Source organism: Gorilla gorilla, chromosome 20 (genome assembly GCF_029281585.2).
Source record: "Gorilla gorilla gorilla isolate KB3781 chromosome 20, NHGRI_mGorGor1-v2.1_pri, whole genome shotgun sequence".
Lineage (NCBI taxonomy): Eukaryota > Metazoa > Chordata > Mammalia > Primates > Hominidae > Gorilla > Gorilla gorilla.
This window is the reverse complement of record NC_073244.2, coordinates 65,466,569-65,538,103: the sequence shown is the minus strand read 5'-3', so window position 1 is coordinate 65,538,103 and position 71,535 is coordinate 65,466,569. Positions and strand designations below refer to the sequence as shown.

The 71,535-nt window shown below is 46.7% G+C and overlaps 2 protein-coding genes across 4 annotated transcripts; one reads left to right on the top strand and one right to left on the bottom strand.

Annotated features, from left to right (window-relative positions):
- Nucleotides 1-2,931: 2,931 nt before the first annotated feature.
- On the top strand, nucleotides 2,932-6,667 carry LOC101135779 (high affinity cationic amino acid transporter 1-like). The gene is made up of 4 exons (XM_031004540.2): nucleotides 2,932-3,073; nucleotides 4,140-4,306; nucleotides 4,943-5,050; nucleotides 5,873-6,667. The coding sequence occupies exons 1-4, from the start codon at nucleotides 3,057-3,059 to the stop codon at nucleotides 5,986-5,988; spliced, it is 408 nt and encodes a 135-aa protein (XP_030860400.2). The 5' UTR covers nucleotides 2,932-3,056; the 3' UTR covers nucleotides 5,989-6,667.
- Nucleotides 6,668-25,937: 19,270 nt separating this feature from the next.
- ZNF331 (zinc finger protein 331) lies at nucleotides 25,938-68,462 on the bottom strand. Of its 3 annotated transcripts, XM_063701890.1 has the most exons (6): nucleotides 67,957-68,462; nucleotides 66,407-66,473; nucleotides 49,667-49,730; nucleotides 36,316-36,397; nucleotides 33,981-34,107; nucleotides 25,938-28,826 (listed from the first exon to the last, which is right to left on the bottom strand). In XM_063701890.1, exons 4-6 carry the CDS (start codon nucleotides 36,322-36,324, stop codon nucleotides 27,571-27,573), a joined length of 1,392 nt encoding a protein of 463 aa, XP_063557960.1. In that variant the 5' UTR covers nucleotides 36,325-36,397; nucleotides 49,667-49,730; nucleotides 66,407-66,473; nucleotides 67,957-68,462; the 3' UTR covers nucleotides 25,938-27,570. The 3 variants fall into 3 exon arrangements, with proteins under 3 accessions (XP_063557960.1, XP_030860529.1, XP_063557961.1); XM_031004669.3 differs by lacking the exons at nucleotides 66,407-66,473; nucleotides 67,957-68,462 and adding an exon at nucleotides 50,687-50,857; XM_063701891.1 differs by lacking the exons at nucleotides 66,407-66,473; nucleotides 67,957-68,462 and adding an exon at nucleotides 50,030-50,545.
- Nucleotides 68,463-71,535: the final 3,073 nt, after the last annotated feature.

Below are 71,535 nucleotides of genomic sequence, written 5' to 3'. Positions count from 1 at the left end.
GTGCCCTTTCCTCCAGGTCAGTGCTGGATGCTCTCTCCCTGTCTGCTGTCTGGTTCTCGGGTGTCCTGGGCCTTGGTAAAGGGAGGAGACGTTTCACCCACGGAGGCGACAGAGCAGAAGCCCCAGTCCCTCTTGCTTCCTGAGTCCCCATGCGTGTTCCCGTTTTCTCCTGCATGCAGCCTCCTGGGTGCCACGTTCCCCACGCCTCGCGTGCTCTAGTCAATGGCTGAGGACGGGCTCCTTTTCTGCGGACTCACCCGGATCCACGCCCGCACCAGCACCCCTGTGGTGGCCACTGTCGTTGCTGGGACCGTTGCAGGTAAAGGCCCAGAATCCAGGCTTTCTTTCATCCATTTTCTATGAGTTAGTTCCTCATCCTCCCCGACAGCCCATCCATTTTTGCTTTTATTATTATTCATTCATTTTTTTAAAAAGTTGGCTATTACAAAAGTTTATTTAATAAAAAGTTTAACAGGAAAATGGGACTAGGCTCAGTGGCTCACGCCTATAACCCCAGCACTTTGGGAGGCTGAGGTGGGTGGATTGCTTGATCCCAGGAGTTCAAGACCACCCTGGGCAACATAGGGAGACTTCCATCTCAACAAAAATTTAAAAAAAATTTAGCCAGGCATGCTGGAACGTGCCTGTAGTCCCAGCTACTGGGGAGGCTCAAGTGGGAGGATTGCTTGAGCCCAGGAGGTTGAGGCTTCAGTGAGCTGAGGTCACGCCACTGCACTCCAGCCTGGGTGACAAAGCAAGACTCTGTCTCAAAATAAAATAAAATAATTAAAATAAAATAAATACAATACAATACAATATAGAAAATGGGGCGGGGTGCAGTGCCTGATGCCTGTAACCCCCGTACTTTGGGAGGCCAAGGCAGAATCACTTGAGCCCAGGAGTTTGAGACCAGCCTGGGCAACATAGCCAGACCCTGAGATCATTTTTTTGTCTCTGCAAAAAAATTTTTAACAATTAGTTGGCTGTGGGAGGCGGAGCTTGCTGTGAGCTAAGATCGCGCCACTGCACTCCAGCCTGAGCGACAGAGCGAGACTCCGTCTAAAAAAAAAAAAAAATTAGCTGGGTGTGGTGGTACACCTGTAGTCCCAGCTACTCGGGAGGCTGAGGTGGGAGGATGGCTTGAGTGCAGCAGGTTAGGGCTGCAGGGAGGTATGATGATTCCTGTTTAAAAAAAAAAAAATTAAAGAAAATGTACATAATCTGACTTTTGTTGTTGTTGAGACAGGATCTCACTCTTACCCATGCCAGTGTACAGTGGCACCACACCTGGCTAATATTCAAATTTTGTAGAGGCGGGGGTCTCACTGTGTTGCCCAGGCTGATGTGGAACCTCTGGGCTCAAGCAGTCCGCCCGCCTTGGCCTCCCTAAGTGCTGAGATTACAGGCATGAGCCCCTGCACCTGGCCACATTCCTATTATTAATTAACACAATAATTGTACATATTCGTGGGGTACAGTGTGATATTTCCATACATGTATACAAGATGTAATAATCAAATCAAGGTAATACCATAACCATCACTTCAAACATTGATTATTTCCTTGCATTGGGAACACTGAAAACCTATTTTTCCAGCTCTTTTTTTTTTTTTTTTGGAGACAGAGTCTCGCTCTGTCACCCAGGCTGCAGTGCAGTGGCACGATCTCAGCTCACTGCAACCTCCGCCTCCCAGGTCCACGCGATTCTCCTGCCTCAGCCTCCGGAGTAGCTGGGATTACAGGCATGTGCTACCACGCCCAGCTAATTTTTGTATTTTTAGTAGAGATGAGGTTTCACCATGTTGGCCAGGGTGGTCTTGAACTCCTGACCTCAGGTGATCCGCCCGCCTTAGCCTTCCAAAGTGCTTTTCCAGCTCTTATAAGGTGTTAACGACAGTCACCCTCTAGTGCTGTGGAACACTGGAACTTACCCTGTTTTGTGCCCTGACTGTAGCAATCACGGCTTTCCTGTTTGAGCTCAGTGACTTTGTGAACCTCTCGTCCATCGGGACCATGCTTGCTTACTCCTTGGTGGCCTTTTCTGTTCTTGTCCTCAGGTGAGACTGGGGTCCTAGACACGTGAGGATTGATGGGGTTCCCAGCTCTCTTCTGCCTGCCTCCTGGCCCCTCGGTGCATTGCTACACATACAGGAGTGGGAGGAGTACAATAGCCCCTGCTTATCCACGGGGGACACGCTCCAAGACCCCCGGCACATGCCCGAAACCGCGGATAGTACCAGTCCTTATATATGATCATTTTCCCATCCATAACTCAGATGCGTAATGTGACTTAACACGGCCGGTAGCGTTCACAGCATGGACACACTGGACAAAAGGATGATTTACATCCTGGGCATGGGCAGTGTGGAATGCCGCTACTTGAAGCTGCACACAATTGAAAACTTATGAATTACGGCGGGGCGCGGTGGCTCACGCCTGTAATCCCAGAACGTTGGGAGGCCGAGACAGGTGGCTCACTTGAGGTCAGGAGTTTGAGACCAACCTGGCCAACATGGTGAAACCTGGTATCTCCTAAAAATAGAAAAATCAGCTGGGCGTGGTGGTGGTCTCCTGTAATCCCAGCTACTCAGGAGGCCGAGGCAGGAGATTGCTTGAACCTGGGAGGCGGGGGTGGTTGCAGTGAGCTGAGATTGTGCCACTGCAATCCAGCCTGGGTGACAGAGTGAGACTCTGTCTCAAAAAAAAAAAAAAGAAAACTTATGAATTACTGCTGGACTTTTCCATTTACTATTTTTGGACTGTAGTGGACACGGGTAGATGAAACCTCGGATATGTGGGAGCTACCGTGGGTGTATTAGGCTCTCCGATGTTGGATGAACAGGGAACTGGGTTAATCTTGCCCTACTCTCTCTAATTCAGGTACCAGCCAGATGAGAATTTCAGCAAGAACAAGAAGCCGGAGGAGGAAGTAGTTGAGATGAATTCTCAAAAGCAAAATCCCCAGCATGTGTTCCTGAAGCGTCCAGCACTCCGGCGAGCCTGTGGAGCCCTGTCAGCACCACCCCCACCCCGAGATCGGGCCGCATCGTCTATGGATGTGCCTTTCTGCTTGGTGAGCAGTGGCGTTTCTCCGCGGGGTGTTTTGAACCTGATAGCATGCGGCAGGGGGCCGGGTAGGGAGTGTGGGGCATTGGTAGTTGAGAGGAGTCGTGAAGATATGGTGGCCCTTCTTAGTAGGGGCACTTTTGGCCAGGCACAGTGGCTTACACATGGAATCCCAGCACTTTGGGAGGCAGAGGTGGGACGACTGCTTGAGCGTGGGCAGTCGAGGCTTCAGTGAGTCAAGACCACACCACTGCACTGTAGTCTGGGCAATGGGGTGAGATCCCATCTCAAAAAACAAACAAAAAGCCATATATATATATGTGGTGGCTCGCTTTGGAAGGCTGAGGCAAGTGGATCACTTGAGGTAAGGAGTTGAGACCAGCCTGGCCAACATGGTGAAACCCCATCTCTACTAAAAATACAAAAAATTAGGTCAGGCATGGTGGCTCATGCCGGTAATCCCAGCATTTTGGGAGGCCAATGGGGGCGGATCACAAGGTCAGGATTTCGAGACCAGCCTGGCCAACATGGCGTAACCCCATTTCTACTAAAAATACAAAAATCAGCCAGGCGTGGTGGCGGATGCCTGTAATCCCAGCTACTCCGGAGGCTGAGGCAGGAGAATTGTTTGAACCGGAGAGGCCGAGTTTCCAGTGAGCCGAGATCACGCTACTGCACTTCAGCCTGGGCAACAGAGAAAGACTTTGTCTCAAAAAAAAAAAAAAAAAAAAAAAATTAGCTGGGTGTGGTGGCAGTTACCTGTAATCCCAGCTACTTGGGAGGCTGAGGCAAGAGAATCACTTGAACCCAGGAGGCGGAGGTTGCAGTGAGCCAAGATTGTGCCACTGCACTCCATCCTGGGCAACAAGAGTGAAACTGCATCTCAAAAAAAAAAAAAATTATTTGGGTGTGCTGACACGTGCCTGTAGTCCCTACTTGGGAGGCTGGGACACACACACACACACACACACACACACATATATATGGTTTGGGGGATAGGATGTGGCCCGAGATCTTCACTTATTTAGCTTCTGAAGTTGAACCTGTTCTCCCCAACCTTGACCCTTTTCCAGTTGTCCTGCTGTCCATGCTATGCCTGGTATTGGCCCATTGGCCCAAACGCCTGTTCTCTGGAGAGCTGATCTACAATGCAGCGGCTGTGTTGCTGCTGGTGCTCATTGTGGGATTCACTTTCACCGTCTGGAGACAGCCCCAGAGCAACACTCCTCTTTACTTCAAGGTAGGTGGCCTTATGTCCCCACACCACCCTCCTGAGTCAGTGGACTCTGCATGCCTCAAGCTCTACATACTCTATAGGACCAGGGGAAAAAAGGGCAGTTGCTAAAAACCAATGGACTGTTCATGGACACCCCCTCCAGCCCCCACATATCAGCACTTCCCAAAACCTGTCTCTTCCAGAACACCCAATGGAATACCCACTCAGAACAGGCATTGAGCCAGGTGAGGCGGCTCACACCTGTAATCCCAGCACTTTGGGAGGCCAAGGCGGGTGGATCACTTGAGGCCAGGAGTTCGGGACCAGCCTGACCAACATGGTGAAATTCCGGTTCTACTAAAGATACAAAAATTAGCCGGGCATGGTGGTGTGTGCCGGTAATCCCAGCTACTCAGGAGGCTGAGGCAGGAGAATCGCTTGAACCCAGGAGGCGGAGGTTGCATTCAGCTGAGATCGCGCCACTGCACTCCAGCCTGGGTGACACAGCAAGACTCTGTCTCAAAAAAAAAAAAAAAAAAAAAAAAAAAAGAATAGGCATTGAATATGCAACTGGAACAGAGCTGAGGCCTTCCCGCCCCTTGGAATAAGGGTCCCTTGCAGACGTTCGTGGTGTGCTCAGGGTTAACGCTTTGCCTGCAGGTCCCCCTGTTGCCTGTTCTCCTCTGGTCAGCATCTCTGCACATGTTTACCTGATGATGCAGATGACCACTGAGACCTGGGCCCAATGTGGAGTCTGGATGTTGATTGGTGAGTGGCTTCCTGGAAAAAAAGAGGCCTCTTGGGTGTCTGAGCCCAACACTCTTCCTGCGACCTTTCCCTATAGCTGTCTTAGGCTAACAGTGTGGGGTGTGCCTGTAGTCCCAGCTACTCAGGAGATGGAGGCAGGAGCATCGCTTGAGACCAGGAGCTCCAGACCAGCCTGGGCAACATGGCGAGACTCCACCTCTACCAAAATAAAAAACTGGCCGCACGCAGTGGCTCGCACCTATAATCCCAGCACTTCAGGGGGCCAAGGCAGGTGGGTCACCTAAGATCAGGAGTTCAAGAACAGCCTGGCCAACATGGTGAAACCCCATCTCTACTAAAAATACAAAAAAGTAGCCGGGCGTGGTGGCGGGCGCCTGTAATCCCACCTACTCAGGAGGCTGAGGCATGAGAATTGCTTGAACCCAGGAGGCGGAGGTTGCGGTGAGCCGAGATCATGCCATTGCACTCCAGCGCAGGCGACAGGAGCTGAGATTGTGCCACTGCACTCCAGCCTGGGTGACAGAGTGAGATGCTGTCTCAAAAAAAAAAAAAAAAAAATTAGCCAGGTACGGTGGCACCTGCCTGTAGTCACATCTATTCTGAAGGCTGAGGTGGGAGGATCGCTTGAACCCAGGAGGTCGAGGCTGCAGTGAGCCATGATCATGCCACTGCACTCCAGCCTGGGCAATGGAGCGAAGCTCTATTTCTAAATAAAAGAAACAAGAAAACCTCCAAATAAACAAACCACAGTATAATCGCTATAGGGCATTTATAAGGGAAGGGGTGACTACATTTCCTTTCATTGTCTCATTTCCCTGCTAGGATTTGCTATGTATTTTGGATATGGGATCCGACACAGCTTGGAGAACGATCAACAGCCACCAGCGTCAAGCTCCCAAACTCCTCATGAAAACATCCCTAGTCCCTTGCTGAATTAGTTTAACCACGGAAAAGGGATGGTCCAGTCCACTGGAGGTGTCCTCTGGATGAAGGGAAAGTGTGAAGCTCTGTGGAGCATGAAGGTGGGATACACTTAAAGCCCCATGTGCATTGCCAGTGAGCAAATACTTTTTTAAAAACTTTATTTTGTTTTTTGTTTGTTTGTTTGCTTGTTACAGAGGTGAGGACTTGCTCTGTTGCCCAGGCGGAACTTGAACTCCTGGGCTCAAGTGATCCTCCTGCCTCAGTCTTCCAAGCAGCTGGAACTACAGGTACCCCATCATGCCCAGCTTAACAAAATATCTTTATTTGATTTGATTTTTTTCTTTTTGAGACAGAGTCTCGCTCTGTTGCCCAGGCTGGAGTGCAGTGGCATGATCTTGGCTCACTGCAACCTCTGCCTCCCAGGTTCAAGTGATTCCCCTGCGTCAGCCTCCAGAGTAGCTGGAATTACAGGCACATGCCACTGTGCCCAGCTACTTTTTCTTTATTAGTAGAGACCAGGTTTCACCATGTTGGCCAGGCTGGTCTTGAACTCCTGACCTCAAGTGATCCACCTGCCTCAGCCTCCCAAAGTGCTGAGATTACAGGCCTGAGCCACCGTGCCCAGCCAAAATAACTTTAAAAACTTACATTTTTAAAAATTGACAAATAAAAATTGTCTATGTTTATGGTGTACAATTGCATATATTATATGTATTAAAATTGTGTATGTTTATGGTATACATGAAGCTTGGGAATATGTATACATTGTGGAATTGCTAAATCAGGTTGATTAACGTATTCGTTACCTTACATACCTTTTTTTTTTTCTTTCAAATGGAGTCTCCCTCTGTCGCCCAGGCTGGAGTGCAGTGGTGCGATCTCAGCTCACTGCAACCTCCGCCTCCCAGGTTCAAGCAATTCTCCTGCCTCAGCCTCCTGAGTAGCTGGGATTACAGGTGTGCACCACCATGCCCAGCTAATTTTTGTGTTTTTAGTAGGGGTTTCACCATGTTGGTCAGGCTGGTCTTGAATGCCTGACCTCGTGATCTGCCCGCCTCGGCCTCCCAAAGTGCTGGGATTACAGGCGTGAGCCACCACACCCAGCCTTACGTGCCATTTTTTTTTTTGTGGTAAAAACATGTAAAATGGCCGGGTGCGGTGGCTCATGCCTGTAATCCCAGCACTTTGGGAGGCCAAGGCAGGTGGATCACCTGAGGTCAGGAGTTCAAGACCAGTCTGGCCAACGTGGCGAAACCCCGTCTCTACTGAAAATACAAAAAATTAGCTGGGGCGCAGTGGCAGGTGCCTGTAATCCCAGCTACTCGGGAAACTGAGGCTTGAACCCAGAGGCAGAGGTTGCAGTGAGCTGAGATTGCGCCATTGCACTCCAGCTTGGGCAACAAGAGTGAAATTCATCTCAAAAAAAAAAAAAAAAAAAAAGCCAGGTGCGGTCTGGAACTCCCGGCCTCAAGTGATCCTCTTGCCTCAGCCTCCCGAGTAGCTGGGAATACAGGCATGTGCTACCACACCAGGGTAATTTTTGTATTTACAGTAGAGATGGAGTTTCACCTTGTTGCCCAGGCTGGTCTTGAACTCCTGAGCTGAAACCATCCTCCTGCCTCTGGCCTCTAAAAGTGCTGGGATTCCAGGCGTGAGCCAGCGTGCCCGGCCATCATGTTTACTTCAAACAGATTTTCTCTGGCGTCTTCTATGACACTTGTATCTGATCTTTACTGAAAGTCACATTCTTAGCAAGACTTAACCTTACATCCTGAGTAAAATTGCAAATTCCACAGATGCTCTCAATCTTTCCTGTCCTCGGCTCCTCTTCTGTTTCCCGGCATGGCTTGAAGCGCAACGGCATTCTACCTGTTTACTCAGGATGTGTCTTACCATTAAAGTCCCTGCCTGCAGAGCAGTTGGCTTGATTTCACCTAAGACTTTTGTCAAAATACTTAACTCTCTCATTTTGTGTCCTTATTTAAAGTTTCAGTTGTCTAGTTCACTCGCTACATTATAGCTGAATGACTGTCAGTCCAGTCTGGCAAAAGAGAGAAGGTAGATTGTTCCTCCGATATCCTCATGAGTTTTGCCACATACTGCACAGAAAGTCTGATCAGTGTAATTTTTACTGAGAACCTGAGGATATAACAGGAAGTTCCTTGGGTAAATGACAATGTCCATGTATCTACATCATGGAAGAAAGTTAAGTTAATGCTATAAAAATGGTGTGGCCGGGCGTGGTGACTCACACCTGTAATCCCAGCACTTTGGGAGACTGAGGTGGGTGAATCATGAGGTCAGGAGTTCAAGACCAGCCTGGCTAAGATGGTGAAACCCCGTCTGTACTAAAAATACAAAAATTAGTCTGGCATGATGGCAGGCGCCTGTAATCCCAGCTACTCAGGAGGCTGAGGCAGAGAACTGCTTGAACCCAGGAGGTGGAGGTTGCAGTGAGCTGAGATTGCACCACTGCACTCCAGCCTGGGTGACAGAGCTAGATTCTGTCTCAAAAACAAAAAACAAAAAACAAAAAGCAGTGTAATAAGTGGAAATGTTGACTCAAAGAATAGACATTAAGAGATTTTTGGCCTGGCGCGGTGGCTCACGCCTATAGTTCCAGCCCTGGAGGCCGAGGCGGGCGGATCACCTGAAGTCAGGAGTTGCAGACCAGCCTGGCCAACATGGCGAAAATCCGTCTCTACTAAAATCACAAAAATTAGTTGGGCATGGTGGTACACGCCTGTAATCCCAGCTACTCAGGAGGCTGAGACAGGAGAATCGCTTAAACCCAGGAGGTAGAGGTTGCATTGAGCCGAGATTGCACCATTGTACTCCAGCTTGGGCGACAGAGTGAGACTCTGTCTCAAGAATAAAAGATTTTGAAAAATACTGCCACATTTGTATCTAGAACTGGTGCTGTCCAAACAAATACAATGAGAGCAAGTATGTAATTTCTTTCTTTTTTTTTTTTTTTGAGACAGTCTTGCTCTTGCCCAGGCTGGAATGCAGTGGTGCAATCTTGGCTCACTGCAACCTCTGCCTCCTGGGCTCAAAGGGGTCTCCTGGCTCAGCCTCCGGAATAGCTGGAATTATAGGCATGCACCACCACACCCGGCTAATTTTTGTATTTTTTAGTTTCAACATGTTGGCCAGGCTGCCCTCAGGCGACCTGCCCGCCTCAGCTTCCCAAAGTGCTGGAATTACAGGCCTGAGCCACCGCGCCCGGCCAAGTATGTAATTTTAATATTTCTAGTAGCCACATTAAAAAAGCAAAGATAGGCCGCGCGCGGTGGCTCACGCAGTGCCCAGCACTTTGGGAGGCCGAGGCGGGCGAATCACGAGTTCAGGAGATCAAGACCATCCTGGCTAACACGGTGAAACTAAAATACAAAAACAAAATTAGCCAGGCATGGTGGCAGGCACCTGTAGTCCCAGCTACTCCAGAGGCTGAGGCGGGAGAATGGTGTGAACCCAGGAGGCAGAACTTGCAGTGAGCCGAGATCGCGCCACTGCACTCCAGCCTGGGTGACAGAGTGAGACTCTTCTCAAAAAAAAGCAAAAATAACTTGAAATTCTAACCCAAAATACCCACATTCTAATACCCAAAATATTAACATTAATCAATAGAAAACATTAACATATAATCATTATAAAAATAAAATATTAACATAATATAAAATATACAAATAAAATAAAGTATGAAAATATTTTACTGTTAACAAATGTGATTGTGGGTTGCAGTTCATGATGGCTGATGGACGCAGCTAGTGTGCGCTGCTTTCTTTTTTTTTATTATTATTATACTTTAAGTTTTAGGGTACATGTGCACAATGTGCAGGTTAGTTACATATGTATACATGTGCCATACTGGTGCGCTGCACCCACTAACTCGTCATCTAGCATTAGGTATATCTCCCAATGCTATCCCTTCCCCCTCTCCCCCAGTGCACTGCTTTCATGGAGAGGAAACAGGGTAACTGCTCGGTCTTCAAGGGCATAGATCAGAACACCATGCTGGGATTCACCAGGGCTGCGGTGGGACTTGGAGAACAGGCAAGGTTGGGCAGCTGCCCTCCTGGGATTGCAGCGGAGTTGGGGGAAGCTCCCTGATGCAGAGAAAGGGTGAGAGTGAGAGCCCCTGGGGGTCCCACACTTTTTTTTCCTTTGAAATGGAGTCTCACTCTTGTCGTCCAGGCTGGAGTGCAGTGGTGTGATCTTGGCTTACAGCAGCCTCTGCCTCCCGGATTCAAGCGATTCTCCTGCCTCAGCCTCCCGAGTAGCTGAGATTACAGGCGCTCGCCACCACGCCTGGGTAATCTTTTGTATTTTTAGTAAAGGGGGTTTCGCCATGTTGGCCAGGATGGTCTTGAACTCCTGACCTCAGGTGATCCACTTGCCTTGGCCTCCCAAAGTGCTGGGATTGCAGATGTGAGCCACCATGCCCGGCCAGGGACCCACACTTCTAACACAATCCTTTGCAATCCTGGGTGGAGAAGAGCCCCCCTGACCCTCTGAGCTTCCAGAGCAACATGGAGGCAGCCTGGAGTCTCTGCAGAGCACCATTCAAGCCTGTGTGGAGCCCCACAGGCCTTGGATCCCTGCACACCCCATGAGCACCCTGTTGTCAGCTGCCACAGCCCCAGCAACAAGGAAGGCCAGGCTCTTTGTCCGCCTGCTAGTGAAGCCGCCTGTACGAAAGTTCTGTCAGTGAGAAAATGCGAACAGTAAACTAAGCTAACTCACCCTCAATTAATCCTGGGCTGTTGGGCCAAGCTAATTTTGGAAGACATTTAGGCTACAGTTTAAATGATAATAGGCTTTACTGCAAACTCAACTGCTTTTGTAAAGCTAATAGGAGCCCATCAGGCTGAGGCAGCGAAAGGAACCTGAATCCAGCTCAAGGCGCTGACTTTCCAGAAGTTGTAAGATAAACAGCTTCCCCAGTTGGTTTTTGAGATACTTTTCCAGGTTTTTTGCATGTCTGACACCCTTGGCTGCACCTGGACCAACAATGCCGCTCCGGTGGTCCCACTTAAATGCGAATTGGCCCCCAGGAGGCCTAGGAGTTCATCTCTGCCCCAACCAATCAGTAGCAAGCATCTGTAACCTGGGGACCACCCCCCCAACCCCTTCCAAGTTGCCTTTGATTTTACTTCCTCCAAACTGCCTTTGAAAACCTAACCTGTGAGCCTTGGATGGTTTGAGTATGAACTCCATCTCCCACGTGGCATGACTGGTCTCGTGTCTGTCAAACTCTTTCTCTCCTGCCATGCCCTGGTCTGTCTTTATGCAGAGGGTGGAAAGAACCCCTGGCGAAGTTACACTAGGATCGCACTGAGGAGGGGATGGATGGGCTTCAGGCCTTGCCTCCGCTGCTCCTTGCCAGGCCAGGCTGACCGGCTTGGGACCCCAGCACAGCTGACCCACCCTGGCCTCAGCACCCTGGTCGGTGGCCTCCACATTCCTCTGGCAGGAAACTCCCAGAGGTAATTGACAGGCCCTCCGTGGTGGCTGCCACTGGGGTCCTGCCACTGCTGCCCTCAGGCTGGGGCCCCAACTTTCCCATGGCTCCAGACTGTCTAACACAGGCTCCCTGCCCAGAGGGGCTTGCCACCTCCTGGCTTCCGGTGCCCACCCCCACACTCCCCAGGCGTTTCAGCTGTGACCCAGAGAGTGCCCGTCTGCCAACCGTATCCGACAGGCCTGGGATCACCCCCCAGGCTCCCACCGCCGGAGTACTCTGCCTGCACCCGCTGGAGAGTTGGCCAGTGAGCAGGGGACCAGCCCGTACCCCACCACCAGAGTCAGCACTGAACGCTGCTCTAGCCCCACCTCCATTCCAACCCCAGTGGGACTCATCCACGCATTCCAGTGGGCCATCTAGGGCTCAGGGAATTGGGGTACTGCCCACCCCATTCCAGCACTGCTGGTACCCGACCACTTCCCTCAGGGCCTGAGGTCGGGCCCAGCCAGCTGGCCACCACCACAACACACACCTGCACAGCCCCAGAGGTGGTGCCCCTCTTACATGAAGCAGCAGTGCCACCATATGAGAGGCCAGGCGAGCCCTAAATCTCCCTGGACCAGGCTGAGTGACCATGTGCAGCTCCAAAACCACTCCATAGAGAGCCATGAAACAGGCGTTTCCCGAGGCTCTCCACCATACTGTGGTCCTGGGAAACAGTGCAGTGTGCTGGCTGGGTGATGTGGCCCATGCCTGTAATCCCAGCACTTTGGGAACCATAAGGTGGGTGGATCACTTGAGGTCAGAAGTTCGAGACCAGCCTGGCCAACATGGTGAAACCCTGTCTCGACTAAAAATACAAAAATTAGCCAGGTGTGGTGGTATGTACCTGTAATCCCAGCTGCTCGGGAGGCTGAGGCAGGAGAATCACTTGAATCCCGAAGGCGGAGGTTGCAGTGAGCCGAGGTCGTGCCACCGTACTCAAGTCTGGGTGACGGAGCGAGACTCCATCTCAAAAAAAAAAAGCAGTACAGTGGCCAGGCTTGGTGGCTCACGCCTGTAATCGCAGGACGTTGGAAGGCCGAGGCGAGTGGATCACCTGAGGTCAGGAGTTCAAGACCAGCCTGGCTGAAACCCTGTCTCTACTAAAAATACAAAAATTAGCCGGGCGTGATGGTTGGCACCTGTAATCCCAGCTACTTGGGAGGCCGAGGCACGAAAATCGATTGAACCTGGGAGGCGGAGGTTGCAGTGAGCTGAGATCACGCCACTGCACTCCAGCCTGGGCGACAGAAGAAGACTGTCTCAAAAAAAAAGAAGAAAGAAAGGAGTACAGTGTGCATCTGAACTAGGAGCCACGAACCCCACGATAGGGGTGTGACGGGGACACGATTCACGTTCCTGCCAATCTAGATGAGGAGCCGGTGCAATATCCTCACCCCTCAGCCCTACACAGAGGCCTCAGCACATTTCACCTGGAGCTCCTCTCAGCCACCCTCATAGGCCTGGTGCCTGCCTTCATCATTGGAGTATTCCTGTGCAAGCTATGGGCTCCGGCTCTGCCCAGCCATGTCCCCCACCCCAGGGAACAGGAAGCTCATGGCACCGGGCACTCCATGCTCCAGCCCATGACCTGAAACAACAGACAGTACCTCCCAGGAAACCAAGATCCGGTACATGCCCACCTGCTTCTGCTGCCGGCAACTTTCAGCCCGAAGTGCCATCTCCTGGCCTGTAGGTTGAACTGCACGGCCCAATATAAAACCTGCCAGGCCGGGCGCGGTGGCTCACGCCTGTAATCCCAGCACTTTGGGAGGCCGAGGCGGGCAGATCACCAGGTCAGGAGATCTAGACCATCCTGACTAACACGGTGAAATCCCGTCTCTACTAAAAATACAAAAAATTAACCGGGCATGGTGGTGGGCGCCTGTAGTCCCCGCTACTCAGGAGGCTGAGGCAGGAGAATGGCGTGAAGCCGGGAGGTGGAGCTTGCAGTAAGCTGAGATCACGCCACTGCACTCCAGCCTGGGTGGCAGAGCGAGACTCTGTCTCAAAAAAACAAAACAAAACAAAACAAAACAAAACAAAACCTGCCAAAGACCAGGCACGGTGGCTCACGCCTGTAATCTTTGCACTTTGGGAGACTGAGGCAGGCAGATCACTTGAGGTCAGGAGTTTGAGACCAGCCTGGCCAACATGGTGAAACCCTGTCTCTACTAAAAATACAAAAATTAGCCAGGCGTGGTGGTGCACGCCTGTAATCCCAGCTACTCGGGAGGCTGAGGCAGGAGAATCGCTTGAACCCGGGATATGGAGGTTGCAGTGAGCCCTGATGGTGCCATTGCACTCCAGCGTGTGCGATGGGAGCAAGACTCCATCTCTAAATAAATAAATAAATAAAACCTGCCAAAAAAAGTGCATAAGGCTATAGAAACAAGGCCAAAAAGCCTACCCAACACTCTATGCAATCACACTCCCTAGGGAGTAGGGGAAAGGGGAGGGGGACAATAATAATGTAGGGAAAGAAAAAGTTTCTATCCACATGAAAATAATTACAGAAATTAGAAGGGCCAGTGTTTCTAGATGAGAAGGAACCAGTGTTAAGAATTCTGGCACCTGGCCAGCTGCAGTGGCTCACTCCCATAATCCCAGCACTTTGGGAGGCCGAGGTGGGTGGATCACCTGAGATCAGGAGTTCGAGACCAGCCTGGCCAACATGGTGAAACCCTGTCTCTACTGAAAATACAAAAATAAGCCAGGCATGGTGGCAGGCGCCTGTAATCCCAGCTACTTGGGAGGCTAAGGCAGGAGAATTGCTTGAATCCGGGAGGTTGAAGTTGCAGTGAGCTGAGATTGTGCCACAGTCTGGGCGACAGAGCGAGACTCCATCTTAAAAAAAAAAAAATCCAACATCCCTTTATGATAAAAACCCTTAACAAACTTGGCATTGAAGGAACATACCTCAAAATAGTAAGAGCCGTCTACAGCAAACACACAGCCAACATCGTACTGAATGGGCAAAAGCTGGAAGCATTCCCCTTAAGAACAGGAAAAAGACAAAGCTGCCCACTCACACCACTTTTGTTCCCCATAGTACTGGAAGTCCTAGTCGGAGCAATCAGGCAAGAGAAAGAAAGAAAAGGCATCCCAAAAGGGAATGGAATGAAGAAGTCAAGTTATCCCTCTTCACGGATGATATAATTCTATACCTAGAAAACTCTGAAGACTCTGCCAAATGGCTCCTAGAACTGATCAACAACTTCTGTAAAATTTCAGGATATGAAATCAATGTATGAAAATCAGTAGTATTTCTATACACCAATAATGTTCAAGCTGAGAGTCAAATCAAGAACGGAATCCCATTTACAATAGCCACACACACACACACACACACACACACACACACACAAATACCTAGGAACATATCTAACCAAGGAACTGGAAGGTCTCTACAAGGAGAACTACAAAACACTGCTGAAAGAGGCCAGGTGCAGTGGCTCATGCCTGTAACCCCAGGACTTTGGGAGGCTGAGGCAGGTGGATCACTTGAGGTCAGGAGTTCGAGACCAGCCTGGCTAACATGGTGAAACCCTGTCTCTACTAAAAATACAAAAATTAGCTCGGCCTGGTGCTGTGCACCTGTAGTCCCAGCTGCTTGGGAAGCTCAGGCAGGAGAATCAATTGAACCTGTGAGGCGGAGGTTGCAATGAACTGAGATCGCACCACTGCACTCCAGCCTGGGTGACATAGTGAGACTCTGTCTCAAAAAACAAACAAAACACTGCTGAAAGAAATCCTTGACACAAACAAATGAAAAAACTTTCCTTGCTCATGGATTGGCAGAATCAATATTGTTAAAAAGACCACATTGCCAGGCAAGGTGGCTCACGCCTGTAATCCCAGTACTTTGGGAGGCCGAGGCGGGTGGATCACGAGGTCAGGAGTTGGGGACCAGCCTGACCAACATGGTGAAACCTCGTCTCTACTAAAAATACAAAAATTAGCCAGGCGTGGTAGCAGGCGCCTGTAATCCCAGCTACTTGGGAGGCTGAGGCAGGAGAATCGCTTGAACCTGGGAGGCGGAGGTTGCAGTGAGCTGAGATCGTGCCCTTGCACTCCAGCCTGGGTGACAGAGTGAGACTCCATCTCCAAAACAAAAGGCCATATTAGGATAAATGCTTGAGGTGATGAATATCCCATTACACTGATGTGATTATTGTACATTGTGTGCCTGTTTCAAAATATTTCATGTAACCCATAAATACATACACCTACTATGTACCCCCAATTTTAATAATTAAAATAATTTTTAAGTGGCCATATTACCCAAAGCAATCCAGAATCATCAAACTACCAATATTATTTTTCACAGAATTATAAAAAATGATTGTAGGCCAGGCGCGGTGGCTCATGCCTATAATCCCAGCACTTTGGGAGGCCGAGGCGGGCGGATCACCTTAGGCCAGGAGTTTGAGACCAGCGTAGCCAACGTGGCGAAACCCCTTCTCCACTAAAAATACAAAAATTAGCCAGGTGTGGTGGTACGTGCTTGTAATCTCAGCTACTCGAGAGCCTAAGGCAGGAGAATTGCCTGAACCTGGGAGGCAGAGGTTGCAGTAAACTGACATTACGCCACTGCACTCCGGCCTGGGTGACAGAGTGAGACTGTCTCAAAAAAAAAAAAAAAAAAAAACTATTATAAAAGTCATATGGAGCCTAAAATGAGCCCAATGGCCAAAGCAATCTTAAGCCAAAAGAACAAAACTGGAGGCATGACATTCCAGCTTCAAACTGTACAAGGAAACAGTAACTAGGAGCTTCCTGATAGCTGAAGACTTGGATGCTCCCAGAGGGTAGTGTGCCGAGGGAGGGCGCGGAAACTCCTCACCCCTTCTCTCATACCTCGTCCTATGCATCTCTTTGTCTGTGTGCTTTGTAATGTCCTTTATAATAAGCCAGTAAATGTAAAACAAAAGAAGTATACAGTAACCAAAACACCATGTTACTGGTACAAAAAGACACATAGGCCAGGCGCAGTGGCTCACGCCTGTGATCCCAGCACTTTGGGAGGCCAAAGCGGGCAGATCATTTGAGGTCAGGAGTTTGAGACCAGCCTGGCCAACATGGTGAAACCCCATCTCTACTAAAAGCACAAAAATTACCTGGGCGTGATGGTGCATGCCTGTAATCCCAGCTATTTGGCAGGCTGAGGCAGGAGAATTGCTTGAACCTGGGAGGCAGAGGTTACAGTGAGCTGATATTGCGCCATTGCACTCCAGCCTGGGTGACAGGGTGAGACTGTGTCTCAAAAAAATAAAATAAAATAAAATAAAATAAAAATAAAGAGGCATATAGAGTAATGGAACAGAATGGAGAACCCAGAAATGAAGCCACACACCTACAACCTTCTGATGGCCAACAAAACCGACAAAAACAAGCAATGGGGAAAGGACTTCCTATTCAGTAAATGCCGCTGGGATAACCGGCTAGCCATATGCAGAAGGTTGACACTGGGCAGGGTGTAGTGGCTCATGTCTGTAATCCCAGCACTTTCAGACGGCAAGATGAAATACTTTCAGTCCAAGAGTTCAAAACTGACCTGGGCGGGCTGGGCGCGGTGGCTCATGCCTGTAATCCCAACACTTTGGGAGGCCGAGGCGGGCGGATCATCTAAGGTTGGGAGTTTGAGACCAGCCTGACCAACATGGTGAAACTCCGTCTCTACTAAAAATACAAAAATTAGCCGGGCGTCATGGCACATGCCTGTAATCCCAGCTACTCAGGAGGCTGGCGCAGGAGAATTGCTTGAAACCAGGAGGCGGAGGTTGCGGTGAGCCGAGGTCGCGCCACTGCACTCCAGCCTAGGTAACAAGAGTGAAACTCTGCCTCAAAAAAAAAAAAAAAAAAATGACCTGGGCAACATGGCCAGACCCTGTCTCTGCAAAAATTAAAGAAAAATTAACTGAGAGTGGTGTTACGTGTCTGCAGTCCCAGATACTCGGGAGGCTGAGGTGGGAGGATTGCTTGAGTCTGGTGGGCAGAGGCTGCAGTGAGCCAAGATCACGCCACTGTACTCCAGCCTGGATGACAGAGTGAGACTGTCAGCACTCATAGCGCTGCAATCAACATATAAGTACACATGTCTTTTTGGTAGAATAATTAATGGGATTTTCTTTTCTTTTTGAGACAGGGTCTCCCTCTGTCACCGAGGTTGGAGTGCAGTGGCACAGTCTCAGCTCACTGCAGCCTCTGCCTCCTGGGTTCAAGCAATTGTCCTGCCTCAGCCTCCTGAGTAGCTGTGATTACAGGTGCCCATCACCACAACCGACTAATTTTTGTATTTTTAGTAGAGACAGGGTTTCAACATGTTGGCCAGTCTGGTCTCGAACTCCTAACCTCAAGTGATCCACCCACCTGGGCCTCCCAAAGTGCTGGGATTACAGGTGTGAGCCACTGCACCCAGCCTAGGATTTTCTAAAAAAAAAAAAACAAAAAAGAATGAAACTGGACTCCTACCTTTCACCATATTGAAAAATTGACTCAAGACTAAAGATTTAAATGTGAGATGTCAAACTGTAAAAATCCTGGAGGGGGCTGGGTACAGTGGCTCAAGCCTGTAATCCCAGCACTCTGGGAGGCCAAGGTGGGCGGATCACCTGAGGTCAGGAGGCCAGTGTGGGAGAATCACTTGAGCCCAGGAGTCCAAGAGCAGCCTGGGAAACATAGCAAGACCCCATCTTTTTTTTTTTTCTTTCCTATTTCAGTTCACTGCAACCTCTGCTTCCCAGGTTCAAGCAATTCTCTTGCCTCAGCCTCCAGAGTAGCTGAGATTACAGGCACCCGCCACCACGACTGGCTAATTTTTATATTTTTAATAGAGACGGGGTTTCGTCATGTTGGTCAGGCTGGTCTTAAACTCCTGACCTCAGGTGATCTGCCTGCCCAGGCCTCCCAAAGTGCTGGGATTAAAGGCCTGAGCCACTGCACCCAGCCCAGAGTCTTGCTCTGTTGCCCAGGCTGGTCTCAAACTCCTGTACTCTAGTGATTCTCCTGCCTTGCCTTCTAAAGTGCTGGGATTACAGGTGTGCACCACTGTTCCAGGATCTTGGTGTACATTCTAGGGCTAAGAGTGGTTTTCACATTTTTCTTTTTTTTTTTTTTTTTTTTTTTTTTTTGAGACAGGGTCTTACTCTGACTTCCAGGCTGGAGTGCAGTTCTGAAATCACAGCTCACTGCAGCCTTGACCTCTCAGGCTCAAGGGATCCTCCCACCTGAGCCTCTTGAGTAGCTGAGACTACAGGTGAGCGCCATCACCCCCTTCTAAGTTTTCCATTTTTTGTAGAGACGAGGTCTCTCAATGCTGCCCATGCTAGTCTCTTGGGCTCAAGAGATTCTCCCGCCTTGGCCTCCCAAAATGCTAGGATTACAAGCGTGAGTCACCACACCCCACCAGTTTTCACGTTTTTTTAAGCTTGTAAAAATAAAGAAGAACACATGACAGAGAACATATGCGCCCTGCAAAATATGTGTCTAGTAAAATATTTACTAACCGGCCCTTCACAGAGAGTTTGCTGACCCTTGGTGTTGTGAAAACTTGTGAAATAAATGACTCCAGGTTTAGTGCAAACTCAGGTGAGGACACCCCATACATTTGTCCAAAGAGCCTGTGAAATGTGCGCAGAGTTATTCTGTTGATCTTGCTGCGTGCATGTGTTCAGATGGGGCTTGTTTTTGGTGATGAGTTTCACTCAGCCACAGGGGCCTAAAAGAGATCAGAACCTTCCCAATTGCTCCTCGGCTTCTATAACTTTGTGTAATTACTGCCTCTCCAGACAATGATGTCTGCTCTGTAGCAAATAATTTCTCATAAATTCTTTATTTCTTATTTTACACATAATAATTACGTGTGTTTATGGGATACAGAGTCATAATTTGATTTCTGTACACAATGTGTAATGATCAAATCAGGGTAATTAGCACATCCATCACCTCAAACATTTATTATTTGTATTGTGAACATTCAAAACCCTTCTAGCTTGTATTTATTTATTTTTTTTTAATTTTTTTTGAGGCGGAGTCTCACTCTATCACCCAGGCTGGAGTGCATTGGTGTGATCTCGGTTCACTGCAAGCTCGGCCTCCTGGGTTCACGCCATTCTCCTGCCTCAGCCTCCCGAGTAGCTGGGACTACAGGTGCCCACCACCATGCCCACCTAATTTTTTTTTTTTTTTTTTGTATTTTTAGTAGAGACGGGGTTTCAGTGTTAGCCAGGATGGTCTCAATCTCCTGACCTCATGATCGCCCTGCCTCAGCCTCCCAAAATGCTGGGATTACAGGCGTGGGCCACCGCGCCCGGCCTATTTATTTATTTTGAGACAGGGTCTCACTCTGTTGCCCAGGCTGGAGTGCAGTGGCACAATTACAGCTCACTGCAGCCTCGACCTCCTGGGCTCATGGGCTCAGGTGATCCTCCCACCTCAGCCTCCTGAGTAGCTGGGACTACAGGTGGGTGCCACCACATCTGGCTATTTTTGTATTTTGTTTTTTAGATATTATACATATAATATTTATGTAATTTTTTTAAGTAAAAAAATTTTTTTGGAGACAGAAAGTCACTCTGTTGCACAGGCTGGACTGTAGTGGCACAATCTCGGCTCATTGCAACCTTCACCTCCTGGGTTCAAGCGATTCTCCTAACTCAGCGTCCTGAGTAGCTGGAATTACAGGTGCACAACACCACGCCCAGCCACGTATGTATATCCTTTTGCCATTATCGTATACCACACTGTTTTAATTACTATTGCTTTTTAAAATTTTTTTGAAATCCAGGCCGGGTGCAGTGGCTCCATCTGTAATCCCAGCACTTTGGGAGGCCGAGGCAGGTGGATCATCTGAGGTCAGGAGTTTGAGACCAGCCTGGCCAACATAGCAAAACCCCATCTCTACCAAAAATACAAAAATTAGCCAGGCATGGTGGTGGGCACCTGTAATCCCAGCTACTCGGGAGGCTGAGCAGGAGAATTGCTTGAACCTGGGAAGCGGAGGTTGTGGTGAGCCGAGATCATGCCACTGCACTCCAACCTGGGTGACAGAGCGAGACTCCATCTCAAAAAAAAAAAAAAAAAATTGAAATCCAGAGATGCGAGTCCACTGTTCTTTATTTTGGGTATTTGGGGTGTCTTGAAATTCCATACAACTCTAAGAGTTGGTTTCTCCATTTCTGCAAAAAATTGTCATTGAGTATTTTATTGAGATTGCATTGAATATGTATATATTGTCATTGAGTATTTTATTGAGATTGCATTGAATATGTATATATTGCTTTGGGTAATATTGTTATCTTTGAAATTTTATTTAAAAAAATAATACAGAGATGGGATCTTGCCATGTTGCCAAGGCTGGTCTGGAACTCCTGGGCTCAAGCAACCTCCTCCCTCAGCCTCCCCAAGTGCTAGGATTACAAGCATGAGCCACCGTGCCCAGCCATCATCTTAACAATATTAAATCTTCCAATTCAGGACCATGAAATATCCTTTCATTCCCAGCACTTTGGGAGGCCAAGGTGGGTGAATCACCTGAGGTCAGGAGTTCAAGACCAGCCTGGTCAACATGGCGAAACCCTGGCTCTACTAAAAATACAAAAATTAGCCGGGCATGGTGGCAGGTGCCTGTAGTCCCAGCTACTCAGGAGGCTAAGGCAGGAGTCTCTTGAACTGGGGAGGTGGAGGTTGCGGTGAGCTGAGAGTGCACCACTTCACTCCAGCCTGGGCGACAGAGTGAGACTCCGTCTCAAAAACAAAAAAAACCCCTTCCATTTATTTAGGTTTTTTAAAAAAATTATTCTACAACTACAACTGTTTTGTAGCTTTTGCGTACAACTCATGTACCTCCTTTTTTTTTTTTTTTTTTTTTTTTGAGACAGAGTTTCACTCTTGTTGTCCAGGCTGGAGTGCAATGGGGCGCATTCTCGGTTCACTGCAACCTCCACCTCCCGGATTCAAGCAATTCTCCTGCCTCAGCCTCCCAAGTAGCTGGGATTACAGGCATCTGCCACCACACCCAGCTAATTTTGTATTTTTAATAGAGATGAGGTTTCCCCATGTTGGCCTGATTGGTCTTGAACTCCAGACTTCAGGTGATCTGCCTGCCTCGGCCCCCCAAAGTGCTGGGATTACAGGCGTAAGCCACCAAGCCCGGCTCAATAATGACTTACTTTAGTAAAGCTCTTTGACTTCATGGTTACCCTTTACCCCATGGCTTTTACTGCTCTTTGTAGTTTTTTTTTTTTTTTTTTTTTTTGAGAGAGTCTCACTCTGTCGCCCGGGCTGGAGTGAAGTGGTACACTCTCGGCTCACAGCAACCTCCGCCTCCTAAGTTCAAGCGATTCTCCTGCCTCAGCCTCTTGAGTAGCTGGGATCACAGGCATGTGCCACCTTGCCCGGCTAATTTTTGTATTTTTAGTAGAGACGGGGTTTCACCATGTTGGTCAGGCTGGTCTCAAACTCCTGACCTGAGGTGATCCGTCCATCTCAGCCTCCCCAAGTGCTAGGATTACAGGTGTGAGCCACTGTACCCGCCCTGTTTTTTTTTTTTTGTTGTTGTTGTTACTGCTCTTTGTAGGGTTTTTGTTTTGTTTTTTTTTTGTCATTATCCAGGCTGGAATCCAGTGATGCAATCATCACTTACTGCAGCCTCCACCTCCTGGGCTCAAGCAATCCTCCTGCCTCAGCCTCTTGAGTAGTTGGGACTACAAGTGAGCACCACCACACCTGGCTAATATTTTTATTTTTTGTAGAGACAGAATCCCACTATGTTGCCCAAGCTAGGGTAAACTTTATTATTATTATTTTTATTTATTTTTTTTTATGAGACAGAGTCTTGCTCTGCCGGCTAGGCTGGAGTGCAGTGGAGCGATATTGGCTCACTGCAACCTCTGCCTCCTGGGTTCCAGCGATTCTCCTGTCTCAGCCTCCTCAGTAGCTGAGATTACAGGCATGCGCTATTACACCTGGCTAATTTTTGTATTTTTAGTGGAGACGGAGTTTCACCATGTTGGCCAGGCTGGTCTTGAACTCCTGACCTCAGGTGATCTGCGCACCTCGGCTTCCTAAAGTACTAGGAGTATAGGCATGAGCCACTGTACCGTCTCCACTAAAAATACAAAAATTAGCCACTCTGTAGCTCAGGTTGGAGTGCAGCGAGGCGATCTCAGCTCACCATAGCCTCCTGGGTTCAAGCCATTCTCCTGCCTCAGCCTCCTGAGTAGCTGGGATTACAGGCGTGGGTCACCACGCCCGGCTAATTTTTGTATTTTTAGTAGAGACAGGGTTTCACTAAGTTGGCCATGCTGGTTTTTAACTGCTGACCTCAGTTGATCTGCCTGCCTAGGCCTCCCAAAGTGCTGGGATTACAGGCATGGGCCACTGCGCCTGGCCACCTCCGGGATTTTTTTTTTTTTTGAGATGGAGTCTTGCTCTGTCTCAAAAAAGTGCACTGGCTGGATCTCAGCTCACTGCAACCTCCGCCTCCCCGGTTCAAGTGATTCTCCTGCCCCAGCCTCCCGAGTAGCTGAGATTGCAGGTGTGCACCACTGTGCCAGGCTAATTTTTGCATTTTTAGTAGAGACAGGTTTTCACTGTGTTGGCCAGGCTGGTCTCAAACTCCCGACCTCAAGTGATCCACTCGCCTCGGCCTCCCAAACTGCTGGAATTACAGGCGTGAGCCACCGCGTTGGCCCACCTCTGGGCTTTTTATATAAACTTTGGATTTTGCTCCTTGAGCCAAGAGTCCTGCCTGACACACATTCTTCCCATATTTCCTTCTGGGAACTAACCCTGTCCACCCAGGCTGTCTTCCTGTGCCTTGGCTGTGTCCTGTAAGGCCAGGCCAGTGCTGCCTTTCTGCACAGCCTCCTCGTTTCTCAGTATTCTCCCTACCCCTACTCCCACATTCCTCCAGCCTCCTCTCACTGTCTTCCACCTGCTTCTCCTCTTCACACTCCTTCCCTTGCCCTTCTCTTCTTACCCCACCCAGCTCCTCCTCTGTTTACGCGGGAATGCCGGGAAGAGCAGTGGCCCCACCATGCGTGTTGCTCTTGGTGGCAAGGAAGGGACCCTGGACCCCTTCTGCTGAGGCTGGCGTAGGGTCCACAGGGGAAAGGGGCACTAAGCAGGATGATGCCGCCTATGAGGTTGATTCCTAAGGGTACTGAAGCCTAGACCAGAAAGATACCCAGCTCTGAAACCTGGGTCTGGAACCCCTTCCCCAAACATGCTCCCTCACTTCCCCACCACCCCTGGAGAATCTGAATCCTTAACCTAATGCTGAGGTATTTGTAATCCGAGAACTAAGCAGCTTTGATTGAAATGTAACCCTACCCTTGAGGTAAATCAAAGAAGCAGGACTTCAACCCTATATTCTGGATCCTTTGCCAGCCTTTATAGGACACCCCTGAGCTCTAACCACACCACCGTCCCCCATGCCTAAGGCTCTCCTGCAGGATGTAGCGTCCGCCCTCCATCTCCGCAGCTGCTCTCAGGAGCACTCCAGTCCTCTCCCAGCCCCAAGGCCTCTCTCCAGGACTCTATGCCTTCTCTCCCAGAATTCATCCCTGAGCTCTAGCCGTCCCTTCCCATGCGCCAGGCCCTCCCATGCCCATTAGCCACTCCTCTGCCCCGTCAAACTCACTCCCATGGGGTCTAGGGTCCTCCCCAATCCATATTCTCCAATTCCTACTATGGGCTCTGGTCCTTTCCCTAAGGTAATCCTACCCTCAGCCTAGGACCATCTTAAGACAGTTCAGGTCTCTCCCCTGAGTCTGTGTCCTCACCTCCCCCAGGACTCTGTCAGAGGTGTTTGAACCAGAGCGACTCCATTTTGAGTGCGGGCTAGGAAAATGAGGCTGAGACTTGCTGGGCTGCATTCTGAGAAATGTAGGCATTCCGAGCCTCCAGATGTTTACGGTTAAGGGAACAAATTAATAACAGTTACTAAACAGACCCACACTTGGGAGTGTCCAGATATCCTGATATCTGGAGAACAAAGGCATTCCTAGTTTTGCTTTAAAGATAATATCAATTCTTGCAAAATAATGAAGAAAAGGAATCCTTCATCACAAACCCTTGTAGCAGGGCACGTCTCCCCATATATGTGAGCATTGGACCTAGGGTGGATGCGTTCCTCCTAACGTCAGGAGCGTCCAACACTGTCTGTGGAGCAGCTGTCCTTTTGCCACTTTTTCTGTTTTTGAGATGGAGCCTCCCTCTGTCGCCCAGGCTGGAGTGCCGTGGTGTGATCTCAGCTCACTGCAACCTCTGCCTCCCGGGTTCGAGTGATTCTCCTGCCTCAGCCTCTCGAGTAGCTGGACTACAGATGTGCGCCCACACACCTGGCTAATTTTGTATTTATAGTAGAGATGGGGTTTTGCCATGTTGGCCAGGCTGGTCTTGAACTCCCGACCTCAGGTGATCCACCCACCTCGGCCTCCCACAGTGCTGGGATTACAGGCGTGAGCCACCGCACCTGGTCCCACCACTTTACTTTCTTAATAAAGTTGCTTTTGCTTTGCACTGAGGACTTGTCCTGAATTCTTTCTTGTGTGAGATCCAAGAACTCTCTCCTGGGGTCTGGATTGGCACCCCTTTCCTGTAACAACTCTACTCTGGGCCGTGACCCCGTCCCCAGGACCAGTCCGCTCGCCTCCCTCCCGCCCTGTCCCTGCTGTGGGGCACCGCTAGGATTTAGCAGAGGTCCAGTCTGCTGGCGGGGCTCCTTCTTGAATAGGTCGTGTTTGAATATCCAACAAAGAGACCTGCTCATCTTTGATTTTATTTATTAATATTTGATTGACAAATAATAATTGTATTATATTGATGGAGTACAATGTGATGTTCTGGTACATCTATACAATGTGGAAGGATTAACTCAAGCTAATTAACATATCCATCACCTCGCTCCCTTATCCCCCTTCTTTGTGGTGAGACATCTGAAATCAGCCTTGTTATTGTGATTTAAATTTAATCATCCTGGTGACTGTCTAGAGTGACAGCACGTTGTGGTTTTACTCTACAGTTCCTTGAGGAGCAATGACATTGAATACATTTTCACTTACTTATTGGCCATTTGGTGGTCTTCTGTTGAGACGTGCTGAAGTTTTCTCCCCTTTAAATTGATTTTTTTTTTCAACTTGAGGGATTCTTTATATTTTCTATGAGAGTTCCTTTGTCAGGTGTACCTTAGAGCAAACATCTTCCAGTCCTGCTTCTTGCCTTTTCCCTATCTTAACAGCATCATTTGATGAACAGAACTTTGTACTTTTGATGAAGTGTAACAACTTTTTGTGTTTGCTGTGTTTTGTGTACTAAGAAATCATTGCGTAACCCACGGTTGTGCCAATAATCTCTTAATGTTTTCTTCTAGAAGACTCAATGGTCTTTTCCAGACTCATTGCACCCACAGGGAGTTTTCTTGTAAAAATTCACTAATGGCAACACAAATGGTAGTAATGATCATAAAAACAATAGTTAATATTTATTAAAATTACACAATATTCCAGTTACACTTTCAAAGACTTTACATGTACCAAACATTTAATTTCCATGATAGCAGTCTCGGGTAGATGTGATTATCCTTACGTACAAATAATGCACATAGTGTCTGTGTGCCGGACAACGCACAGGGGTAGCGAGACTTTGGCCCAGTGTCTCACAGGGAGGAGGGCGGGGGATGGTGGGGACAACTGGTAGAGTGGGTGGCATGACTAAAGGCTTTCTCACATGTTACATTAGCAGGGTTATTCCACAGATGCCACGGAGTAAAGACAGAATGGTACTGGTAGTCTTTATGTATTCATTAAACTAACCCACACAATAAAAACATCTACACCAAAAACAAGATCATTCAGAAAAAGTGATTTTTCCACTCTTCAAATTTGCCTCTAGAATGACTTCTGATATTCTGTAAGCAGAAGAGTGATCAGTGGGCTGGGTGCAGTGGCTCACGCCTGTAATCCTAGCACTTTGGGAGGGCAAGGTGGGTGGATCACCTGAGGTCAGGAGTTTGAGACCAGCCTGGACAACATGGTGAAACCTGTCTCTACTAAAAATACAAAAATTAGCCAGGTGTGGTGGTGCATGCCTGTAATCCCAGCTACTGGGGAGGCTGAGGCAGGAGAATTACTGGAACCTGGGAGGTGGAGGTTGCAGTGAGCCAAGACCGTGCCACTGCACTCCAGCCTGGGCAAGAGTGAGACTCTGTCTCAAAAAAACAAAAACAAAAACAAAAAAACAACAGTGATCGGTGAAGGCTTACGTTAAACTGTACCATGAATTTTCCTCCTGTTGAGGAAGGAATGGATGTAGTCTAGAGGCCTTCCTATATTCTTTGTACAGCAGCCCCCTCTCACCTGAGGGGGGTACGTTCGAAGACCCCCAGTGGATACCTGAAACCACAGATAGTGCGTTTTTTTCCTGTACATATATACGATACTATATACTACATTTTTTCCTGTACATACATATCTAAAGTTTAATTTATAAATTAGGCACAGTAAGAGATTACCAACAGTAACTAACAAAATAGAACAATTGTAACAATATATGTAATAAAATTATGTGAACGTATCTCTCTCCCAAAATATCTTATTGTCATGTAGATCTTAGCAACCTCAGTATATGATTTTTTTCTTTTCTTTTTTAAGTTGAGAACTTTCACCTTTTCATTTAAAAGGAAGCACTTTGTGGCTTCTCTTTGGCATATCCGAATCACCAGCATCACTACTCCTGCTCTCTGGGGCCACCGTTAAGCAAAGTGAGGACTGCTTGGGCACAGGCACTGTGATGCTGGGATAGTTGATCTGATCACCAAGACGGCTACTAAGTCACTAGCAGGGTGGGTGGCGTATACAGCGTGGATGTGCTGGACCAACGGATGACTCACATCCCTGGCCGGCTGGAGCCGGACAGCGAGAGATTTCATCACGCTACTCAGAAGGGCACACCATTTGAGACTTAAAATTCTTTATTTCTGGAATTTTCCATTTAATATTTTTGAACTGCAGTTGACTGCAGGTAACAAACTGTGGAAAGCGAAACCATAGATGGGAGCGGGCTACTGCGTTCAAAAGGCTCTTCAGCTGTTGTGGATCCTCTGATGTTCTCGGAGATGGTTTAGGTGGTTACATGCCTTCCCGCACTCCTTACATTCGTAGGATTTCGCCCCACTGTGCGTTTTCTGATGTTGTGTAAGCTGATGGCCGTGACTAAAGCTCTTCCCACATTCTGTACACCCATAGGGTTTCACCCCGGTATGAATTCTCTCATGTTTCACGAGGCTCGACCCATAAATGAAAGCCTTCCCACACTCCTTACATTTATACGGGGTTTCGCCCGTGTGGATTCTCTCGTGCTGAGTGAGGTGATAGCCACAATTGAAGGCCTTCCCACATTCTGTGCACTTGTACGGCTTCTCGCCCGTATGTATCCTCTCGTGCTTAACGAGGCTCGAACCCCAGCGAAAGGCCTTCCCACACTCCTTACATTCGTGAGGCTTCTCACCAGTGTGGATCTTCTGATGCTGAGTAAGGTAGTTGACTCGAGTAAAGGCCTTCCCACATTCTTGACATTCATAGGGTTTCTCACCTGTGTGAATTCTTTTATGCTGAATGAGGCTTGAACCACAAATAAAAGCCTTCCCACAGTCTTTACACTCGTAAGGCTTCTCCCCACTATGAATTCTCTTGTGCTGAATAAGTTTATACACACGGCTAAAGGTCTTCCCACAGTCTTTGCATTCGTAGTCTTTCTCCCCAGTGTGGAATCTCTGGTGCTGAGTGAGCTCATCACCACGCCGAAAGGCCTTTCCACAGTCTTTACATTCATAGGGTTTTTCACCAGTATGAATCCTCTTATGAATAACGAGGCTTGAGCCCCATCGAAAAGCCTTCCCACAGTCTTTACATTCGTAGGGCTTCTCCCCAGTATGAATTTTTTGATGTTGAGTAAGCTGATTGCCCCAACGGAAGGCCTTCTTACATTCTTTACATTCATAAGGTTTCTCGCCAGTATGGATTTTCTGATGTTGACTAAGTTGATAGCCACGACTAAAGGCCTTCCCACAGTCCTTACATTCAAAGGAATTCTCCTTATGATGTCTCTGATGTGTTCTAGGAGGGGTGCCTTCTCTAGTAGCAGGCCTTTTGACATAATTGATGATCATCTGATTGACATACCTCCCTCTGGAGCGCTGTGGTCTTTCAAGCGTACCTTCACATATCCAGTTACGGCCAAGGGATTTACTTCTTCTGTCTGAATTCCTTTTGGAAGCCCTTATTTCATGAATGTTTTTTTCTGTAGGTAAACTCTTATTTTCATATGCTGACTCCAAATCTGGGAAAAAAGAACATATTTTCTTTCCTTTAGAGGGACACAAGTACAAACGAACCGAACCACAAACCAAAAACTCGTCTAATAGAAATAAAAATTATCCAGTAGAATAAATGTGAATCACCCAGGGCTCTTGTTAAAATGTAGATTCTACTTCTGGCACAATACTAACTGAGAATTCATTGGAGACATCTATTTTAAAGTCAGACATGAAAAAGGTCCCGACAATTAGTCCTATTATTTCCTATTTTGAAGATGAAAACAAGTATTTGTAGATGATGTGATGATATACTTGGAAAACCAAATATAGAAGTACTGTAACAAAACAATATGCAGTTGGATGGCTGTGTGTAAAGCATTCTGAAACTGATACACGTATATGTCAGTAGTATTATTAAAAGTAACTGGGTAAAGGGCCGGGAGTGGTGGCTCATCACGCCTGTAATCCCAGCACTTTGGGAGGCCAAGGCAGGCAGATCACCTGAGGTCGGGAGTCCGAGACCAGCTTGACCAACATGGAGAAACCTTGTCTCCACTAAAAATACAAAATTAGCCAGACGTGGTGGCGCATGACTGTAATCCCAGGTACTCGGGAGGCTGAGGCAGGGAAATTGCTTGAACCTGGGAAGCAGAGGTTGCAGTGAGCCGAGATCATGCCATTGCACTGTAGCCTGGGCAACAAGCATGAAACTCTGTCTCAAAACAAAAACAAAAAAACAGACTGGGCACGGTGGCTCACGCTTGTAATCCCAGCACTTTGGGAGGCCGAGGTGGGCAGATCATGAAGTCAGGAGTTCGAGACCAGCCTGGCCAACACGGTGAAATCCTGTCTCTACTAAAAATACAAACATTAGCTGGGCATGGTGGTGGGCACCTGTAATCCCAGCTACTCCAGAGGCTGAGGCAGGAGAATCGCTTGAACCCGGGAGGCAGAAATTGCAGTGAGCCGAGATTGTGCCACTGCACTCCAGCCTGGGTGACAGAGCTAGACTCCATATCAAAAAAACAAAAAACAAAAAACAAAAACAAACAAATCCTGTCTGTACTAAAAACACAAAAATTAGCCAGGCATGGTGGCGTGCGCCTATAATCCCAGCTACTTGGGAGGCTGAGGCAGGAGAATCGCTTGAACCCGGGAGGCAGAAATTGCAGTGAGCCGAGATTGTGCCACTGCACTCCAGCCTGGGTGACAGAGCTAGACTCCATATCAAAAAAACAAAAAACAAAAAACAAAAACAAACAAATCCTGTCTGTACTAAAAACACAAAAATTAGCCAGGCATGGTGGCGTGCGCCTATAATCCCAGCTACTTGGGAGGCTGAGGCAGGAGAATCACTTGAACCCGGGAGGTGGAGGTTGCAGTGAGCCGACTGAGTAAGACTCCGTCTCAAAAAAAAAAAAAAAAAAAAAAGCAACTGGGTAAAAGAATACAACATTCAAAAGCAACAAAAAAGATAATTTACGAGACTAAATTTAATAAAAAATGTGAAAAAGTTTAGAAGAACAATAAGGAAAAGTTTAGAACTTGAGCATCAATAAGGAGGCTAACTGCAAAGGACTGAGAAACAGCAAATGTTTAAATCTATAAGTTCATAATGATACTACAAAATGTTAAATGGCCAGCTCTGGAACACGCTAGGAAACCAGACCTTTATTATAAAAACTGGCAATTGGCTAGGTGCAGTGGCTCACGCCTGTAATCCCAGCACTTTGGGAGACTGAGGCGGGTGGATTACTTGAGCTCAGGAGTTCAAAACCAGCCTGGGAAACATAGCAAAACCCTGTCTCTACAAAAAAATATAAAAATTAGTCAGGTGTGGTGGTGTACACCTATAGTCCCAGCCACTTGGGAGGCTGAGGTGGGAGGATGGCTTGAGCCCGGAAGTCAGGGCTGCAGTGAGCCCAGACTGCACTACTGCACTCCAGCCTGGGAGTCAGAGTAAGACCCTGCCTCAAAAAAAAAAAAAAAAGAAAAAAAGAAAAAAACACAACATAAAAACTGACAAAGAAAAAGAACAAAGTTTTTATCCTTCTTATCCAATATGAACAGTGCCACTGCATGAGCAATTAGCAGATGAAACAAAGTTTCTCTTTAAATTATAACAGCTGATAAATGAAGGGGCAGTGATAGGCGCGCACCATTGGAGCCCCCAGTGTGATGAATGTAAGCACTGCCAATGACTGCCAATGGCAAAGAGGAGCTACAGCCAGATACCAGGTGCTTCACGGTGGAAACACATTAACAACACCCGGGAAGCAGTATTGCCAACACCTAGATATAAGAAAAAGAAAACGGGCACTTAAAGCGAGGCTAACCCACTTTCAGGAATGATAAAGGGCAGAGGATCCTGTCACCTCTACCCCTGCTACTAAAGGCGTGGCCCACAGACCAGCAGCACCAGCAGCATATAAAATGGGGTTAAATATGACAGGAAAAACAAGGTGACAGGGAAATGGGGTGAAGATCAAGTTCGTGGTAAGATCTTTCTTTCCTAGAGGCTTTGGGCCTGAGCTCTTGGAGAAAGCTTCTCCAACACCTCAGGGTGTGCCTGTTCCCTGCCCTGTGGGGATGCTCTTTGTACGGGTGGCTGACTGGCTCCCACTTTCCTCCGTATTGTTGTCTTGTCTTTTCCCTCACAACCATCAAGGCTCTTTCCCTTAATTCTATAAGACAGTACCTCTGGCTTAGAAATCATATGCCCTCCTTTTAAAAAACGAAATGCTAGAGGACATAGAACTTGAAGAAAAATTTCAAGCTCAAAACTTTAAAAATTCTTTAAAAATTATTTTTATTTTTATTTTTTGAGAGGGAGTCTTGCTCTGTTGCCCAGGCTGGAGTGCAGTGGCATGATCTTGACTCACTGCAGCCTCTGCCTCCCAGGTCCCAGCAATTCTCCTGCCTCACTCAGTCTCCGGGGTAGCTGGGATTACAGGCGCACACCAGCACACCGGCTAATTTTTGTGTTTTTAGTAGAGACGGGTTTTCACCATGTTGGCCAGGCTGGTCTTGAAGTCCTGACTTCAGGTGATCTGCCCGCCTTGGACTCCCAAAGTGCTGGGATTACAGGCGTGGGCCACCATGCCTGGCCTTAAATTTTTTTTGATTGAGTATTAATCAAATTTATAACAACCAGAAGTCAAAATGCTATTGAGCCGGGTGCAGTGGCTCACGCTTGTAATCCAGCCTCTTTGGAAGGCTGAGGTGGGTGGATTCCTTCAGCCCAGGAGTTCAAGATCAGCTTGGGCAACATGGCGAAATCCCATCTCTAAGAAAAAACACAACAATTAGCCGGGTGTTGTGGTGTGCACCTGTGGTCCCTGCTACTCAGGGAGATGAGGCAGGAGGATTGCTTGAGCCCAGGAGGTTGAGGCTGCTGTGAGCCGTGATCGCGCCACTGCACTCCAGCCTGAGTAACAGAGTGAAAAAAAAAAAAAATCTCATCTTAAAAAAAAAAAGAAATGCTACACCTCTGCCTCCCGGGTTCAAGTGATTCTCCTGCCTCAGCCTCCCAAGTAGCTGGAATTACAGGCATGCGCCACCACACCCGGCAAATTTTTGTATTTTCAGGAGAGATGGGGTTTCACTCTGTTGGCCAAGCTGGTCTCGAACTCCTATCTTCGTGATCCGTCTGCCTTGGCCTGCCAAAGTCTTGTGATCACAGGAGTGAGCCACCGCACCCGGCCTTATTTTTTATTATTTTTGAGACAGAGTCTCGCTCTGTTGCCCAGGCTGCAGCACAGTAGTGCGATCTTGGCTCACTGCAACCTCTGCTTCCCAGGTTCAAATGATTCTCCTGCACCAGCCTCCGGAGTAGCTGAGATCACAGGCGTGCGCCACCATGCCCGGCTAATTTTTATATTTTTAGTAGAGACAGGGTTTCACCACGTTGGCCCGGCTGGTCTTGAACTCCTGACCTCCAGTGATCCGCCCACCTCAGCCTCCCAAAGTGCTGGGATTACAGGCGTGAGCCACTGCGCCTGGCCGAGAAAAGGTCATATTTTAAATTTCTGTAGGCATTATGCCTAGAGGCAAGTGGAACATGGTGGCTGGCAGCAAGGAATCTGGGGACCAAAACTGTTAAATCCGATTCTAGCTCCTGCTCCGTCTGACTGCATCACTGTGTTTCAGTATCCTCATCTCCAAAATAGACAATGATTGTGCCTGTCTCATCTGCCTGTGAGAATGAAATGCAAGGTACTTACACACACAGTGCTTAGCACAGTGCATGGCACACAGTAAGCAGTTTATATATATAATATATACTATATATGTATATATGTATATATTGTATATGTGTATATATGTGTATATATAATATATGTGTGTATATATATAATATATATGTGTTTGTATATATATAAAATATATATATTCCTATTTGTTTATTGTTTTAGCGATGGGGTCTTGATCTGTTACCCAGCCTGGAGTACAGCGGTATGATCACAGCTAACTACAGCCTTCAACTCCTGGGCTCAAGTGACCCTCCTGCCTCAGTCTTCCGAGTAGCTGGGATTACAGGCAGTGTCACCACAGACAGCTTAGCCATTAATATCATCGTTGTTATTTCTGCTAGAAGAAAAATAAGTTTCCAGAGATGTTTACAAGATATTGTCATTCAATGTTTAACTCAAAGTTCAGGGATTTTAACTTTCAACCTCACTTCAGGTATGGTATGTAAGAAATGAAATACGCCCACTTTGGTTTTATACAAATTCTGTTTGTCTGATCTACTGTACTTCAAACTCATAGGCTGGTTTACTAGAACAATTCAGGGCACTGTGTCCACATGTTTTCCCTAGACGTGGGTCCCTAGAGTAACACCGACCACCAATAGCAATTTGGGTATAAACATACTCTCACAGGACAAACTGGCTCCTTTGAGGATGGTCATGAAATAAATATCCCAGAATTCCCACTCATTCCACGGACATTAAGGAAGTGAGATGATTACGGGGGAGTCGACAAAGGTGGGAAGGTAACCGATGGATGGGAGGGGAAGGTGTGTGGTGCTCACGGCCACATCAATAAGGCTCAATACATTCCTTGGGGACAGGAAGAAGAAATTCAACTAGTTTCTTGAAAGGCGGTCCTGAAATTCACAGGGGAGAGCGGATATTCCAGGAGGCAGTCTAAGTTATCTGAGGTGTGCAACTCACCCAGTGAGACCAAGTTACTGTAGTTCTCCAGCATCACGTCCCAGTACAGGTCCCTCTGAGCAGAGTTCAGACAGGCCCACTCCTCCTGAGAAAAGTCTATGGCTACGTCGGCGAATGTCACCAAACCCTGAAACAGAAACCCACATGTGCATGATGAAATGAAAGGAAACAGCTTCCAGATGAAGGAGACAAGAGGCCACCCTCTGGGTAGGGTGAACACCGTGAGTAGACTGAACACCCGTGACATCGGCAAGGGGCGGTAAGGACATCACTGTAACTGTGACGGAAGCAGAATGCCTGCATGTCACTGAAGAGCTCTACCGCTGCAGAGAAAATGACTTTACTGTGCAGAACCCTCAGTTAGTCAAACCTGCCAGGAAGTGGATAAAACAATCCAAGTTTTCTTCTTGCTTACAAGCAGTGTCTGCTACGTGCCTGCCTTGTAAGTTCTCAACAAGTGTGGATTCCTACAGCACTTTTTCTTTTAAGGGGGGAAGAAAAATCAAGATTTCTGTTTAAGATCTTTTATTTTAGAAAATAGGGTTTGCTGGGGCTGGGCGCGGGGGCTCACACCTGTAATCCCAACACTTTGGGAGGCCAAGGCAGGCAGATCATGAGATCAAGACGGGCGGATCACGAGGTCAGGAGATCAAGACCATCCTGGCAAACATGGCGAAACCCCGTCTCTACTAAAAATACAAAAAAATTAGCCGGGCGTGATGGTGGGCGCCTGTAGTCCCAGCTACTCGGGAGGCTGAGGCAGGAGAATGGCATGAACCCGGGGTGGTCAGAGCTTGCAGTGAGCAGAGATCGTGGCACTGCACTCCAGCCTGGGCGACAGAGCGAGACTCTGCCTCAAAAAAAAAAAAAAAAGAAAAGAAGATAGGGTTTGCTAGGTGTGGTGGCTCATGCCTGTAATCCCAGCACTTTGGGAGGCTGAGGCAGGCGGATCACCTGAGGTTGGGGGTTCGAGACCAGGTTGACCAACATGCAGAAACCTCGTCTCTACTTAAAATACAAAAATTAGCTGGGCGTGGCGGCGCATCCCTGTAATCCCAGCTACTCAGGAGGCTGAGGCAGGAGAATTACTTGAACCCGCGAGGCGGAGGTTGAGGTGAGCCAAGATGGCACCACTGCACTCCAGCCTGGGCAACAAGAGTGAAACTCCGTCCCAAGAAAAAAAAAAGAAAATGGGGTTTGCATGTTTGAATGTTTTCAAGCCTCCAGTTCATCATGCCAAACTACATTTTAAGCAGTCTTCCTTTTAAGCATTTAAAAAATTCCCACACAGGTAGGTCAGACTGTTTATTACTATTATTCACTTAGGTTGACCAAAACACCTAAGGCTTTCTGTGATTCTGGGGTATGTGATCATCTCCTACTTCCATACTGGAAGATCTTCATATTTATTACCATCCATAACCCTGCCTTTCCCCCGTTCCTGATTTTTTTTTTCTTTTTTTTTGAGACAGAGTCTTGCTCTGTTGCCCAGACTGGAGTGCAGTGGCATGATCTTGGCTCACTGCAACCTCCATCTCCTGGGTTCAAGCAATTCTCCTGCCTCAGCCTACCAAGTAGCTGGGATTATGGACACATGCCACCATAGCCTGCTAATTTTGGTATTTTTAGTACAGATGAGGTTTTACCATGTTGGTCAGGTTGGTTTTGAACTCCTGACCACAAGTGATCCACCCACCTGGGCCTCCCAAAGTGCTGGGATTACAGGTATGAGCCACCACACCCGGCCCCCTGTTTCTGATTTAGAGGATAAGGATGTCAGATGACTTAGAATCATCTTGTGGTCTGAGAGATCCATTCAATAATAAAATTTATCCTCCAGTTTCCCGGCAGGAACATGACCTCTGTTCAAAGGTCCTAATCACAGCCCCATCCCTTTCCAAAAGTCCCATAAAGCTTGGGATCTGAGCACATACTAAGACAGACCGGCAAATATGAGCATTCCCTCTTAGCTACGCAGAAAACATGATCAGTGGAGGATTTGTTTCTCATGTGGTCAGATGGGACCAACATATCCAACTCATCAAACCACAGACTTGACTTAAACATTTCCCTCAAAGGACTTTGCTACTTCACTGCTCCAAAATTACCCTTGCCAAAAAAGGGAGCAAACAGGAGATACTTAATCACCTGCTCAGTGATTTCCCAAAAAGGCAGACACGGAGCTACGTGGCATTATCATTCACTGGAATAGAAAGAACTGGGAAACAGGTAATTATAAAGAGCTTGACTAGATAAAAGGCTTCAGATAATTCACAAGCAGATGCACAAAACGCAAATATCATAGCTCAAGAAGGAAAGAGAAATATACACTTACCTGGGCCATTGTTTTAGAACTGAAGAACTGATCAGTCTTCTTGGGGTTTCCACTGAAGAAGACAAATTCCGAGAGGCTAGAGCTAGGGGTGGAAAAAAAGAGATTAAAACGAGGTGCATCTGGGGTCCCCATAGTGATGTAATATGACCTTTTGGCTCCTCTGTCTTGGCTTCCCAACACAAACACACAACCGTGACATATCTGGGAAAGGTGAAGAGTATCATGGATCAGGCCAGGCGCGGTGGCTCACGCCTGTAATCCCAGCACTTTGGGAGGCCGAGGTGGGTGGATCACAAGGTTAGGAGATCGAGACCATCTTGGCTAACACGGTGAAACCCTGCCTCTACTAAAAATACAAAAAATTAGCCGGATGTGGTGGCACGTGCCTGTAGTCCCAGCTACTTGGGAGGTTGAGGCAGGGGAATCGCTTGAACCCGGGAGGCGGAGGTTGCAGTGAGCTGAGATTGTGTCACTGCACTCCAGCCTCTGGTGACAGAGCAAGATTCTGTCTCAAAAAAAAAAAAAAAAAAAAAAGAGTATCATGGATCAAACCTAAACCAAGCTCTCAATGAAACCTCAGGAAACCTAGCTGCACACAGGCGGCTTTACTTTTTTTTTTTTTTTTTGCCTCAAAGACAGGCCCAGACAATTTAACAGGAGGGCTTCATTTCTGGCCAGCTCCCTATTGGGGACGGATGGGTGGGATGTAGTAAAGGATGTGTACTTGCCTAAATAGTAGTCTGGCCTTTGCCCTCTGGTGCTGAGAGGTAATCTATATTACCTCTAAGAGGAATGTCTTTGTTTCTGATGAGGGCTTGCTATGCCAGAAATACTAATCAAGGGATTCGGGGTAGGAGCTTTTGGTCACGCAGTATCAGCTGACCTGGACACTGAGATTAACCATGTAGACAGTTAATCAACCAACCAGTCAATCATGTCTACCTGCTGAGGCCCCAATAAAAACTTCCAACATCAGAGCTCTGGTGAGCTTCTCTAGTTGGCGATAGTTGGTGCCTGTTGTCACACATCAAAGACAGCAGAGTAATGAGTCCTGACTCCACAGGGAGAAGACACCAGAAGCTCTGTGTCTGGAACCCTCCTGGACTTCAACTTACGTACTTTTTTTTTTTTTTTTGAACGGAGTCTCGCTCTGTTGCCCAGGCTGGAGTGCAGTGGCACGATCTCGGCCTACCACAACCTCTGCCTCCTGGGTTCAAGCGATTCTCCTGCCTCAGCCTCCTGAGTAGCTGGGACTATAGGCACATGCCACCATGCCCAGCTGATTTTTGTATTTTTAGTAGAGATGGGGTTTCACCATGTTGGCCAGGCTGGTCTTAAACTCCCGACCTCGTGATCTGCCCTCCTTGGCCTCCCAAAGCGTTGGGATTACAGGCATGAGCCACCACACCTGGCCACGTACTTCTTTCCTTGGGTGATGACAATCTGTATCCTTTCCTTGTAATAAACTGTAACCATGAGCATAACATCTCTCAGTGAATTCTGTGGGTCCTTTTAGTGAATAGTTTTTTTTGTTTTTTTTTTTAAGACAGGGTCTCACTCTCATCCAGGCTGGAGTGCAGTGGTACAATCTCAGCTCACTGCAGCCTTGACTTCCTGGGCTCAAGCAATCCTCCCACCTCAGCCTCCTGAGTAGGTGGGATTACAGGTTGCACCACTGCACTTGGCTAATTTTTTTTTTTTGTAGAGATTGCGTCCCACTGTATTTCCCAGGCTGGTCTTGAACTCCTGGCCTCAAGTGAGCTTCCCACCTTAGCTTCCCAAGGTGCTGGGATTATAGGCATGAGTCACCATGCCTGGCTCTAGTGAACTGTTGAACCTGAGGGTGGTTTGAGGAATCCCCACCAAGCTTGCAGTGGTGTCAGAAGTGAGGGTGGTCTTCCATGCAGACCGTGCCCGTGAGCCTCATAGATTAGCTAACTCTGGATGGGGGGATTGTGATCTAGGATCAGACAGTGGGTGCTTAGAGTATGTAGTCTCATTCTGAGCCTACCCTGGTCCCTGCAGACAAGCTTCCAGGGTGAACAGGGGCTGTATTACCCAAACTTGGGCCTCTTCTGGCCTCCAGATTGGGTGATGTTACTCACAACGTGGCAGGTGGACAAGAAACTGCTCAGGTAATACACAGAACTGTTTTTTTTTGTATACCAGAGGTGACATCTGAGAGCACTTTTGAGTCCAGAAAAGCTGACAGCATGATTACACACAGAATATCAAAGTAAAATAGTAAATGATTACTGAATGTTAAGTTAGAAAGATATTTAAAGACATGAGAGATATTTCAGACATACTCTCAGTAAAGTTAGGTTACCAAAACAGAATGACGCAATAACATTTGTAAAATTCCATATATAAAAATACACACACACACGCATCTGTCTATATATACACATACACATACACATGTATATATATGGAGAGAGAGGGAGAGGAGGAGAGAGGGAAGGAGGGAATGCAGAACCATACACGCTGACAAACCAACCCTAAGATATCAGTAGAAAAATATATAAAATAGAGATATAAAAACAGAGAAACAGAAGGAAAAAGTCTGGGAAGTTCTACGACCCCTTATGCAGAACAGTTAACACACTGAACTGGAAACTGCCGTCCTTAGGCTGCTCGCAACACTGGCCCATGGCGTCTGAAAACCAGACCCGGGTGTTCTCACTCTTCTTTCACATGTAAGAGTGGCTCGCTGTGCCTAAACTGAGCCTGGTTCCCTGCTAACCTGTCCTACGCAACCTCTCCCTCTTCTGATTTTGCTTTGTATCCCTTCACTGGAATAATCACTATAAACGATGTGGTTTACACGGAACCCTTGGTTTCCTCCGGGAGTCCAGAAGATTCAGATTGTGCGAGGCAGTGTGTGCATGAACCCTGATCAAAACCTTGCACTACCATACAAAAATTAGCTGGGCCTGGTGGCGGGTGCCTGTAAACCCAGCTACTTGGGAGGCTGAGGCAGGAGAATCACTTGGACCCAGGGGGCAGAGATTGCAGTGAGCCGAGATCATGCCACTTCACTCCAGCCTGGGCGAAAGAGCAAAACTCCGACCCAAAACCAAACCAAACCAAACCAAACCTTGCACCAGCAGACTCTGGTGAGCTTCCCTGGTCGATAACATGGAACAGGTGTTGTCACAATGTGATGCTGGATGAGCCAGGCACATCCGGTGTGATGCCCCTGGGAGAGGACTGAGGAAGAGGGAGCCTGGTTCCCTGCTAACCTGTCCTATGCAACCTCTCCCTCGGCTGGTTTTGCTTTGTATCCCTTCATTGGAATAAACCGGTCACGAGTCGGTCTAGATGGTGAGTCCTGTTGAGTCCATCTAGAGAAACAAGGAACCTGGGGATGGTCCTGACAGCTCCTGACACACCCCATGATCTTGGGTGTCTCCATTTCAGTGCACCTATTTGTTGCAACAAAAGGCACGCATTCCCTTATCAAATATAAATGTGTATTGATTTGAAATGTAGTCAGAGGCAATCAGACTCTCCAAAGACAAAGAAGGTTTCTTTTTTTTCTTAAAAAGTCTACTCCTAGCCATGGTGGCTCACTCCTGTAATCCCAGCACTTTGGGAGGCTGAGGCGGGCGGATCACCTGAGGTCAGGAGTTTGAGACCAGCCTGGCCAACATGGTGAAACCCTGTCCCTACTAGAAAAATACAAATATTAGCTAGGTGTGGTGGTGCGTGCCTGTAATCCCAGCTACTCGGGAAGCTGAGGCACAAGAATTGCTTGAACCCAGGAGGTGGAGTTTCCAGTGAGCCCAGATCGTGCCACTGCACTCCAGCCTGGGTGACAGACTGAGACTCTGTCTCAAAAAGAAAAAAAAATAAAAATAAAAAAGGATAAAGGACAAAAAAGGCCAGACATAGTGGTTCACACTTGTAATGCCAACACTGCGCTTTGTGGGGCCACAGTGGGAGGACTGCTTGAAGCCAGGAGTCTGAGACCAGCCTGGGCAACATAGCAAGACCCCATCTCTAAAAAAAATTTAAAAAGGAAAAAAATTACATAAGGTATAAAGCCTAGAAAATAAATTCCATTTATCCCAACAAAGAGTCAGTATATTCAGAATCACCTGGTCATGAATTATCAGTGGCTGTCCACAGAATGATGTCCCCTTCCTGGCACCTCTCTGAGTGTGTGACCTGGAATTCTCCACCGGCCTTGACCACAGGCTGCCTTGAGCTTCTTCTATTTAGTTTCCCTTGCTGGATTATAAACACTGTACAGGCAGCAGCTGAGTCCACGGAATCAGACTCTCATTCCAAGTATGAATAGCCACAGCATCTGGCATATTGCAGGCACTGAACAAATGTCTAATTTTGACTCAAAATTCCACATTCTGGAATTTATGACAAGGAAATAGCTATAGTAGTATATGAATGCATGCCTAAGAATGTTCAAAAAATCAGTTTTTTCTAGGAAAGATTGTCTTTTAAACTGAGATAAATGTAGATACACATGTAGTTATAAGAAATACTAGACAGTGGTCTTTTGTACCCTTGACCTGATTTATGCCAACTGTGACACCTTGCAAAATAACAGTAAAATATCACAACCAGGACAATAACAACCCATGGATCTTATCCAGATTTTCCAGCAGATAATGTTTAAAAATGAAAACAACTGAAATATCTCATAGTAGAGAACACATACATAATGTTATATAATGATATGGAATACATTTACTAATGACATTGATGCAGATTAATTGAGAAAAAATTTCTGATGAATTACCAAGGGAAGAAGGTAGATTTAAAAAATTATGCATAGTCCGGGCACGGTGGCTCATGCCTGTAATCCCAGCGCTTTGGGAGGCCAAGGCGGGTGGATCACTTGAGGTCAGGAGTTCCAAAACCAGCCTGGCCAACATAGCCGGGACCCGGGAGGTGGAGACTGCAGTGAGCCAAGATCGCACCACTGTACTCCAGTCTTGGCAACAGGGCAAGACTCCATCTCAAAAAAATAAAATAAAATAAAATAAAAAGGTACGTATAATCTGGGCAGAGATGTTTTGGTGAAATTAAGGACACAGGCTTGGATGAACTGGCCCAGGTCAGAAATAGAGGCGGTCAAAACTCCTGTGCTGATCAGTAGTGGGATAGTACCTGTGAATAGCCACTGTATTGCAGCCTGGGCAACAGAGTGAGACTCTGTCTCAAAAAAAAAAAAAAAAAAAAAAACGCAGGCTCTGTGGTCTTTTTTTTTTTTTTGAGATGAAGTCTCGCTCTGTCGCCAGGCTGGAGTGCAACGGTGTGATCTCGGGTCACTGCAATCTCTCCCTCCCGGGTTCAAGCCATTCTCCTGCCTTAGCCTCCTGAGTAGCTGGGACTACAGGTGCGCGCCCACGCCCAGCTAATTTTTGTATTTTTAGTAGAGATGGGTTTTGCCACTGCACCCGGCAGCTCTGTGGTCTTTCAGGATGCAAACCTGAGCTCTGATGATTACTAACCTCACAGTGTCGGTTTCCTCACTGGTAAAGCTGGAATAAAAATACCACAAGGTACGACTGCATGAACTATTAACTAAGATAATCTATCTACAACATGCAGTAATACACAACAATTATTTAATGTAAATTAGCTGTTATTATTGAAGATCAACATTACACATCTCAAATTTTATAAAATAATCAAGTCTGCTTTTTTTTTTACTTACATTAAAATATATTTCTCAAGCCAGTTGCCAATATAATGAATGCAAACTAAAAACAATTTTCAGAGCTTAATGTGTGAAGAATGAAATTCTGTTCATTAGCAAAACTAGCAATAAAGATTCTAAGACACATTTAGGGAAATGTTGCCTCTCCACCAGTAAGTAGAGAAAAGAGACATGATTCTGCATTAAAAAATCCAGCTTGGCTGGGTGCGGTGGCTCACACCTGTAATCCCAGTACTTTGGGAGGCTGAGGTGGGTGGATTACGAGGTCAGGAGTTCAAGACCAGCCTGCCCAACATGGTGAAACCCCATCTCTACTAAAAATACAAAAATTAGCTGAGTGTGGTGGTAAAAGCCTGTAATACCAGCTTCTTGGGAGGCTGAGGCAGGAGAATCGCTTGAACCCAGGAGGCGGAGGTTGCAGTGAGCTGAGATCGCGCCCTTGCACTCCAGCCTGGGTGACATAGCAAGACTCCTTCTCGGGGGCGGGGGGTGGGGGGTGTGGAATCCAGCTTACAGAACCTATTCTGAGAAGATGCCAACTTGCAAACATTAGCAAGAGGGTGAATCTGGTTTTTGTTTTTTTTTTTTTTAAGAGACAGTCTCACTCTGTTACTGAGGCTGGAGTGCAGTGGCACAATCTTGACTCACTGCAACCTCTGCCTCCCGAGTTCAAGCGATTCTCCTGTCTCAGTCTCCCGAGTAGCTGGGATTACAGGCATGAGTCACCATGCCCGGCTATTTTTTGTATTTTTAGTAGAGATGGGGTTTCACCATGTTGGCCAGTATGGTCTCGAACTCCTGACCTTGTGGTCTGCCCACCTCGGCCTTCCAAAGTGTTGGGATTACAAGCATGAGCCACAGTGCCCGGAGTTTTTTTTTTTCTTTTTGAGATGGGATTTTGCTCTTGTTGCCCAGGCTGGAGTACAGTGGAGCGATCTTGGCTCACTGCAACCTCAACCCCCCAGGTTCAATTGATTCTCCTACCTCAGCCTCCCAAGAAGCTGGGATTATAGGCGCTTGCCACCATGCTTGGCTAGTTTTTGTATTTTTAGTAGAGATACGGTTTCACCATGTTAGCCAGGCTGGTCTCGAACTCCTGACCTCAGGTGATCCACCCGCTTTGGCCTCCCAAAGTGCTGGGATTACAGGCATAAGCCACTGCACCCGGCGTGAATCTTGTGTTCTATGTGAAATGGAAGATACATGTGAACATTTTTAACTATTGCCATCTTATCACCTTATTATTTTATCTTGCAAATGTTACTTATACAGTCTTTGTTACTTGTGTCTATAACCTTGCTAATGTTACCCAGAAAGTCCATATTTGTAAGGCACCTGATGATTACTTAGAATTTATCAGTGATTACTGTCATGTTCTGGGAAAGAAACATTACAATTCTAGAATCTCTAGTTATTTTATCTTATTTTTTGAGACAGAGTCTTGTTCTGTCATCCAGGCTGGAATGCTGTGGCACAATCTCGGCTCACTGCAACCTCCACCTCCCAGGTTCAAGCAATTCTCCTGCCTCAGCCTCCCAAGTACCTGGGATTACAGGCGCGCGCCACCACGCCTGCCTAATTTTTGTATTTTTTGTAGAGATGGCGTTTCACCATGTTGGCCAGGCTGGTTTCGAACTCCTGACCTCAGGTGATCTACCTGCCTCAGCCTCCCAAAGTGGTGGGATTACAGGCACAAGCCATTGCGCCCGGCCTTCTAGTTTTTTTTTGAGATGGTCTCACTCTTTCACCCAGGCTGGAGGGCAGTGGTGGGATCATGGCTCACTGCAGCCTTAACCTCTTGGGCTGAAGGGATCCTCCCACTTCCACTTCCTAAGTAGCTAGGACCATAGGCACACACCACCATGCCTGGCTAATTTTTTAAATTTTTGGAGAGATGAGGTCTCACTATGTTGCTCAGGTTGGTTTCAAACTCCTGGCCTCAAGCAATCATTCCACCTTAGAATCTTTAATTTTAAAGGCTTTCTTGATAATTTGCTGCTGTAGATTAGATTTAAAACTAGATTTAAAGAGTCTCTGGAGTAGTCACATGATTAATTAGCAAAATTCCATGCTCCAGAAAGAAAACACATACATGCTTAAAGGCAAAAAGGAGGACTAGAAACATTAATTACAAAAACGAGGACTAGAAACAGTAATGACCTCTGGATTGTACAATTATGGGTAATTTAGAGAGTTTTCTTTAAGAGCTCCTCAGGGACTAATTTTTTTTTTTTTGCCAGCAGGCCTGCATTAATCCCATTATAAGAAATTTACTGAGATAGTCCCAAATTAAAAGAAAATGCCAAACACAAACATAGTTATGGGGGAGCAGGCACACTGTAGTCATTAAGGAAACTGTGAATGGATAGGCCTGCCTCTCAAATGTGTGTATGTGTGCACATATATTTTGAGACAGGGTCTCACTCTGTCGCCACTGGCGTAGAGTGGCGTGAACCCAGCTTACTGCAGCTTCGATCTCCTGGGTTCAAGTGATCCTCCCACCTCAGCGTCCCTAGTAGCTGGGACCACAGTTGCACATTACCACGCCTGGCTAACTTTTGTATTTTTGTAGAGTTGGGATCTTGCCACTTTGCCCACCTCTCAAATGTGTCTCTATGGTAATTCCAGTACTTTCAAATATGTTACCTTGTATGGCAAAGGAAAATTAAGGTTGCAGATGGACTTAAAATGGCTAATCGGCTGCCTCTAACATACGGAAGATTCTCTTGAGTTATAGAAGCAAGCGCAATGTAATGACCAGAGTCCTTAAACTTAGAGGAGGAGGGTCAGAGTGGTGTGACGGAAAAAGGGCCTGTCTTTTCAGGCTTTGCTGATGGAAGAAGGGGTTACGAACTAAGGAGTGTGGGCGGCGTCTAGAAGCCAGCAAAAGCAAGGACACAGAATATCTCCTACAGCCTCCAACAACCTGGTTTTAGCCCGGTGAGACCCACTTCAGACTTCTGACCTCTATGACAGTAAGATAATACATTTGTGTTGTATGAAGCCAATAATCTACAGTAATTTGTTAAAACAGCAAAAATAAACTGATATAAGGCCTAATATTGAAAAAGTAGTGTCACTGAATCAGGCATAACCTTCCTGTTATGGAACATCCTTTCACTGTGTCTCAGTAATACAATCAGACCTTGTGATATAATTGTGTGTATGTTTGTGTATATGTGTGTCTATCTGTGGGTGTATATATATGGTGTGTGTATATATATATGTGTATGTGTATGTATATGGTGTGGGTGTATATATATATGGGCATACATATGGTGTGTGTATACATGTGTGTGCATGGTGTGTGTATATATGGTGTGGATGTGTATATATGTGTGTCTATATATGGTGTGTGTATACATGTGTGTGTGTATGGTGTGGGTATATGTGTGTGTATGGTATGTATATGTAGGTGTGTATATGTTTGTATATATGAGGTATGCATGTGTATAGGGTGTGTGTGCGTATATGTGTATATATATGGTGTGTGTGTATATATGTGTGTATGGGGTGTATATGTGTGTGAATATATATGTGTATGTGTGTGTATATGGTGTGGGTGTATATATATATGGGCATATATATGGTGTGTGTATATATGTATGTGCATGGTGTGTGTATATATGGTGTGGATGTGTATATATGTGTGTATATATATGGTGTGTGTATATATGTGTGTGTATGGTGTGGGTATATGTGTGTATCTATGCATGTGTATGGTATGTATATGTAGGTGTGTATATGTCTGTATATATGAGGTATGCATGTGTATGGGGTGTGTGTGTGTATATGTGTATATATATATGGTGTGTGTATATATGTGTGTATGGGGTGTGTGTGTGTATGGTGTGTATGTATGTGTGTATGATGTGGGTATGTGTGTGTATATATGTGTGTGGCATGTGTGTGTATATGCTCGTGTGTGTATGGTATGTATATGTGTATATGTATATACGTGTGTTATGGTGTGTATATATGTATGTATATACGTATGTGTATATGTATGTATATATGGGGTGTGTGTGCATGTGTGTATGGTGTGTATATGTGTGTATATATGTAGGTGTGTATATCTGTGTATAGTATATGTGTATATGTATATACGTGTGTTATGGTGTGTATATATGTATGTATATACGTATGTGTATATGTATGTATATATGGGGTGTGTGTGCATGTGTGTATGGTGTGTATGTGTGTATATATGTAGGTGTGTATATCTGTGTATATATGGGGTGTGTATATGTGTGTATGGTTTTTATATGTGTGTATATATGTAGCTGTGTATATATGGGATGTGTGTGTATATGTGTGTATATATGGGGTGTGTGTGTACATGTATGAATGATGTGTATATATGTGTGTATATACGTAGGTGTGTATATGTGTGTATATATGGGGTGTGTGTATATGTGTGTATATATGGGGTGTGTATATATGTAGGTGTGTATATATGCATATATATGGTGTGTGTGCATGTGTGTATATATGTAGGTGTGTATATATGTATATATGGTGTGTGTGTACGATGTGTGTATATATGTGTGTATATATGTAGGTGTGTATGTGTATATATGGGGTATGTGTGTGTATATGTGTGTATGGTGTGTATATATGTGTGTCTCTATATGTAGGTGTGTACATGGGGTGTGTTTGTATATGTATGGTGTGTATATATGTAGGTGTGTATATGTGTGTGTACATGGGGTATGTGTGTGTATATGTGTGTATGGTGTGTATATATGTAGGTGACTATATGTGTGTATATATGGGGTATGTGTGTGTCTGTATGTTCTTGTCCATGGTTCCTGGCTCATAATTCCATAACCCTTGGTAAAATCTTAATGTTAGGGCACTTTCAGCCTCAGAAGCAGGCCTGGGGAAGCAGAATCTCTCTCTCTCTCATCTTCTCTTGCCCTCTTTTCACCTGCCCAAAGCAGGACTCTCACTCCAGAGAGGGTCCTGCTCTGTACCTGTAGGAAGGAATGCTGCACTGAGAGGCCAAGAAGAATCTGAACAGACGGGCCTTGAGTTTCCCCACTCAGTCAGTTAGCATTAAATCAACTCTTATTTGTCCAATCACGTTTCAACACATTCGTGCATGCTTCAGTCACACCTATCCAATGAAGTCTCCATAAAAGGCCTAAGAAGACAGGGTGAGGAGAGCTTCTGGACAGCTGAACAAGAGGTGGCTGCTAGGAAGGTACAAAAGAACTCTGAAAAGGTGGTGCACCCCAATTCCACGGGAACAGAAGCTCCTGTGCTTGGGACTCTTCCAACCCTAGTCCTACATATCTCTTCATCTGGCTGTTCGTTAGTATCCTTTAAAATATCCTTTGTAATAAACTGGTATATGTGTTTCCCTGAATTCTGAGTCAATCAAATACACTAATAGAAGCCAAAGAGTATAAGAACCCCAACCTGTAGAGGGTTGCCAAGATGTCCCAGAGGCCTGGTCTTGTGGCTAGTGGGGCAGAGTGGGACAGTCTTGCTCACAACCTGTGGAATCTGATGCCATCTCCAGGCAGATGGTGTCAGAACTGAACTGCAGGACATCCAGCTGATGTCCACTACAGCTTGCTTCTCCCCACACATTTACTCACAAAAGCTTTTTTTTTTGAGACAGAGTCTCGCTCTGTCACCTAGGCTGGAGTGTGGTGGCGTGATCTCAGCTCATCACAGGTTCACAGCCCCCCAGGTTCAAGCGATTCTCCTGCCTCAGCCTCCTGAGTAGCTGGGATTACAGGCATGCGCCACCACACCCAGCTAATTTTTGTATTTTTAGTAGAGACAGGGTTAGGCCATGCTGGCCAGGCTGGTTTCAAACTCCTGGCCTCAAGTGATCTACCCGCCTCGGCCTCCTAAAGTCCTGGGATTACAGGTGTGGGCCACCGCACCTGGCCAAGTCACAAAGTTTTCTGTGTTATTGTTGTGGTGTGAGAGAAGAAAAATGAGTTGGTTTTGTACACACTGACCCTGAGCACAATACTGTACCCAAATAGCCTCTGAAGATACCTGACAAAACTAAGTATTTTATTCCTCCCCAGATTCCTATATTGAAATTCTGTTCCCCAATGTGATGGTATTAAGACGTGAGGCCTTTGGAAGGTGATTAGGACATGAGGGAGGAGTGCTCAGGAATAGGATTAGTGTCTTATAAAAACGATCCCAGAGAGCTCTCAGCTCCCTTTCACCATGTGTGGCCGTGGCACGAGGGTAGTCGCCTGCAACCTGGAAGAAGGCCTCACCGGAAGCTGCTTGCACTGGCACCCTGGTCTCAGGCTTCCAGCCCCCAGAACCGTGAGAAATAAATGCTTGCTGTGGCCGGACACGGTGGGTGATGCCTGTAACCCCAGCACTTTGGGAGGTGGAAATGGGAGGACTGCTTGAGCTCAGGAGTTTGATACCAGCCTGGGCAACATGGCAAGACCCTGTCTCTATAAAATATTTAAAAATTGGCTGAGTGTGGCGCCTCAAGCCTGTAATCCCAGTACTTTGGGAGGCCGAGGCAGGCAGCAGATTGCTTGAGCTCAGGAGTTCACGACCAGCCTGGGCAACGTGGTGAAACATTGTAACTACCAAAAAAAAAAAAAAAAAAAAGAGCCAGGTGTGGTGGCTCGCACCTGTAGTCCCAGCTACCCAGAAGGCTGAGGTGGGAGGACTGCTTGAGCCCAGAAAGCAGAGGTTGAAGTGAGCCAAGATCGTGCCACTGCACTCCAACCTGGATGACAAAGCGAGACCCCGTCTCAAAATAAAAATAAAAATATACAGCCACATGTGGTGGCACACACCAGTAGCCCCAGCTACTTGGGAGGCTGGGGTGGGAAGACTGCTTGAGCCCAGGGGGCTGAGGTTGCAGTGAGCTATGATCACACCACCGCACTCCAGCCTGGATGACAGAGTGAGACCCTGTCTCAAAAACAAAACAAAAGAAAAACAATAAAAAAGGCCCAACATGGTGGCTCACATCTGTAATCCAAGCACTTTTTGAGGCCAAGGTGGGAGGAGAGCTTGAGCTCAAGAGATCAAGACCAGCCTGGGCAACATAGTGAGACCCTGTCTCTTAAAAAAAAAAAATTAAAAAAAAAAAAAGTTTGCCCTTTTAGTCACACAGTCTATGGTACTTTGTTATAACAGACTGAATCAACTAAGACAAGAATTAAGAGGTGTGTGCAAAATAGACAAGAGACAGTTTAGTACAGAGAATATGTGCTTAATAAATGTGACCAGGCTCCTCTCTTCCTTCACTGAATAATCAGTCGTCATGTTGGATAGGATATTTACAAAACGTCTAATTCAATGGGATTTCCTTTTTTTTTTTTTTTGAGATGGAGTCTCGCTGTGTTGCCCAGGCTGGAGTGCAGTGGCACAGTCTCGGATCACTGCACTCCGCCTCCCGGGTTCCCGCCATTCTCCTGCCTCAGCCTCCCGAGTAGCTGGGACTACAGGTGCTCGCCATCAAGCCCGGCTAATTTTTGTATTTTTAGTAGAGACGGGGTTTCACCGTGTTAGCCAGGATGGTCTCGATCTCCTGACCTTGTGATTTGCCCACCTCGACCTCCCAAAGTGCTGGGATTACAGGCGTGAGCCACTGCGCCCGCCGACTAAGTCTTACAAACACATATGATTTAATTAAAAAAAAAAAAAAAAGATACTCACCTGACCTAAGATGTTTAACGATTCGTCTTCCTCCTCGGGGATGCTTTTTCTGAAGGATGCTGGCCTGGGGAAAACAGAACCAGAAGGGTAACACCTGCCATAGCTAATAAAACCAATGAGAAATATGAGGCCCCGAGATGGAGTTTCTGGGAGATTCCTGAAGAGCACGCTGTGGTAACTGAGATGATGAAGCGTGGAGCTGCCCCTCTCCCTGTCTCCCACATCAGGGACCTGTCCCTCTACAGGAGGAATTCTACTCCTGAGGCCACCGTCTCCTGTCACTCAGGCGCCCTGAGTGGAGAGCACTTCTGGCTCTGAAAGCGTCACCTCATGGCTGTTTCTGCCTTCTTGTTGGTGAATTACCTGGCAGGGCTCAGGCACTCACGTCCTTCCGCGGCCCTTGTTCTCAGGCAGGTACCGCTTGGTTAGGAGGTGAAGGCAGGGGAAGCAGCAGAGACGCTGGAGCTACAGGTTGTGCTGTCACACACACCTGCGTCACCCAGAAGGCCCGATCACCCATCCCAGCACAGAGAAGCTGGAGCTACAGGTTGTGCTGTCACACACACCTGCGTCACCCAGAAGGCCCGATCACCCATCCCAGCACAGAGAAGCTGGAGCTACAGGTTGTGCTGTCACACACACCTGCGTCACCCAGAAGGCCCGATCACCCATCCCAGCACAGAGAAGCTGGAGCTACAGGTTGTGCTGTCACACACACCTGCGTCACCCAGAAGGCCCGATCAACCATCCCAGCACAGAGAAGCTGGAGCTACAGGTTGTGCTGTCACACACACCTGCGTCACCCAGAAGGCCCGATCAACCATCCCAGCACAAGCCTGCACGGACGGCTCAGCCTCACCACAGCACACACTGTCCTGAGACACATCTGCGCCCCTCATACCCACTAACGCCCAGCACGGCCACGCTGCCGGCCCCGCCACTCCACACAGTGCAAAGGCACATCCGTGGGCCACGGAGACCCGTCCTGATCGCCGCCCCCACATATCCCCCAGAGCGCACCTCACAGAACAGAGTCCCGGGGACGCACTGCCGAGGTTCACAGGTGCAGGTTCCGTCGCCCCAAAGCCTCGGGAGCACCCCAGCCCTAGTTATGGGGAGAGCCCGGCTGCGTCACCCCACACTCTCTCCAGCAAGTGCGTCACCGCTAGAAGCTCCGTGCCCGTCTCCCCTTGGAGCCATGGGCGCCAATCTCACCTGCGCGGACTGGCGGAGACACAGCGGTTGCGTCACCGGTGCAGAAGCGCACCCAGCACGGCCTCCATCACCCCCAATGACGCTCGCGTGCACCCGTGTCACAGTTACGGGGGATAGAGCCGCCGCGTCAGCCTCGCACTCCCACGCAAGTGCGTCACACAGTCGGTCCCGCCATCCATGGAGGCCAGCGCGCATGCGCACCCCGGACTCGGGAGGGGCCTCGCGCACCCAGCGGCCGGAGCGCGCAGGCAGCAGCAGAGCCCGACACGCATGTGCGTGCACACAGATCCTGACACGCATGTACACCCAGACCGTGACACGCACGTTTACGCGCACACAGACCAACAACGCATGCGTGTGGCCAGACCTTGATCCGCATGTGCGACCAGACCCCGACACACGTGTGCGCGTGCACAGACGCTGACACATGAACACACTGACACGCGTGCGCGCACCCTTCCCACTCCTTCCTTCTTTGGCCTCTCCCGAAGCCACAGGCGCACTCGGCGGTCCCCCTACCCCCATGCTTGGCGCGCACCCCTGGGTTCCTCCTAGGAAGCGAATGCCCTACTCAGGCCCAAACACACAGGGGCTTCGGGAAGGCGTGAGAGGCTTGAGGAGGGCGATGTCTGGGGAAACCAGAGCCCCAAGCCCCGTGTCCCAGCATGCAGCGCCTTAAGTTCCTGGGGGGCCTCTGGGAAACGTAGTCTGGGACGGTCCCAGGCAGGGGCCTCAGGGCGCGTTCCAGGCAGGCAGCCCCACACTGAGTCCATCTTGCTCCCTGCAGACGCCCCTTCCCGGCTGGGAGAGGGGCTGTGTCACCCCAGCCGGGAGCCCATCTGGCCTCTTGAGTGGGGTGATGCCGGGCGAGCCATGGCTGTCATCAGAAGGGTATCCTCTCCTAGCCCCTCTGGAGCATCACCTGGAATTCTCTACAGGCCGCCAGCACAGGCTGCCCGAGGTGCTATTAGGTGTCCCTTGCTTGCTGGATTGTAAACAATGTACAGGCAGCAGTTATGCCCCGTTAATCCCGCTCTCATTCCAAGTACTAATGTCACAGGGTCTACAGGATGTTGCAGGTACTTAACCACAGTCTCATTTTGACTCAAAATCCCACTTTTTAGAATTTATCCCAAGGAAATAGCTAGAGTAGTACACACATGTATGCCCAATATGTTCGGAGATTATCTTGTGTGGGAAAGTTTTTCTTTTAAATTGATACAACCGTAGATTCTTAGGTAGTTGTACACATAATACTGAGAAAGCCTATGTATCTTTCACCTGGTTATGCCAATTGGTGATTATAGCATACAGTATAATATCACCGCCAGGACATTCACAATGACATCATCCATCGATGTTATGCAAATTTCAAGACAGTAATTTTTTTTTTTTTTTTTTTTTTTTTTTTGAGATGGAGTTTCACTCTTGTTGCCCAGGCCGGGATTACAGGCATGAGCCACTGCACCCAGCCAAGACAGTAATTTTTAAAAATGAAAATCTTGCAGAAGATAGAGGAAAATATCACAGTAGAGTACAGAATAAATAAATTAGTCTGTTATATAATGGCATAAAATACATTTACTAATAGTGATACTGATTCATGTAAACTGAAAGACGGTATCATTAATTCCTAAGAGAGGAAGGTAGGTTTGAAAGGGTATGTATAATTTGGGAGGAGATATTTTGGTGAAATTAAGAACATAGGCTCTATGTTCTTAATTTCTATAACTTTCAGAATGTGAATCTGAGCTCTAACAGTTATTAACTGCTGGTTTCCTCACCAGTAAAATTGGGATAATAATACTATAAGGTATGACTGTCTCAGCTATTAAATATCAGAATATCTAATACATACAGCAATATGTAAAGATTTTTTAAGTTTGTGGTTACTATTGAAGATCAGTAACATTACACTGATCCTGAATCCAGTTTTAAAAAAGAAACTCATCTGCTGTTTTTAATTTTTTTGAAACAGGGTCTCGCTTTGTCACCCAGGCTGGAGAGCAGTAGTGCAATCTCAACCACACTGCAACCTCTGCCTCCTAGGCTCAAGTCATCCTCCCACCTTAGCCTCCCAAGAGTTGGGACTACAGGTGCACGCCACCACATCTGGCTAGTTTTTGTAATTTTTTTTCTTTTTTTTTTGGTAGAGACGGGTTCTTGCTATGCTGCCCAGGCTGGCCTTGAACTCCTGAGCTCAAGCAATCTGCCTCCTTGGCCTCCCAAAGTGCTGGGATTACAAGCAAGGGCCACTGCACCCAGCCTGCTGTTTTTTTCTTATGCTAAAATATGTACTTGTCAAACCAGCTGTCAATATAGCGAATGCTAACTAAAAGGAACTTTCAGAGCCTGATGTTAAGAATGAAATTTGTTTAGTTTAAGCATGTTAGGTAAAAATATTCTAAGACACATAAGGAGGAAATGTTCCCTCTCACAAGCAAGTAGGGGAACAGAGAGATGATTCTACATCAAAAATTGTGCTCAAATAATATGATCTTAGAAGATGCCAAACTGGGAACATTAGCAAGAGGATGAATCATGTGTTCCATGTGTTATAGGACATTTATGCAAACCATTTTAATTGTCATCGTACTCAATTTCACTGATCTTGGATTTGTTATTTGTATAGTGGGTATTTTTTACTTGTACATATAATCATGGAAATGTTACTTGTACAAGCAGATTTGTAAGGCAACAGGCGTCAGTGATTACTGTCATGGTCTTTGAAAGAACCATTAAAATCATAGAAAATTTAATTCGGAAAGGCTGTAGAGCCATCCCTCAGTATCCAGATTTGTTCCAGAACCCCCCTGAATATCAAAATCCTCGAATGCTTCAGACTCTTATACAAAGTGGTGTAGTATCTGCATATAACCTATCCACATCCTCCTGTACATTTTAGATTCTAGATTCTTTATAAATTATCTTATATGCTATGCTAATAATTTTCATACTGTATTGTTTAGAATAATGAGAAGAAAAGTCTGTACATGTTCAATACGATGTTAGCATCTGTAAAACAGGATGCAAACCTCCTATTTTTCCCAAGGATATTTTTGATCTGTGGCTGAATCCACAGATGCAGAACTCATTCCAAGGGTGCACTATATTTTTTGATAATTTGTTGCCATGGGATTAGTTTCAGATGATGTGTCTCTACTCCTGTAAGGTGTAAATATATGAGAGGTTTTCCAAAACAAGACAAAGATCACTGGCACACCCCTCCCGTCCCCACATGCTCACAGGTATAATGTGAGCCGTGGCTGGGCTAGATACCTTTCACAAACTACCATTTGGAAAGTCTTTGATTCATTTACTTTATCAATTAGAAGGATTTAATGTTCCAGAAACAAAAGCACATACATGTTTAGAGGGGAAGTGGAGGACTATAAACATATATACCAAATATGATTAACAGTAATTATCTCTAGATGGAATTATGGGTAATTAATTTTGAGATTCTTCTTTATGAACTCCTTAGAGGACTGAATTTTTTTGCAGTTGGCCTGCATTAATCCCATTATAAGGAGTGAAAGTTTAAGGGAGTCCTAATTTTAAAAAATGATTGGCCAGGCGCAGTGGCTCAAGCCGGTAATCCCAGCACTTTGGGAGGCCAAGGTGGGTGGATCACAAAGTCAGGAGTTCGACACCAACCTGACCAACATGGTGAAACCCCATCTCTACTAAAAAATACAATAACTAGCCAGGCATATTGGTGCACACTACTCAGGAGGCTGAGGTAGGAGAAGCGCTTAAACCCGGGAGGCGGAGGTTGGGCCGAGATTGCACCATTGCACTCCAGACTGGATGACAGAGCAAGACTCTGTCTCAAAAAAAAGAAAAAAAAAAAAAAAAGATTAATGGCCAGGCATGGTGGCTCACGCCTGTAATCTTAGCGCTCTGGGAGGCCAAGGTGGGCAGGTCACTTGAGGTCAGGAGTTTGAGACCAGTATGGCCAACATGGCAAAACCCCATCTCTACTAAAAATACAAAAATTAGCCTGGCGTGGTGGCAGGAGCCTGTAATCCCAGGTACTCGGAAGGCTGAGGCAGGAGAATCGCTTGAACTTGGGAGGCGGAAGTTGCAGTGAGCCAAGATCGGGCCACTGCACTCCAGCATGCGTGATAGAGCAAGACTCTATCTCAAAAAAAAAAAAAAAAAGACAAAATAGACTTTAAATCAAAAACTGTAAAGAGAGGCAAAGAATGTCATTATATAATAAAATCAGTCCATCAGTCAAGATGATATATTAATTATAGATATGTATGCATCCAGCATTGGAGCTCTTAAATACATAAAGCAAACATTAAGAAATCTCAAGGGAGGGTTAGATTTTAATACAATGATAGAAGAGGACTTCAAATCCTACTTTCAACGAAGGAAAGATCATTCGGACAGAAAACCAACAAGTAAACATTGGACTTGAATTACACTTTAGACCAAATGGGCCTAACAGTTGTATTCTGCACCATCTCTCTAACAGTGGCAGCATGTACATTCTTCTCAAGTACACAGGAAACATTCTCCAGGATAGATCATGTGAGGACATGATACAAATCTGAAGAAATTTACAATGACTGACATCATATGAATGATCTTTTCCAACCACAAGGGCATAAAACTAGAAATCAATAACGGGAGAAATTTAGGTAAATTAAAAAATATGTGGATATTAAGTGACATGATGCTAAACAACCAATGGGCCAGGGAAGAAACTGTAAAAATATTTTGAGACAAACGTAAATGTAAACACAACATCCTCAAATCTTAAAGAATGCAAGAGAGGCAGTTCTAAGCCGGAAGTTTATAGCAGTAAATACTTATATCACAAAAGAAGGAAGATCTCAAACAAACATTTCAAAGAACCAGAAAATGAACAAATGGAGTCTAAAGATAGGAAGGAAGGAAATAATAAAGATTAGAGCAAAAAATAAATAAAATACAGACTGGAAAACAATGTGAAAAGATTTTAAAACAAAAATTTTTTTTTTTTTGAGACAGAGTCCCCACTGTTCCCATACATAGGATTTCTAATGTTAGAATCATGAGGCTTTTAAGAATTGCACAAGCTGTTTCTCAGGACCCAAATTCCAGTGAAATAGCTGATGCCAAGCAGTCTGAAGACAACCACAGAGGAACAGAATCAGCATGAGAATAGTTTCTTCATCTTCCTGTCTCATGACTCCACACTGCACTCTTTAAGCAGTGATTTCCACACTTTAAAACCCTTAAAAACCCTAGCTCCAAGCTCCCTGGGAGGACGGATTTCATTTTCATCCTACCTCCTTGTTCTGCAGCCTTACAGTAAACCTTCTTTCTTTGCTGCAACCTGCTGTATTGATATGCTGTGCTCATGGGGCAACGGACCTATTACGGTTATAATACTGGCATGAAAACACACACAATGGAAGAACAGAGCTCAGAAACAAATCCAAACTCATGGTCAACTGATCTTTGACAAAGGTGCCAACATCACACAATGGGGAAAGGACGATCTCTTAAATAAATGCTGTTGGGAAAACTGGATATTTGCATGCAGAAGAATGCAACTGGACCCTTGTTTTACTTCATAGAGAAAAATGAGGACAGGTGCGGTGGCTCACCTGAGGTCAGGAGTTTAAGACCTGCCTGGCCAACATGGGGAAACTCCGTCTCTACTAAAAATACAAAAATTAGCCAGGTGTGGTGGCAGGAGCCTATAATCTCAGCTACTGAGGAGGCTGAGGGAGGAGAAATCACTTGAACCTGGGAGGTGGAGGTTGCAGTGAGCCAAGATCGTGCCACTGCACTCCAGCCTGGGTGACAGAGTGAGACCTGGTCTCAAAAAAAAAAAAAAAAGGAGAAAAAGAAAAAAAGAAAAATGAAGTCAAAATGGATTAAAGACATAAAAGTAAGACCAGAAACTGTGAAACTACTGGGAGAATACATAGGGAAAATTCTCCTTCACATCGCCCTTGGCAATGAGTTTTTAGCTATCACACCAGAAGATCATCCTACAAAAGCAAAAATAAGCAAATGGGACTACGTCAAACTAAAAATCTCCCACACAGCAAAGGAAACAACAAAATGAAAAGGTAGCCTATGGATTGGGAGAGACTATTTCAAACCATATATCTGATAAGGGGTTAATATCCAAAATAGGGCTTGGCATGGTGGCTCACACCTGTAATCCCAGAACTTTGGAAGGCCGAGATGGGAGGATTGCTTGAGCCCAGGAGTTTAAGATCAGCCTGGGCAACATGGTGAGACCCCACATCTACAAAAAATTGAAAAATTAGCCGGGCATTGGCCGGGCACCATGGCTCACACCTGTAATCCCAGCACTTTGGGAGGCTGAGGCAAGTGGATCATGAGGTCAGGAGATCGAGACCATCCTGGCTAACAGGGTGAAACTCTGTCTCTACTAAAAATACAAAAAAAAAATTAGCCGGGCGTGGTGGCACGTGCCTGTAGTCCCAGCTACTCGGAGGCTAAGGCAGGAGAATCGCTTGAACCCGGGAGGCGGAGGTTGCAGTGAGCCGAGATCACGCCACTGCACTCCAGCCTGGGTGACAGAGGGAGACTCCATCTCAAAAAAAAAAAAAAAGAAAAGAAAAGAAAAGAAAAATTAGCCAGGCATGATGGCATGTGCCTGTAGTCCCAGCTACTTGGGAGGCTGAGGTAGGAGGATTGCTTGGGTCCAGGAGGTGGAGGATGCAGTGAACTGTCATTGCACCACTGCACTCCAGCCTGGACGACAGAGCAAGACCCTGTCTAGAAAACAAACAAACAAAAAAACAAACAAAAATGACAAAACATAGAACTCAAACAACTTAACAGCAAAAAACCAAATAACCCTGATAATAAATGGGCAGAAAACTTGAACAGCCATTTCTTGATAGAACACATACAAATTGCTATAGGTCTGTGAAAAATTGCTCAAGATCACTACTATTATTCAGGGCAACAAAAAGTTAAACCACAATGAGATATCACCTCATACATGTAAGAATGGCTTTTATTAAAAAACAAACAAACAAAAATAACATGCTGGCAAGGCTGTGAGGAAAAGAGGACCCTTATACACTGTTGGTTAGAAGGTAAATTAGTATAGCCATGATGGAAAACACTGTGGAGATGCCTGAAAAAACTAAAACTATCAGATGATGCAGCAATCCCACCTGGGTATACATCCAAAGAAAATGAAATTAGTATGTCATGGAGATACCTGTGCTCCCATGTTCACTGCAGTAGCATTATTCACAGTAGCCAAGATAAGGAATCAACCTACATACTCATCAGGAATTAATAAAGAAAGTGTGGTAGAGATAACACAATGCAATGCCATCCAGCCTTTATAAAGAAGGAAATCCAGACAACATGTAAATCTGGAGGACATGGTACTAAGTGAAATAAGCTAGACACTGACAAATCCTGCATGATGTCATTACACGTGGAGTGTAAAAAAAAATCCAACTCACAGAAGAAGAGAGGTGGTCATCAGGGGCTGGGAGGGTGATGGCGAATGAGAAGATGAAAGGAGATAAAGTGGGAATAATTTCTGGAGATTTATTGTCTAGCACGGTGACTAAATATAATGAATAATATTGAATACGCCAAGAGACTAGATTTAAATGTTCTCATTGCAAATATGATTATCAGTGAGTTGAGGGAGGGATATGTTAATCAGCTTGATTTAATCTGCAGTATAAACACAGATCAAAGCCTCTGTAGACCATAAACATACACAAACTGCCATTGAAGACAGCTGCCAACCTCTGCCCTAGATCCGGAACTCATACTCAACATTAAACCATATGGTTTCTCACAGTTCACACAAACGGGGAACTGAAGAAAAACAGAAGCTGTCCGCCCAAAGAAGTCCAAGTGAATAGAACAAATTTCGATTTACCGCATATTGAAAAACATCTCTGCCTTTGATGACACAGAAATTAGCTCAAACTCCGCTCTTAAAGGCCTCACAAAACTGACAACTTTGCCAGGTACAGACTAAACAAACTAACTTTCTCTTTTCTTGTGCTCTAAAAATCAGTCCCATGGAAAAGACCAAAGATATCTGTGTTTGACTCCACCTAAAAACGAATCCCTTCCTTACCCAAGCACACTGTAAAATAAAGCACGCTAACATGAACCTCTAGGAGGGAGTTCTTTTTTTTTTTTTTAGGGGGGATTTTTCTATACCATCAGATCTTAGAAAACCAGAGCACACAGCAGGACGTCAACAATTTGATAAATGGGTTTGTGAATACTCAAAGGAGAGGGCTGGTCAACCAGGGGGTGCAGAGAGGAATATACCTGCATGGCCCTTGCCACACCCCCTGGGGAGGAATTACTGGGATAAATTGCTATTAGGGAGGATATTTGGGGCCATAAAGAGTAAAGAGTCCTAAGTCATATAAACACAAATCATTTAATGAACAAAAAAGGTAACTCATGTGGAGAGCCGACTTTCAGATATATGATATTAGGTCAGTGCAAAAGCAATTGACATTAGACGTAATGGCAAAAACCGCAATTACTTTTGCACCAACCTAAATAATAATTTTTTTTTTTTTTTTTCCCCCCTCAGGATGCTTTTTCTGAAGGATGCCAGCCTAGGAGAAAGGAAGAATGAGACCCTAGGGTCTTTCTGGAGCACAGGCTGCATTAGCAAATACCCTCCAGGGCACGCCTGCCCCCAGGCCACAGCCGAAACCAATCCGAATGGAGAGGACACTGGCATTTGTGAGTTTCAGAGTTCTTGGGGACTAACCTGTATTTACTGGATTCTAGAACACGTGATGCTCCCGACACCCACCTACCAAGTTAGTCACCTCTCCCTCCACAAGGACTCCCACTCCTGAGGCTTCCTGTTACTGTGACACAGGAGCCGGTACGGAGAACACGTCCGGCTTGAACACTTATCTATGGTGATGGCTGTGCCCTTTGTGTTGGTTCCGTTAATGACAGGGTCCTGGCTCTCATGTCCCACTGGGGGCCGCTGCTCTCAGGCAGCTACCACACGGTTGGAAGGTGAAGGCAGAGGAAGCCCAGAGACAATGGAAATACAAGTGGCAGACTGTGAGTCAGTGACTGATCTAGGACTGTGGCTGGGTGATCGGGAGTGTGGCCTACTGAGTGTCCATGAGTGGATGTGACAGGGGCTGTGTCACCCCAGCTGGGACCCCGTCTGGCCTCTTGAGTGGGGTGATGCCGGGTGAGCCACGGCTGTTCTCAGAAGGGTATCCTCTCCTAGGCCCTCTGGGGCGTCACCTGGAATTCTCTGCAGGCCACAGCACAGGCTGCCCGAGCTGCTATTCGGTGCCCCTTGCTTGCTGGATTGTAAACAATGTGCAGGCAGCAGTTATGCCCCGTTAGTCACGCTCTCATTCCAAGTACTAACGTCACAGGGTGTGGCATAGTGCGGGCCCTTAACAAACATCTAATTTTGACTCAAAATTCCACATGTGGAATTTATGGGTCCAGGAGGAGGAAACAGTTAGAAAGACAAGAAAACAGAAGTACATAAATGTATGTGAAAGAGCGATCAAGAAAAATTTTTTTCTAGGAAAGTTATTTTTCTAAAAAACTGAGATAACTGTAGATTCACATGTAGTTGTAAATAATAATACAGAGAGATCCAGTGCACCCTTAACCTGACTTACACCAGTAGTGATACCTTATAAAACTACAGTACAGGCCGGGCATGGTGGCTCACGTCTGTAATCCCAGCAGTTTTGGAGGCCAAGGCAGGCAGATCACAAATTCGAGACCAGCCTGGCCAACATGGTGAAACCTCGTCTCTACTAAAAATACAAAAATTAGCTGGCTATGGTGGTGGGAGCCTGTAATCCCAGCTACTCAGGAGGCTGAGGCAGGAGAATTGCTTGAACCCAGAAGGTGGAGGTTGCAGTGAGCTGAGATTGTGCCACTGCACTCCAGCCTGGGTGACAGAGAAAGACTCTGTCTCAAAAAAAAGAAAAACAAAACTGCAGTACAGTATCACAGCCAGGATACTGACATAGATTCCCTCCTTGATCTTATCTATGATTTCCAGAGAATACAGTTTCAACAACGAAAAAAATAGCAGTATCTCACAGTAGAGAATGGGTTAAATTATGGTCTGCTATATGATGGCATGGAATACTAACAATATTCTTTTTTTTTTTTTGAGATGGAGTCTTGCTCTGTCGCCCAGGCTGGAGTGCAGTGGCATCATCTCGGCTCACTGCAAGCTCCGCCTCCGGGTTCACGCCATTCTCCTGCCTCAGCCTCCCGAGTAGCTGGGACTACAGGTGCCCACTACCTTGCCTGGCTAATTTTTTGTATTTTTAGTAGAGACGGGGTTTCACAGTGTTAGCCAGGATGGTCTCAATCTCCTGACCTCGTGATCTGCCCACCTTGGCCTCCCAAAGTGCTGGGATTACAGGCATGAGCCACCACACCCGGCCTAATAATATCGATTCTTATTGAGAATTTTTTTTTTTTTTGAGACGGAGTCTTGCTCTGGCCAAGCTGGAGTGCAGTGGCGCGATCTCAACTCACTGCAACCTCTGCCTCCCGGGTTCAAGCGATTCTCCTGCCTCAGCCTCCCGAGTAGCTGGGACTACAGGTGCATGCCACCACGCCCAGCCAATTTTTGTATTTTTAGTAGAGATGGGATTTCACCATGGTGGCCAGGACGGTCTCGATCTCCTGACCTTGTGATCTGCCCACCTCGACCTCCCAAAGTGCTGGGATTATAGCCGTGAGCCACTGTGTCTGGCTTGAGAAAATTTTTATGATGAATTACCAAGTGAAGAAGGTAGATTAAAAAGGTATATATAATTTGGGCAGAGATGTTTTGATGAAATTAAGAATACAGGTTGTGTGGTCTGACTTTAGAGATGTGAATCTGAACTCTGGCAGTTAGCCTCATAGTGTCTGTTTCGTCATTGATAAAATGGAATAAAAATACTACACGGTATGATTGTTACAACTGGCAAGTATGACAATCTATGTAAAACACTCAATAATACGTAACATTTGTGTAATAGAAGTTACCTGTTATTATTGAAGACCAACTCACGTCGGCCAATCTCCTTGCTTTTTTTCTTTAAAAAAAGTTTTTCTTTTTATAGTTTTTATTTTTAAAAAATTCATAATAAGGCTGGGCGTGGTGGCTCATGCCTGTAATCCCAGCACTTTGGGAGGCCAAGGCAGGCAGATCGGATCACGAGGTCAGGAGTTTGAGATCAGCCTGGCCAATGTGGTGAAACCCCGTCTCTACTAAAGATACAAAAAACTAGCTGGGCATGGTGGTGCGTGCTTGTAATCCCAGCTACTCAGGAGGTTGAGGCAGGAGGATTGCTTGAACTGGAAGGTGGAGGTTCAGTGAACCGAGATTGCGCCATTACACTCCAGCCTGGGAGATAGGGCGAGACTCCGTCTCAAAAAAATAAAAAAATTCATAATAGAGACAGGGTCTCACCATGTTGCCCAGGTTGGTCTTGAACTTGTGGGCTCAAGCGATCCTCCTGCCTCACAGCCTGCCAAAGTGCTTTGGATTACAGGTGTGAGCCACCATGCCTGGCCCCCTCCTTTTTTTTCTAATGGTAAAATGTGCCGCTGGGCGCGGTGGCTCATGCCTGTAATCCCAGCACTTTCAGAGGCTGAGGCAGGTGGATCACCTGAGGTCAGGAGTTCAAGACCAGCCTGACCAACATGGAAAAACCCTGTCTCTACTGAAAATACAAAATTAGCTGGGCATGGTGGCACTTGCCTGTAATCTCAGCTACATAAGAGGCTGAAGCAGGAGAATCGCTTGAACCCAGGAGGCAGAGGTTGCAGTGAGCCGCGATTGCGCCATTGCACTCCAGCCTAGGCAACAAGAGCGAAACTCTGTCTCAAGAAAAACAAAAGTGCCTTCCTTGAACCTGCTGTCTGTGTAATCAATATTAACCAAAAATAACATTCAGAGTCTGATGTTAAGAATGAAATTCATTTTGTTTAACAAAATGAATACATTAGCAAAAGAGATTCTAAGAAATATAACGAGGAAATGTTCCCTTTCCATCAGCAACTAGGGGGACAGAGACATTGTTCTGCATAAGAAAATCTAATTTAATGACTCTAATCTGAGAAGATGCCAATTTGAGAACATTAGCAAGAGGCTGAATTTTGTGTTCCACGGGATAAGGGAGATACATATGAGATACTGTCATCTAATTCTTTTTCTATCTTGGAAATGTTACTTATACAGCCCATATTTGTTACTTGTACAAATAATCTTGCTAATGTCACATGGAAAGTCCATATCTGCAAGGCACCCAGCGATTAGTGTTCATGGGTGATTATTGTGATGTCCTGGGAAAGGAACATTAATATTCTATAATCTAATTCTAAAAGGCTGTCTTTCTTGAAAATTTGTTACCATAGGTTAGATTCAGATGATGGACTTCTAACCCTACAAGGTAGAAATATGTGAGATATTTCAAAACAAGGCAAAGATCACTGGCATAGCCCTTCCCCTCCCAACACACACACAGGTGTAATGCGACTCATGGCTGGGTTGGATTCCTTTTATAAATTAAGATTCGGAGTCTACATTTATGATTAATTAGCAAGATTCGATACTCCAAAAACAAAACACACACATGCTTAGAGGCAAAGAAGAGGCCTAGAAACATAAATACCATTTCAAATGTTTTTTTCTTGTTTTTTTTTTTGAGACACTGTCTCCCTTTGTTGCCCGGGCTAGAGTGCAATGGCTCACTGCAGCCTGGAACCCCTAAGCTCAAGTGATCCTCCCACACCAGCCTTGTGGGTAGCTGAAACTATAGGTATGCATCACCATGCCTGGCTAATTTTTTTCAATTTTTTATTTTAGTAGAGATGGAGTCTCACTGTTGCCCAGGCTGGTCTCAAACTCCTGGCCTCAAGTGATCATCCCGCTTTGGCCTCCCAAAGTGCTGACCATTTAAAATGTTCATCAGTGATTATCTCTGGATGGTACAATTATGGGGAATTTGGAGATTCTTCTTTAAGGGCTCCTCAGGGACTGTTTTTTTCTTTGCCCCCAGCAGGCCTGCATTAATCCTATTATAAGAAATATAACAAGATAGGAGCAGGGTACAGTGGCTTGTGCCTGTAATCCCAGGTACTTGAGAGGCCGAGGTGGGAAGACCACTTTAGCCCAGGAGATTGAGGCTGCTGTGAACTATTATCAAACCACTGCACTCCAGCATGGGCAACAGAACACAACCTTGTCTATAAGGAAAAAACAAAAGAAAACAAAACAAAAACACATAAAAAAAGAAATATAGGCCGGGCGCGGTGGCTCACGCCTGTAATCCCAGCACTTTGGGAGGCCGAGGCAGGCAGAGCACCTGAGATCGGGAGCTGGAGACCAGCCTGACCAACAAAGGAGAAACCCCGTCTCTACTAAAAATACAAAATTAGCTGGGTGTGGTGGCGCATGCCTGTAATTCAAGCTACTCAGGAGACTGAGGCAGGAGAATTGCTTGAACCCAGGAGGCAGAGGTCACGGTGAGCTGAGATCACGCCATTGCACTCCAGCCTGGGCAACAAGAGCGAAACTCTGTCTCAAAAAAAAAAAAGAAAGAAAAGAAATAGAACATGATTATTGTTCTCTCATTGCCTCTCTCAAACATGTCAATATGGTAACGCTGGCACCTATGATTATATTACCTTACATGGCAAAGGGGAATTAAGGTTGCAGGTGGACTAAAATTGCTAATGGGCTGACACTAAAATAGGGAAGATTATCCTGAGTTACCTCAGTGGGCCTAATGTAATCACCAGGGTCCTCAAAATTAGAAGAGGGTGAGATGAACAGAAAGAAGTAGGGTCAGGGTGACGTGATGGAAAAGGGACTTGGCCTGTCTTTGCAGCTTTGATGATGGAAGAAGGGGTCACGAACCAAGGCGTGTGGGCAGCGTCTAGAAGCCAGCAAAAGCAAGGACATAAAATACCTCCCACAGGGCAGGCTCGGTGGCTCACACCTGTAATCCCAGCACTTTGGGAGGCTGAGGCGGGCTAATTAATCACTTGAGGTCAGGAGTTCGAGACCAGCCTGATCAAGAAGGAGAAACCCTGTTTCTACTAAAAATAAAAAAATTAGCTGCGGATGGTGGCGTGTGCCTGTAATCCCAGCTACTCGGGAGGCTGAGGCGGGAGAATCACTTGAATCTGGGAGGTGGAGGTTGCAGTGAGCCAAGATTGTGCCACTGCGCTCCAGCATGGGCAACAGAGCAAGACTCCATCTCAATTACAGAAAAAAAAAAAGACTATCTCCTAGAGCCTCCAAGCACACACACCTCCTAGAGCCCTGCCAAAGAGCCTCCAAGCACACACACCTCCTAGAGCCCTGCCAAAGAGCCTCCAAGCACACAAATGTCCTCCATGAGAGGACACAGCAAGATGGTGACAGTCTCCAACCTGGAAGAGGGCCCTCATCAGAACCTGACCATGCTGGTACCCTCTTCTCAGACTTCCAGCCTCCAGAACTGTGAGCAATAAATGTTTGTGGTTTCAGCCACCAGTGTATGGTACTTTGTTACAGACTAAGGTAAGAATAAATTAAGGAGTGTGTGCAAAACACAATAGAGTATGGTACAAAAATGTGCTCAATAAATGTGGCCAGGCTCCTCTCTTCTGAAGGATTCATGAATAATCCTAAATAATATACTAAAATGTCATGTTGAATAAGGTATTTACAAAAATCTTATTCAACGGAATTTGTAGGCAATTGAAGCATTTCCTTCATTTACTGTTGTTAATTACTATTAGTAGTGTTTAATATTATGTCAGGTGCATTTTTCTTTCTTATGGTTATAACTAAACTTACTTCTTTGTAGCTGCAGAGTATTCCATGAAATGAACGTGGTATAATTACTTAACCATTTCCACCATCCTGAACAATAATTGTGGTCAAGGTACACAGTCTTCGATTCTAGACCAGTGGGTCTAAACGTCTTTGGGGCATGTACATCCTTCTTAATGCCATGAAATTATAGAGCATCTCCTTAGGGTGGTGGTGGTGGGGGACAAATACACTAACACTGATAAACACATACAGTAAATATATACAGAATGTCCCTTGGAAAAGTTGTAAGTGGAGTTAAAGGAAGGCCCTCAGGTTAAGGATAACAGTTCTAGGCCATTTGAGGCTGTGGTTCATTTTGTGGAAGGCCCTCAGGTTAAGGAGACTAGTTCTAGACCATTTGAGGCTGTGGTTCATTTTGTGAACCTGCAAACACCCATCCCAGTTACCTTCATATGTACGTTGCTCCTGATGTACAGACATCCAGACTTAGCACAAAACAGCAGCACTCACTGTGCACTCCCACTCAGGGGTGCGCGTCTATGGGTTTTATGTTTTATGCGTGTTAATGCATTTCACCCTCCTCACAAGCCTATCTTCGGAAGGCTCAAAAAGCTAAGAGGCAGAAACAGGACTCAAATCTTGGTCATCTACATTTAATGTTTGGTCTTAAGTCTTATAAACACATATCATTTAATATAAAAAAAAAGGATACTCACCTGACCCTTTAAGATGTTTAACGATTCGTCTTCCTCCTCGGGGATGCTTTTTCTGAAGGATGCTGGCCTGGGGAAAACAGAACCAGAAGGGTAAGACATTATGTCTTTCTGAAATACAAGCAACATTAGAAAACCCCTGCCATACCTAATAAAACCAATGAGAAATACGAGGCCCCGAGATGGAGTTTCTGGGAGATTCCTGAAGAGCACGCTGTGGTAACTGAGATGATGAAGCGTGGAGCTGCCCCTCTCCCTGTCTCCCACATCAGGGACCTGTCCCTCTACAGGAGGAATTCTACTCCTGAGGCCACCGTCCCCTGTCACTCAGGCGGCCTGCATGGACAGCACTTCTGGCTCTGAAAGCGTCACCTCATGGCTGTTTCTGCCTTCTTGTTGGTGAATTTCCTGGCGAGGCTCAGGCGCTCACGTCCCTCCGCGGCCCTTGTTCTCAGGCAGGTACCGCTTGGTTAGGAGGTGAAGGCAGGGGAAGCAGCAGAGACGCTGGAGCTACAGGTTGCACTGTCACACACACCTCCATCACTCAGAAGGCCCGATCATCCATCCCAGCACAGAGACGCTGGAGCTACAGCTTGTGTTGTCACACACACCTGCGTCACCCAGAAGGCCCGATCACCCATCCCAGCACAAGTCACCACAGCTCACTCTGTCCTGAGACACATCTGCGCCCCTCATACCCACTAACGCCCAGCACGGCCACGCTACGGGCCCTGCCACCCCACAGGTGCAAAGGTGCATCCGTGGGCCACGGAGACCCGTCCGGACCGCTGCCCCCGCACAACCCCCAGAGCGCACCTCACAGAGCAGAGTCCCAGGGACGCACCGCCGAGGTTCACAGGCACGGGCTGCGTTGACCCAAAGCCTCTGGAGCACCCCCGGTCACCAGTTATGGGGAGAGCCCGGCTGTGTCACCCCACACTCTCCAGCAAGTGCGTCACCGTCAGAAGCCCCGTGCCCGTCTCCCCTCGGAGCCACGCGCGCCAATCTCACCTGCGCGGTCGGGCGGAGGTGCAGCGGCTGCGTCACTGGTGCAAACGCGCACCCAGCACGGTCCCCATCGCCCCCAATGACGCTCGCGTGCACCCGTGTCACAGTTACGGGGACAGGGCCGTCGCGTGAGCCTCGTACTCCCACGTAAGTGCGTCACACACTGGGTCCCGCCACCCCCCTGGAGGCCAGCGCGCATGCGCACGCGCACCCAGCGGCCGGAGCGGGCAGGCAGCAGCAGAGCCCGACACGCATGTGCACACAGACCCCTACACGTATGTGCACGTACCCAGACCCCGACACGTATGTGAGCGTACACAGACCCCCGATACATAGCGTGCTCAGCCGTTGACGTGCCTGTGCGGGCACACAGACACTGACAGGCGTGTGCGCACGCACAGATGCCGACACGCATGTGCAGACACAACAGAGCCCGACACACACGTGCGCGTGCACAGAGGCTGACACGCGGACACACTGACACGTGTGCGTGCACCCCTCCCATCCCTTTCCCTCCTCCGACTCTCCCAAACCCGCAGACGCACCCGGTAGTCCCCCAAAGCTGGGGCCTCGGGAGGGGGTGAGGCTAGAAGAGGACGCGGGACCGTCGGGGGAACCAGAGCCCCAAGCCCCGTGTCCCAGCATGCAGCACGGCGTACTCCTGGATGGTCTCTGGGAAATGTAGTCCGGGACGGTCCCAGGCAGGGGCCTCAGGGCGCGTCCCAGATCGGTGCCGGAGCGGGCAGCCCCAAGCTAAGCCCTTCCTGCTCCCTGCAGACGCCCCTTCCCGACTGGGAAAGGAGCTGTGTCACCCCAGCTGGGACCCCGTCTGGCCTCTTGAGTGGGGTGATGCCGGGCGAGCCATGGCTGTCATCAGAAGGGTATCCTCTCCTAGCCCCTCTGGAGCGTCACCTGGAATTCTCTGCAGGCCACTAGCACAGGCTGCCGGAGCTGCTATTCGGTGTCCCTTGCTTGCTGGATTGTAAACAATGTACAGGTAGCAGTTATGCCCCGTGAGTCACGCTCTCATTCCAAGTACTAACGTCACAGGGTCTACAGGATGTTGCAGGTACTTAACCACAGTCTCATTTTGACTCAAAATCCCACTTTTTGGTATTTATGCCAAGGAAGTAGCTATAGTCGTACACAATGTTGAAGTATGTTCACAAAATGCTTTTTTTCTGAAAATGTTTTTCTCTTTTAATTAGATAGACTTTAGATTCATATGTAGTTACAAGAAATAAAATTGAGAGATCTTGTGTACCTTTCACCTGGTTACCCCAGCTGGTGATTGTAGTATATAATACCACAACCAGAAGATTAACATTGATGTAATCCACTGACGTTACCCAGAATTTCCAGAGAATAATTTTTTGTTTGTTTGTTTGTTTGTTTTGAGACGGAGTTTCGCTCTTGTTGCCCAGGCTCAAGTGCAATGGTGCGATCTCGGCTCACTGCAACCTCCGCCTCCTGGGTTCAAGGGAGTCTCCTGCGTCAGCCTCCCCAGTAGCTGGGATGACAGGCATGCACTACCACGCCCGGCTAATTTTTTTTGTATTTTTAGAAGAGACGGGGTTTCTCCATGTTGGTCAGGCTGGACTCGAACTCCCGACCTCAGGTGATCCGCCTGCCTCGGCCTCACAAAGTGTAGGAATTACAGGCGTGAGCCACCACACCCAGTTGAGAATAATTTTTAAAAATGAAAATCTTGCAGTGGAGGATAAAGGAAAATCAGATTAAACTATGGTCTGTTATACAATGACATAGAGTACATTTCCTAATAATACTGACTCATTAATTAAGAAAACTTCTGATGAATCAACAACTGAAAAGGGTAGGTTAAAAAGGTACATATAATTTGAGCAGAGATGTTTTGGTGAAATTAACACAGGCTCTGTGGTCTGATTTGAGGGTGTTAATCTGAGCTCTGATAGTTATTAACTTCACAGTGTGGTAAAATTTCCTCACTGGTAAAACCGCAAGAAAGATAGTACAATGTATGACTGTTTGAACAGTATCATCCACATGAAACACACAGTCATATATAACAATTAAGGTAGCTGTTATTACTAAAAAATCAGTAACATATCTCAATCCATTTTCATAAAAGTAACAAGTCTGCTATTTCCTTTTAACTAGGGAGACAGAGACATGATAGTTCCTTAAAAAATCTAGTTTAAAGATTCTTATCAGCTGGGAGCAGTGGCTCACACCTGTAATCCCAGCACTTTGGGAAGCCAAGGTGAGCGGATCACTTGAGGTCGGAAGTTCAAGACTAACCTGGGCAACATGGTGAAACCCTGTCTCTACTGAAAATACAAAAATTAGCCGTGCATGGTGGTGGGTGATTGTAATCTCAGTTTCTCAGGAAGCTGAGTCAGGAGATTCGCTTGAACCTGGGACGCAGAGGTTGTAGTGAGCCAAGATTGCGCCACTGCACTCCAGCCTGGGTGACAGAGTAAGACTTCATCTCAAAAAAGAAAAAAAAAAAAGTGAACATTTTAAACTAGTGCTATCTCATTCTATTTCATATACCTTTGAAATGTTACAGTCAATATTTGTCACTTGCACATATAACCTTGGGAATGTTTCCAAAGTCCATATTTGTAAGGTATCCAGTGACTATTTTCATATTCATCAATGATTAATTTTTCAAAGCAAGGAAACATGACTGGTATCTCTCTTCTCTCCACATGCACACAGACATAATGTGACCCGTGGTTGGGCTGGATTTCTTTTACAAACTATGATTTGGAGAGTTTTTGCCTCATTTACATGATTAATAGGATTCAATGTTCCAGAAACAAAACACACACATGCTTAGAGGTGGAGGGGAAGACAGTAAACATACATACTAAGTGTTAACAGTAATTATCTTTAGATGGTATAAATATGGGTAATTACGGCTGGACAGTGGCTCACACCTGTAACCCCAGCACTTTGAGAGGCCAAGGCAGGTGGATCACTTGAGGCCAGGAGTTCGAGACCAGCCTTGGCCAACATGGCAAAACCCCATCTCTACTAAAAATACAAAAATTAGCTGAATGTGGTGGCAGACACCTGTAATCCCAGCTACTCAGGAGGCTGAGGCAGGAGATCTCTTGAACCCAGGAGGCAGAGGTTGCAGTGAGCTGAGCTTGTACCATTGCACTCCAGCCTGGGCAACAAAAGCAAGACTCTGTCTTAATAAATAAATAGATAAATAAATAAATAAGGGTAATTTTTAGTTTCCTCTTTGTGTGCTTCTTAGGGGAATAATTTTTTTTTTTGTTTTGGTTACAGGCTTTCATTAATCCCATTATAAAGTATATAATTATAGGGAGCCCCAAATTTAAAAAAAGATTAGTAAGGAAAACAGACCATTGTTATAGGGGAGTGGGTACATTCTAGCTATTCAGGAAAGTTTGATGGACAGGCCTGTTACTGGCAGAATATATCCACATCCTACATCTGGAACCTGGGAATATGTTATGTTACAAGGCAAGATAAATAAGGTTGCAGATGGACTTAAATTGCTAACCAGCCACCCTTCAGATACGGAGACTACCCTGAATTATCTAGGTGGGCCTGGTGCAATTACAAAGTTCCTTAAAAGTAGGTGAGGGAGTTCCGAAGAAGAGAAACATGTGATGACAGAAACAGGTGGGGAATGAGGTGATACAAGAAGAACTTGACTTGTCTTTTCTGGGTTTAAAGGTGTAGGATAGGGCTGGACGTAGTGGCTCACACCTGTAATCCCAGCATTTGGGAGGCCGAGGCGGGCGGATCACTTGAGGTCAAGAGTTCGAGACCAGCCTGGCCAAATGGTGAAACCTCATCTACTAAAAAAATACAAAAATTAGTCGAGTGTGGTGGTGCATGCCTGTAATCCCAGCTACTCAGGAAGCTGAGGCAGGAGAATCGCTTGAATCTGGGAGGTGGAGTTTTCAGTGAGCTGAGATGGTGCCACTGCACTCCAGCCTGGGCAACAGAGTGAGTGAGACTCTGTATCAAAAAAAAAAAAGTAGGATGGGGTCATGAGCTAAGGAGTCTGGGCAGCCTCTAGAAGCTGGGAAAGGCCATGAAAGAGAATGCCTCCTAGAGCCTCCAAAAAGCAACACAGTCTTCAACATGTTGGTTTTAAC

What these genes read in the sequence shown, in the direction of transcription:
- LOC101135779 (XM_031004540.2), top strand. An exon ending in ACACTCCTCTTTACTTCAAG is followed by an intron (nt 4,307 to 4,942) that starts GTAGGTGGCCTT and finishes CTTTGCCTGCAG; the next exon opens with GTCCCCCTGTTGCCTGTTCT. An exon ending in TGGAGTCTGGATGTTGATTG is followed by an intron (nt 5,051 to 5,872) that starts GTGAGTGGCTTC and finishes TTTCCCTGCTAG; the next exon opens with GATTTGCTATGTATTTTGGA.
- ZNF331 (XM_063701890.1), bottom strand. An exon ending in CAGTAACTTGGTCTCACTGG is followed by an intron (nt 28,827 to 33,980) that starts GTGAGTTGCACA and finishes CTTTTTTCCCAG; the next exon opens with ATTTGGAGTCAGCATATGAA.